Raw genomic sequence first — 68,084 nt, forward strand, 5'->3', positions numbered from 1 at the left:
ATGGAGGCATGCCTTTTGATGAGTTGGGAAGAGGACTGACATTCCTGTCCATATCACATACGGAGCGACTGCAACTCAGAGGCAGTCCCTGCACATGGGAGACTATTGTCCATTTTTCAGACGTAGACGTTGAGAGGGGGAGGAATTTGTCTCAGTACATGCAGCTAAGGCTGAATGTTGGTCTCCAGGGCACTCTCTGCTCCTGGACTGTCTGCCTTTGTAGGTGTGGCTGGGACTACTCACCGCCTGCCTTTTGCAGACAGGGAAATGGAGACTCAAAGAAGAACAATACTCATAGTGGTGAGCCCATGATAGAATCCAGGGCCCCTGGTACAAAGTCTAGATTCTCTGTGTTCCTGCTGTAGTCCCTGCCCGCCTTCCTGGCATAGCTATAGAGAGCAGATGAATGTAGCAGAATCCACAAGAGGACAATAATGGACGTGGTACCTAATCACACACTAGCACACTCGGTGCTATGGACACCCAGGGAAAGATGAGGAGGCTCAGATGTTTGTGGGGAAGTGGGTACGCCCCTGTGTGCCTCCTGCCTGGCTTGATGCCCGCAGTGGGCGAGTGTGTATGTGTGCATGTATATGTGATGGTGTGTGTGCATGCCTGTATAATTGTACATGTGAATGTGGGAGTGTGGTGCCCACAGGAACACTGTCGTTCCCCCTGGAATGCCGGGCACCAGGCGAGCTCAGGGTACCCAGCTACCTGCCTGTTCAGACCCAGTGTGCCCTCACTTCTCTGTCCACTTATCTGCAGAGACCTCTTGGCTTCTGTGCTTTATCTTTGAGCCCTGCTTAGGCTTCTTGATGAAAAAATAATTAACCATAGCCTCATTTTCCAAGGCGTCCATCCCGCTCTGCTGGCCAAGTTAAAAATACTCACAAGGATACTCACAAGGAGCAGGGCTGCTGGTGGGAGGAGCTGCCACTCTGCGTGGGAGGGCAACCAAGGCCACAAAGAGGGAAAGGACGTACTGAAAGGGAGGCCTGGTGTGTGCCTGGACTCAGGGCTTGGAGAGGAGAGAGGCCAGGGGCTGGGCTCCGGCCTATTCCCACTGTGGCTTCACTGTGTGAATTTGGGCAAGTTCCTTGCCCTCTCTGAGCTCTGCTTCCTTCTCTGTTAATTGAGGAATTTTCACTAGAATTCAGTTCTCCCAAAGCATTTCTTCTGCAGGTAAACGGGTAACACCCAAAGCAGAAACACGTGTACAACAAATCCAAACCAAAAAGAGGCTGTGGTTAATTAAGTTTGGAAAAGGACAGCAGGATATATAAAGTTAAATCTGTTTCTTTACTGCTGGGCCTTTTTCTTTCTTTCTTTCTTTTTTTGAGGGGAGTCTCACTCTGTTGCCCAGGCTGCTGGAGTACAGCCGCACGATACCACTGCAACCTCCGTGTCCTGGGTTCAAGCGATTCTTGTGCCGCAGCCTCCAGAGTAGCTGGGATTACAGACGCGCACCACTACGCCCAGCTAATTTTTGTATTTTTAGTAGAGATGGGGTTTTGCCATATTGGTCAGGCTGGTCTCGAACTCCTGACCTCAGGTGATCCACCTGCCTCAGTCTCCCAAAGTGCCGGCATTACAGGCATGGGTCACCGCCCCCCGCCTTAATTTAAGCAGGGCTTTTCAGAGCCTTTATTGATTGAAACCTTAATTCTTTGGATAAGTAATACATATGTCCACGGCATCTAATTCAGAAGTTGTGGAAGGGGTTTGGGGAGCTCACACCTCTTTCCTGTACCGGTTGTGCCTCCTCTGTTCCTCCCTGGCAGCAGGTACCTGGAAGCTTCTAATGCATAGCGAGACTGTATCGCATGCACCAGCAGATACCGTGTAGACTCAGTCACTACCATGGTAAGCGACAACGGGCCTCCCAGGCGGGAGCAGGAGTATGGATGGCTAGCCACAGCCCGCCCCCAGCATCTCTAGGACCAACATCTGGAGGAACACCCTTTGAGAATTGTGGGGTCCCTGGTCCCCAAGTGCCACGGGGGTTTGCATAGGAGGGAAGTTGGCAGCGCCGCCCTGCAGGTTCAGACCCCCCATCTTGCAAAAGGCGCCCATGACTTCTGCCCTTTGCTGCCCCCAGCTGGGCTGTCCTGCGCTCCAGGGAAGCTCCGAAGCCTGCAGTGTATGTGGGGACCCGGGAAGGGCAAGCCCAGGTTGTGTGCCCGCAGGCTGCGCCGGGAGTGAGCGGCTAGCCTCGCGCGGGCGGACGCGCTGTGGGCGTAGGGAGGCGATGCGCGTGGCCCGGGGAAGGTGTGTCGCGGCGCGCTGGGGGTGTGAGCGCGCGTGCCCGCCCCCGCCCCGCCCAGAGGCCGGGCAGGTGTGGGCGGGCGGCCAGGACCCCGCCGAGCCGGGCTGGGAGAGCCGGCGGGAAACAGGAAGCAGGGGGAGGCGCGGCCGGACGGCCGGGAGGGAGGGCGTGCGGACGGACGCGCGGGGTGACCGGGGGCCGGACGCGCGGCCCGGGGCTGGCGGCGATGTGGGGAGGCCTGGGCACCCTGGGCGGCGGCGGGGACGGGGGCGGAGCCGGGGGCACCGCGGGCACCGCCCCCCTGCGCCTGCGGAGCCGCCGCCCGAGCGCGGACCCGGGAGCCCGAGGCGGCTGTAGCGTGCGAGGTGAGTCGCGGGGAGCTCGGGGCGCGTCCCCGACGGCAGGTCCTGCGGACGACGCCCCCGGGTGGGCTCGGCCGCACACCCAGCCCCAGGGCACCCTGGTCGACCCCCGTGCGCCTCTTGCCCGCAGACCCCGAGGACACGGCCATGCCGGGCCAGGCGGAGGCGGGGGAGGCCGAGGAGGAGGCCGGGGCCGGCTCGGGGTCCGAGGCGGAGGAGGACGCGCTGTGGGAGCGGATCGAGGGCGTCCGGCACCGGCTGGCTCGCGCCCTGAACCCGGCCAAGCTCACGCCGTATCTGCGCCAGTGCCGGGTCATAGACGAGCAGGACGAGGAGGAGGTGCTGAGTACCTACCGCTTCCCGTGCCGCGTCAACCGCACCGGTGAGCCGCGAGGCCCGAGTGGGTCACTACCCGGGCCGGCCATGCCCTTGGCGCAGCGCCCAGAGCCGTGGAGCGCGAAGCTAGGGCTCTGCTGCCCTGAGGCTCGGTCTCTGCATCCGTAAAGTGGGCCGGCTGGGTATGCCCACCAGCCTGCCTCCTCCCTAACAACCACTGCGCCCTGGTGGTCCGCGTTGCACACACCGGCGTCAGAGTTTTGTCTCGGGGTTCTCTCCCACTTCCTGGGTCCACATTAGAGCAGAGGGTTGGATGTGGCTGCCAGGGCCGGCTGGGCCTGGGACCTGCCGGTCACAGCTGGCGGACTTGGCACCTTTCCTGCGCTCTTTGATGTCTGAGTTCTGTCTGTCCCCTCCTCTGTGCGCCACACACTCCTGGGGCAGTCATTTTTCAAGTGTCAAGACCCATCTCAGCTTTACGAGGGTCCGCGACCCTCTCCCACAGGGTGTGCCTTTGAACCAGAGCTCACAAAGGCATGATGGAATGGTCTTAATGGTGGAATTTCAGGCATGGCCAATGGGAGAAGTATTTTCTTTGCTTCTGGGGATAGAGGGGCTTCTCTGTGCCGCTGAAAAGGCAGGCTGTATTTGCGGGCCCGCATCTGTGTCTGTGGGGGGTGCTGGGGAGCTCTGGGAGCCCAGGAGTCATGAGGGAGTGTGCTCCCCTGGCTATGGCAGACTGGCTCTCTTCTCTTCCCTGATGTGTTGGGACAGGCCCCTGTGTGTGTCACTGGCTCAAAAATTTGGGGAACGTGGGCCTGGAGCATGGTGGGGGCAGAAGCAACCAGGCACCTGGGGAGGCCCTCCCCTGGACCCTGGGTGCATCCCCCCACTACTCTCCAGGGCGCCTGATGGACATCTTGCGCTGCCGTGGCAAGAGGGGCTATGAGGCCTTCCTGGAAGCCCTGGAGTTCTACTATCCCGAACACTTCACGCTGCTCACGGGCCAGGAACCTGCCCAGCGGTGCTCCATGATCCTCGGTGAGTGGACCTGCGGTGGATGCTGGCACCTTGGCCTCCAGTGCACAGGCTCCTTCCCCCATCCCTGTTACGGAGGCGCTCCCACAGTAAGGGAAACTGAGGCATGGAGCGGCTGAAGGGGCTTGCGCAGGGCCCCACGGTAGGCTGAGGGTGGGGCTGGATGCTAGTGCTGTTATTCCAAGTTTGGAGCCACATGCTTAAGATGGCTCTTTCTTCCTGATGCTGTTTTCAGACATATGTCTGACATACGCAGATGTACAGTTTTTTTTAATGTAAAAAATACAGAGGCTTCAGGTGACTTTGAATTTTTTTTTTTTGTGTGTGTGTGACAGAGTCTCGCTCTGTCACCAGGCTGGAGTGCAGTGGTGTGATCTCGGCTCACTGCAACCTCCGCCTCCCAGGTTCAAGCAATTCTCCTGCCTCAGCCTCCTGAGTAGCTGGGATTACAGGCATGAGCCACCATGCCCTGCTAATTTTTGTATGTTTAATAGAGATGCGGTTTCATCATGTTGGCCAGGATGGTCTTGATCTCCTGACCTTGTGATCCGGTTGCCTCAGCCTCCCAAAGTGCTGGGTTTACAGGCGTGAGCCACTGCGCCCAGCTGAATTTTTTTAATATAAAACACACACACACGCCTACATGTGTATTTTGCTTTTTTTTTTTTTTAGAACAACTGATTTTATTGATTCTTTCACGTCTGTTACATACACTTGTTTTAAGTGACTGCATACTATTCATTAGTGAAGTTAGGACATATTTCATTTAACCCATTTCCAGTTGAATGGATACCTAGGTTTCCATTTTTGTATTATTACAACGATGCTGGGAACATCTTTGTATGTGTGTCTTCGTGCAAATGCGTCTCAGGCGAAGAGGTTCTGAGAATAATTTCTCAAAGAGTCTGTGTATTTTAACTGTTAAATCAACATACCTCCTACCAGGAGTGTGTAAGTACCCATTTGAATCCTGGGGATCATGTTTAAATATTTTTGCCATTCTGATATGTAAAAAATAATGTTACTGTTTTAAGTTTATATTTCATTGAGTGATACAGTTCCCAGGTTACTATTTATTAAACCTTGGGTAAATAACTGCTCTGTGCTTCAGTTTTCCTGTTTTTGAAATGGGTACAATAATAGTACCTACCTTATAGTGTTGTCATAAAGATTAAATAAGATGTATCTAGCACAAAGAATTAAGTTAACAAATATTAGTAGCTACTGTAATTATTGTTGGTAGGTTGGTGCATATTTTCCTGTATTTATTAGCCATTTTTATTTTGGGACTTTCCTATTGATAGTTTTTGTCCATATTTTTATTTGGTTGTTGATCTTTTCTTATTGATTTGTAGGAGCTCTTTATATATTATGGCTCTGAGTTTTTGTTATATTTTCTCCCACTCTGTTGCTTATTAACTTTGTTACATCTTTCATTTTTCAGAAGTTTAAACTTTTTTTTTTTTCTGAGATGGAGTCTCGCTCTGTTGCCCAGGCTGGAGTGCAGTGGCGCGATCTTGGCTCACTGCAAGCTCCGCCGCCTCCCGGGTTCATGCCATTCTCCTGCCTCAGCCTCCCGAGAAGCTGGGACTACAGGCACCCGCCACCGCACCCAGCTAATTTTTTTGTATTTTTAGTAGAGACAGGGTTTCACCGTGTTCGCCAGGATGATATCTATCTCCTGACCTCGTGATCCGTCTGCCTCGGCCTCCCAAAGTGCTGGGATTACAGGCATGAGCCACTGCGCTCGGCCGGTGTAAACATTTTTATATGGATTTGTCCATCTTTTTTCTCTTACAACTCCTGGATTTTGTGTGTTGTTTAGGAAGACCTCCCCTGCTCCCAAATTCTACAAATATATTCTAGAATTTCCCTCTAGTGTTTTTCTGATTTGAGTTTTTTGACACAGTCTACTATCTCCTGGATTTTACTTGCCTGAGCTGCCTATTCTGTCCCCTGTTCTGTCCTGGCAGATGAGGAGGGGCCTGAGGGCCTGACCCAATTCTTGATGACAGAGGTGCGACGGCTGCGGGAAGCTCGCAAGAGCCAGCTGCAGCGGGAGCAGCAACTGCAGGCCCGGGGCCGGGTGCTTGAGGAGGAGCGGGCAGGGCTGGAGCAGCGGCTGCGGGACCAGCAGCAGGCTCAGGAGCGCTGTCAGCGGCTGCGGGAGGACTGGGAGGCGAGCAGCCTGGAGCTGCTGCGGCTCAAGGATGAGAACTACATGATCGCCATGCGCCTGGCACAGCTCAGTGAGGAGAAGAACTCGGCTGTACTTCGCAGCCGGGACCTGCAGCTGGCGGTAGGCCCTGGGGAGATGAGTCAGGGAGGCAAGGGAAGGGGCAGCTTTTGCAATATAGTAGCCAGCCAGCCTGCGTCCCAGAGCAACCATTGCTGGCTCTTTGACATGGATAAGTCCTTTTAGTGCTCGGTGTACCTACTTCATTGGGTTATGACTGTAATTCTCAATGGGGGGTGATTTTGACCCCCTAGAAACATTTGGCCATGTCTGGGAGACATTTCTGGTTGTCACAATTAGTGGGGATTTATTGGCATCTGGTGTCAGGGATGTCACCAGGCTGTCAAACGCCCTACAGGGCACAGGACAGTCCCCAACAAAGAATTACCCAGCCTAAAACGTCGGTAGGGCTGGGGCCGAGAAACGTTGGGCTATGAGGATTCAGTGAGTTTTTTTTTTTACTGAGACGGAGTCTCACCCTCGTTGCCCAGGCTGGAGTGCAGTGGTGTGATCTCGGCTCCCTGCAGCCTCTGCCTCCAGGGTTCCAGTGATTCTCCTGCCTCAGCTTCCCAGGTACCTGGGATTACAGGCATGTGCCACCACACCCAGCTAATTTTTGTATTTTTAGTAGAGATGGGGTTTCACCAAGTTGACCTGGCTGGTCTCGAACTCCTGACCTCAGGTGATCCGCCCGTCTGGGCCTCCCAAAGTGCTGGGATTATAGGCGTGGGAGACCATACCCGGCACGGTGAGTTTCCATTTAAGACACAGAGTTTCAAACATGTACAGTCCCTAGCACACTGCTCACAGCTTGTGTCAATAGTCATTGTTGATATTATCAAGAGCCACACAGGTTATAAACATCGTGTCTTCTAATCCTTCCCAAAGCACCATACGCCAAGTCCTCATTTGCAAATACAGACTCTGAGACTCAGATTAGTGAAAGGACTTGCTCAAGGTCACAGAGCCAGGAAGCTGCACAGCCTGGGTTTGAACCGGGTCAGGCTGGCTCCAGTGCCAGCCCGCTTCCCACGCTGCTGTTCCGCCTGCCCCCTGTGTGGGGAAGTCTCACCCGACTCCCTCCAGCAGCAAGTGAGGTCGTGCCTCCTGCTGCATCTCACTTTCTTGGTTTCCGACTGGGACTCAGCAGGGGGATAATACTGGTATTTGACTGCCGCAGGGCATTGTTCCAAGGATTTAATGAGCTCATCCACGTCACGGGCTTAGCAGTGCCAGCCGCATGGCACGCAGGAGGCTTTCCCCAGCCATGTTGCTCAAGGCTCCACAGTGGGTTCTGACCGTGGAGTTTGAAGCCTCCCTACCCCAGGAGCCTTGGGCTGTGGCTACAGCGTTGCAGGTGGCCATGAAGCTGTAGATGTGGGTGCAGCGGTGTGCCAGTCCTCGGTTTGTGCATGCCAGGTGGGTCGATATCCTGGAGAGGTTGAGCCCTCATGGGGGGTGTTGAGGCCACCAGTTGAAGGGTCCAGGCCGCTGGTCCTGCTTGAGGATGAAGGGGGCTGGTTTCAGGTTGTGAGATGACCTTGAGGCCATCGTTTGAGGGCCTGGTTGGTGTGTGGCATGAGATGGAGGCTTTCTGAGGAGTGGTGGGCAGGGACAGGGACACAGGTCCCAGGCCTGCTCTACTGCGAAAAATCATGTGGCATGGGAAGGCTTTCCTTTCTGTGCCTCAGTTTCCTCATCCTCATCACAGATAAAGATGATGTGACAATTATAAAACACCCTTGTGCTTTATAGGTACCATCCTAAGTGCTTGCCACGCATAGACCCCTTTAATTTTCCAGCCACCCTACGCTGGGGTGGACACCATCTTCCCCATTTCTAGAGGAGGAAACTGAGGCACAAAGAAGTTGGTTAGAGCACTTTCCCAAAGTCTCGGGATTGAAGGATTTTTTTTTTTTTTTTTGAGATGGTGTCTTGCTCTGTTACCCAGGCTTGAGTGCAGTGGCGAGATCTTTGCTCACTGCAACCTCCGCCTCCCAGGTTCAAGCAATTCTTCTGCTTTAGCCTCCTGAGTAGCTGGGATTACAGGCGTGTGCCACCATGCCTGGCTAATTTTTTTTTTTTTTTTTTTTTTTTGTATTTTTAGTAGAGATGGGGTATCACCATGTTAGCCAGGCTGGTCTCAAACTCCTGACCTCAGGTGATCTGCCCGCCTTGGCCTCCCAAAGTGCTGGGATTACAGGTGTGAGCCACCGTGTTCGGCCGGATTAAAGGATTTCTGAGTTGGCTCTCAGTGCTGCTTGAGGGGTGGTGGCTGGGAGGTGGGAGTGCTCCCCTTTCTTTACCCAGAGAGCTTCCCCTTTTTTCTGAAACAGACATGGGCTTGCTGTAAAGTTTTCTCGGAAGAAATAATCTGCTGCTCAGAGAGGACGGTGTGAGGGCTGCGGACTGGGGGCTCTGGGAGAGGCTGCAGCCCGCATGGCTTGTCCCTTCTTTGGGTTGGGTGTGATGGGATCAGGAGATGTCCTGTGTGTGTGGCCATCTGGGGGCTGCTGCGACAGGGGAGGGGGATGGAAAAGAGATGGTTGGAGGTGCCTCTGTAGTCTGCAGGTCATCTACCTCTAGGCAGAGTGACTGCTTTTTCCTATTTTAGGGGCCTAAGCAGTGAAATTGGCTGGGCGCAGTGGCTCATGCCTGTAATCCCGGCATTTTGGGAGGCTGAGGCGGGTGGATCACGAGGTCAGGAGAGCAAGACCATCCTGGCTAACATGGTGAAACCCCGTCTCCACTAAAAATGCAAAAAATTAGCCAGGCATGGGGGCACGCACCTGTAGCCTCAGGGACTCGGGAGGCTGAGGCAGGAGAATCGCTTGAACCCAGGAGGTGGAGTTTGCAGTGAGCCGAGATTGAGCCACTGCACTCCAGCTTGGGCAACAGAGCGAGACTCCATCTGAAAAAAAAAAAAAAAAAAAAAGGAAGTGAAATTAAACTTAGCTACTATAAGTTTGCCTTAATGTATAATTTATGTTTAGAGCTTTTCTGCTCCAAAATTAACAAAGGTGTTGCAGATGGATCTGAACAGAGCACCTGATCGTGCCTGACTTGGCAGCTTCTGTCGTCACCTCCCATGTACAGGTGTGTGGCGGCTGGGATTTAATACCCTGTTTTATGAGGTGCAAATTTAATGAGCAGTTATTTCTAAGCAACATAAACTGAAGGAACGAACGCTATAATTTTGTGCTCAGTGTGTTTGTGCACCGGGATTAAATGCATCTGTATTTCCTGTTGCTCGTCGGAGACTCCCAGGTGTCCTGTCCTCTGAGCTCATCAGGGAAGCCGGCCGGCCAGGGGTCAGGCAGGAGGCCCTGGTGTGTGGCTGCGGTTTGCTGAGAGGGTGTGACCACAGTTGTCCTTGTAACGAGCTGTCTTTCTCTGGCTATTCACAAAGCATGTTTTGTGAGTGGAAAGGAATGTGGGAGTCATGAATTTCTTTTTGAGTCTCTTGCGGAGGAGGAGGAGTGGACTGTTAATTTGTGGAATTGCCTGACCCAGCCTCCAGACCCGTGTGTGTGTGTGTGTGTGTGTGTGTGTGTGTGGTGGGGGTGCCATTCTAACCTCTCAAGGCTGGGGGAGTAGCAAGTCATTTTCCAAGAGAGGCCAGGGGACTCCTGGGGCACCAAATATTGCATGCCTGACTATGGCACCAGAAGTCATTGTGACCTTTTCCCAACAATGACTTCATTTTATAGCCTGCCACCTGCTGCCACTCTTGTCACTGTCTGGCCACCTCAGACCCCACATGCGTCACAGTTGGCTGAGTGCACTCATAGTCCAGCAAACTGACCATGCACGTCTGCTCCCAGCTTGGTGGTCACCCCACAGCTGCCCACTCACCACACTGGGCCAACTTCTGGCTGCACACTCCAAACTGGTGATCGATTAGGGGCATGGGATTTTATTTAACGCTGTGAAGACAGCCACGGTCACACTGTGGCAGCTCTGTAGCCTGCCTTTCACAGTTTAGAGGCCTCTGCCCACTTGCTGTCTTGTTTAATTCTTGCAACACCTTTGGAAGGCAAATGATGAGGCCAGATCGACTGGGCCCATTTTACTGATGAGGAGACTGAGGCCCAGAGGAGGTAAGTGACTTGCTCAGGATGACAGAGCCCAGAAGTAGCAAAATTGAAACTTGAACCCTGGACATGGAGCTCTTGAGGGAGCATGAACCAAAAGCCAAATCTTCTGGAGTAGAGGCTCTCTTAGGAATTCCTTTCAGGGTGGACCGGACTAAGTCTGTTCACTGAGAGTATGTTGAGGTGAGATGTTGGCTTGTAGGGGGAACGTCTGGTTCCTGGGCTGGATGAGACCCTCAACTCTTAAAACCATTGTCCTCTCCTCTCCCCTCACACCCCAGGTACAGATGAGAAGATTGAGGCACAGAGAGGGACCATGACTTGTCCAGGGTCACACTGAGCTAGAGACGGAGCTGGAGTCTGACCCTGTTTTCATTTTTTGTTTTTTTTCTCCTTCTTCTTTCTTTCTTCTTTCTTCCTTCTTCCTTCTTTCCTCCTCCTCCTCCAGCCTCTTCTCCCCTCCTTCCCCCTCCTCCTTCTCCTTCTCCTCCTTCTCCTTCTTCTACTCCTCCTTCTCCTCCTCCTCCCTCCTTCTCCTCCTCCTCCCTCCTTCCCCTCCTCCTCCCTCCTTCCCCTCCCTCTTCCTCCTCCCTTCTCCTCCTCCCTCCTTCTTTTTTTTTTTTTTGAGACAGGGTCTTGCTCTGTTGCCCAGGTTGGAGTGCAGTGGCACGATCATGGTTCACTGCAGCCTCAACCTCCCAAAGCTCAAGTGATTCTCCTGCTTCAGCCTCCAGAGTAGCTGGGATAATAGGCGCGCACCACCACACCCAACTAATGTTTTAAATTTTTTTTGTCGAGACGAGGTCTCACTGTGTTAACTAGGCTAGTGTCGATCCGCCCACCTCGGCCTCCTAAAGTATTAGGATTACAGGCGTGAGCGCTGCACCTGGCCTGGTTTCCCGTATTCTTTTTTTTTTTTTTTTTTTTTTTTGAGACCAAGTCTTGCTCTGTTGTCCAGGCTGGAGTGTAGTGGTATAATCTTGGCTCACTGCAACCTCCACCTTCTGGGTTCAAACGATTCTCGTGCCTCAGCCTCCCTAGTAGCTGGGACTACAGGCATGTGCCACCACGCCCGGCTAATTTTTGTATTTTTAGTAGAGACGGGGTTTCACCATGTTGGTCAGGCTGGTGGGATTACAGGCGTGAGCTGCTGTGCCTGGCCCCCCTTCTTCTGGATGTGGCCCTCCTCCTTTTCTGCCATGAGGATACTGGGCTAAATTGACGGGAGTCAGTGTCAGAACTGCGGGACAGACAGCATGTTGTGATGCAGCACGTCCACCCACAAGTTCTTAGAGTGGATTCCCCTGGGGGCGGTGTCCTTGGCCTTACTGCCCACTGCTTCTTCCTCAGCCCTGTTTGTTTTATATCTGCCCAGCCTCTCCTGTTTTCATAGACAAGTCTCGGGAGGACCCCTGCTTCGGCTTCTCTGGGAATCTGGAAGGCATCCAGGAGTGAGGGAGCAGGACTTCCCACCCCTGTGACCTGTGGCTCCCAATGTGTCCCCCTCTGGGCTGACCCATGTCTTGGGCTCCAGGTGGATCAGCTCAAGCTCAAGGTGAGTCGGCTGGAGGAAGAGTGTGCACTGCTGCGAAGGGCCAGAGGATCGCCTCCTGGGGCAGAAGAGAAGGAGAAGGAGAAGGAGAAGGAGCCGGACAACATGGACCTCGTCTCTGAGCTGCGTGCTGAGAACCAGCGGCTGATGGCATCGCTGCGGGAGCTGCAGGAGGGCCTGCAGCAGGTACTAGGACCAGGGGTCGTGGGCACAGGCTGGGGGGTGGTAAGGAGGGCCTGCAGCAGATACTGTGGCTTGTGGGTGCAGGCTGTGGGGTTGGGGGTTGAGAGGACCTGCAGCGGGTACCAGGGCCAGGGCTTGTGGACACAGGCTGGGTGGGGGGTGGTTGGGAGGGCCTGCAGCAGGTACCAGGGCTGGGGCCCATGGGCATGGGGGTTGGGGGGGTGGTCAGGAGGGCCTGTAGCAGGTACTACGGCCAGGGCTCGTGGGCACAGGCTGCGGGGTGGGGGGTCAGGAGGGCCTGCAGCAGGTACCAGGGCCGAGGCTTGTGGGCACAGGCTGGGGGGGCGGTCAGGAGGACCTGCAACAGCTCTCACGGCTGGGGTTCATGGACATGGAGTGGGGGTGGGGGTTAGACCCGGAAAACAGGCCCTCTTGCTGCTTGCTCATCCTCCCAAGTCCTGGAAAGCTGAGGATTTCAGAACCAGGGATCTGAGATCTGGATGGAGTCCCAGCAGCCTCTTGCCTGAAGCTCTGAGCTGAGGGCCCTTAGCACGTGGCTGTCCCTGATTGTCTGGTCTAAGGTGTGTGAGCAGCCTCCAGAAGGCCCCCGAACTCCCTAAAACTGTCCACCTGATTTTGAGTGTGAGCATTTTTCTGGGGAAAGGGCCCCGGCTTTCATTTGATTTGTAGAGAGTGTGGTCTGGTGGTCCCAGGGCTTGCTTAGTGTCCTGTGGCAGGTCAGTGGCAGGTCAGCGGCTGCATGGGCCTGCCTCCGGGCCATTGTTCCACACAGGAAGTGGGGGATGGAAACCAGTGTGTTTCATGAGGTTGGGGCACTTGGCTGGAGTGTGGGTCTGGGGGCAAGATCTTAGGCCCAGGGTCTACCTGTATGGGCCAGGCTCAGCCCCTTGAAGGCCCCTAGTCATGGGGGTGGGAATAGGCCTTGGAAATGGCCACCGTCTGCTGCTCCGGATGGTGGGTGAGGGCCAGAGCACAAGTGTGTGCCTGGTGCTTGTTTAGGAATAAGATCCTGGCTGAACTTGTCCAGTCACACCCTTATTCACTTAGCTTATTAGCCAGATGCTCCCTGGAGGGTAGCTAGGGCTGGTGGGGCCACGCCCACTTTGCCGAGGGGGAAACAGAGATCCAGAGAGGGTCCAGTCCCCAGGCCAGCATGGCAGAGCTGGTCAGGTGGGTTTGGAGGGCTGACAGCCGTGTGTCCCCTTTCCTTCCCATGCCCAGGGTGGGCCCCGAGCCAGACCCTGAGGTGGCCCTGCCCTGTGATCCCCAGGAGGCAAGCCGGCCAGGGGCCCCAGGCTCCGAGCGCATCCTGCTGGACATCCTAGAGCATGACTGGCGGGAAGCTCAGGACAGCAGGCAGGAGCTGTGCCAGAAGCTGCACGCCGTGCAGGGGGAGCTGCAGTGGGCCGAGGAGCTGCGCGACCAGGTGGGGCCCTGCCCATGCCCTGCCCCTGGTGGGAGAGGGTGTCAGCCAGGGCCAGTGTGCTCACACCTTCCCTGAGCATCCACTTGACGCAGGTGCCTTACTGAGAACTGCATTCGTTCGTTCGTTCTCAGATGTTGACAGAGGCACCCTTCTAGGCGCTTGGGATGCTGCAGTGAGCAAAACAAAGGTGCCTTTTCCTTTAGGGGGAACTCCAGCAGGGGAGACCGGCAGTATGTGAGACACACAGTCCCACGTCATATAGCCAAAGGCGATGAGCACCGTGGGAGACGCAGAGCTGGGGAAGGGGCCGGTTGCAGTTTCAGTGGGGAGGCCAAGGGTGACCAGATGGGTGAAATGATGATCATTCTTCTGGTTTTACAGATTAGGCAGTTGAGGGCCCGTGAGGTAAAGTCAGTGGCTCAGACCACTCCACTGGGCAGGAGGGGACTTGTTATCGGGTCTCAGGCTCTTGGCTCTCACTGGCCCTCCTGGGCACCTGCTGGTTAACTTTCTGGTGGTCCCCAGCCCTGTGGTCTGACCCCGCCCCCGTGCCACCCTCAGTACCTGCAGGAGATGGAAGACCTGCGGCTCAAGCACCGCACACTGCAGAAGGACTGTGACCTGTACAAGCACCGCATGGCCACTGTCCTGGCCCAGCTGGAGGAGATTGAGAAGGAGCGAGACCAGGTGAGCCCAGGCTGCTGTGTACGAGGCCCTGGGCCAGTTGCTGCTTCTCATATGGGAGGAGATGAGAAGCAATGGAGGGGACTAGAAGGGTAGATAGAGAGGTTAGCAGCTCCCTGGTGGGTTAGCACAGGGCACAAAGGCTGGGGGAACAGACAGGGGACCTGGAGCCCTTGAGATACCATCCTTACACCCTGGACCCACTGGCCTCGTCTGAGCTCCTATGGCAGTTACAGAAGCTGGTCCTGGTGTCTTCATTTCTGAATATCCGTTATTCTGTCCATCTCAAAGACAAGGCCAGTACAGAGGAGGTGCTTACAAATAGAAGCCGATGAAGAAATTCTCAAAAGTTTTGGCTCTCCGTCCCTGGGCACTATGAGCCTTGTCTCCTGCCAAGGTTGTAGGGTGGGCTGAGGACCTCTGGCCAGTGTCACCAGGTTCCATGTGCAGTGGGGGAGGGCGGGAGGTTTTTGTTCTTGACCAAGTGTGAATCCCACTAGAGGAGTTGAAGTCTACATATTGTTATTATTATTATTACTTTTTGAGACTGAGTCTAGCTCTGTTGCCCAGGCTGGAGTGCAATAGTGCGATCTCAGCTCACTGCGGTCTTCACCTCCCGGGTTCAAGTGATTCTCCTGCCTCAGCCTCCCAAGTAGCTGGTATTACAGGCATGCCACCACACCCGGCTAATTTTTGTATCTTTAGTAGAGACAGGGTCTCACCATATTCACCAGGCTGGTCTTGAACTCTTGGGCTCAATTGATCCACCCACCTCAGCCTCCCAAAGCGCTGGGATTACAGGCGTGAGCCACCGTGCCCAGCCGAAGTCTACATATTAGAAATGCCCTCAGAATCCCCTGGCAAGCTTGAAAGTGCAAAACTGGGGCTTCATTCTCCAGATGTTCTCATTCAGGTGGTCTGGGGTGGGCCCCAGGAATCTGCATTTTATGGGGCTGCCCTCAGCTCTCTCTGAGGCATGGCTGTCAAGTCTGGACCATGGGTCTAGATCTAGAGCCCCTGGTCTCCACTGTGGATGCAATGGGCTGGGTTTGACTCCCGGCTTCTCCACCAACTGGGATGCTGGGAGTGAAGCCCCTGGCACACAGCAGGTCTCGTGGAAAAGTTTTCATTTCTTGGTGAAATGGTGAGAGCCTGGATTCTGCAAATGGACTGCCCGATTTGAATCCCAGCTCTCTCTCTCTCCTGGCTTGGTTTCCCCAATCTGCAGAATGAGAATAATGATATTAATAGTATCTCACTAAGCCAGTTAGTATGAAGATATTTAAATGAGCTGATATTTAGCTCAGGGCCCGGCACACAGTGCTCAGTAAGTGATAGCTGCTGTTCTCCTTACTGTCCCCATTCTCCAAGTCATAGGCCAGGATAGCTGGGCCAGGGTGACTCCTTCAGCTGCTGCCTCCCCTCCCCCAACCCTAGGCCATCCAGAGCCGTGACCGGATCCAGTTGCAGTACTCACAGAGCCTCATCGAGAAGGACCAGTACCGCAAGCAGGTGCGGGGCCTGGAGGCAGAGCGGGATGAGCTGCTGACGACACTCACCAGCCTGGAGGGCACCAAGGCTCTGCTGGAGGTGCAGCTGCAGCGGGCCCAGGGTGGCACCTGCCTCAAGGTGAGCGGGTCAGGACTGTGGGAGTCCTGGTGGGAAGGCTGGGGTCCTGGCAGGAGCTCTTGGCCAGGGCTGGGAACGTGCCGGCCCTGGTGGGAGACCTCAGCCAGGGTAGGAAGCTTGGGGGAAGTGGTAAGAGCCCTCAGTTACAAGTGGGAACTTGAACCCAGGCTGGGCTGGGTGTGGGCTGGTGAGCAGGCAGGGGGCATGTTGGTCTCTGAGTTTCTGGGGTTGCTTCTGGGACACTAAGAATAGTTTGGAGCTGGTCTTTGCATTTAGGTGGGGAAAGCTGGCTGCCCGAAGGCCTGTGTGCTTGTTAGAATGCAAAGCCTGGGCCTCAGAGACCGGCTAGTCAGGACTAACATGAGCCTAAGCATCCCTCAGAGAACAGCTGGTCTAATCCTCTCATTGCACAGGGCCCAGAGAGGGTCAGGGGCTTGCCCAAGGCCACACAGCCAGCTGGCACTGGAGCTGGAGTCCCAGACCCATTGTAAATTGGATCGTGGTCCTCAGGCTGCTGCTGGGAGCTCTGCTTTTCCCTTTTTCTTTTTTGAGACGGAATCTTACTGTGTCACCGAGGCTGGATCCCAGGTTAAAGCTATTCTCCTCCCTCAGCCTCGTTAGTAGCTGGGATTACAGGTGCCTGCCACAACGTCCAGCTAAGTTTTTTGTATTTTCAGTAGAGATGGGGGTTTCTCCATGTTGGCCAGGCTGGTTTCAAACTCCTAACCTCAAAGGATCCTCCTACCTCAGCCTTCCAAAGTGCTGGGACCTGCTTTTTCTTTTTCTTTTTTTTCTTTTTTGAGACGGAGTCTTGCTCCGTCGCCCAGGCTGGAGTGCAGTGGTGCGATCTCAGCTCACTGTAGGCTCCTCCCCTCCCCGGGTTCATGCCATTCTTCTGCCTCAGCCTCCCAAGTAGCTGGGACTACAGGAACCCGCCACCTCGCCCGGCTAATTTTTTGTATTTTTAGTAGAGACGGGGTTTCACCGTGTTAGCCAGGATGGTCTCGATCTCCTGACCTCGTGATCCGCCTGCCTCGGCCTCCCAAAGTGCTGAGATTACAGGCATGAGCCACCGCGCCCGGCCCCAGCCTGCTTTTTCCTATTTTGAGTTGCCTGACAGTGAGCTCTGCAGGATTGGTGTTTGAAGCATTGAGGCCCGGAGGAATATATAGGAAAAGTCAGCATTAATCCATGACTTGTTTTTTTTAAACCCCCAGTGGCTTTTTTGCTGTCTGGTAAAGACAGAGTCCCTTTTCATGGCCAAGAGGCCCTGCGGATGGGATTCCTTTAGTCCTCTCGCCTGGTTCTGTAGGTTTCAGCCTTTCAACTGGAATGCATCACAGTCCTGCCTCAGGGCCTTTGCACATGCTGTTGGTCTGCCTGGACCATCCCAACTGGACCTACTTAGTGCCTGTATACCCTTGAGTTCTCAGTTCAAACCACACTTTCTTTGGAGAGTACTTGGACTCCCAGGCTGGATGGGGTGTTTGTATGTTTTCCACACCCCAGGCACCTTCCTTTTGCTGTCGTCTTAGCTTGAGGCTATTTTGTTCACATGTCTCTTGGTTTACAGTTTGTCTCCCTGTCTAGGCTGTGAGCTCCCTGAGGACAGGGATCTGTCCCTGTGCTGGCACATGGCAGGTGCTCAGTAAAGGACTGACTGTCCTGGGCCTAGCACTGCTCACCTCCTTCCTCCCCTCTCCCTCTTCCAGGCCTGTGCCTCCTCCCATTCCCTGTGCTCCAACCTCAGCAGCACTTGGAGCCTGAGCGAGTTCCCCTCCCCTCTGGGAGGCCCAGAAGCACCTGGGGAGGCCGCTGTCATGGGGGGACCTGAACCTCACAACTCGGTAAGACAACTGCCCCATCCCAAATAAGGGGGGACGCTGCTGTAGCATTATTACTAACGTAGAGAGTGCGTTCTGAAGGATCATTTCACAGGTGAGGACACTGAGGCGCAGGGAGGCCAAGTACTTTACTGAAGCTCACCCAGAACCATTTCCTTGCCAGGCCTGGGTGCCAGGAGGCCTGGGGAGCCACCCACACACTGTAATCTTGCAGACCCCATTCCTCTGTTCCGGGCCCTAGTTCTCATCTGTGGAATGGGCACAAACCAGGTGTGCTGAGGACTGGGGTGGTGCTGAGCAGTGGGGGTGACCCAGGCCCTGTCATGGCATTGCAGGAGGAAGCCACAGACAGTGAAAAGGAGATCAACCGGCTCTCCATCCTGCCTTTCCCCCCTAGTGCTGGCTCCATCCTCCGCCGGCAGCGTGAGGAGGACCCCGCACCCCCTAAGAGGTGAGATGGCTGGGGATAGCAGTAGACACCCAGGGAGGTGGGGCTGCTGTGTCCTGAACAGCCACCTCCCAGAATCTGCAATGCCAAAATCAGGTCCAGGCAGGCACTTCCCTTTATTGCCCTCAGATGGCTGGAGCTCTGGAAACCCAGGCCCTGTGAGACACAGGGGCGACCAAGGTTAGGGTTAAGACAAGGCCGATGGGCAGAGCGAACTCAGTCCTAGCCAAGCATCCTGGCAGGGGAGTCACTGGGGGTCAAGCCTCGAAGATCCAATACCCAAGGAGAAGCTTGATGGTTCAGGACTAGGGGGCGTGAAGAATGTTTCAAGGTGTCAGGGACCTCGAGCAAGAAAGCCAGGCCTCAGGTTTGGGCATCAGCAGCAAATAGGGACCAGAAAATAGGGACCAAGGCGTACCCTCTGGTAGCAAGACCAAGGGCGGGAGATAGCCTGCCTCCTGGGGCGCGATCCCTGTCACTACTTTTCCCCTGTAAGTAGCCCTTGATTTTTTCCTTTACTGGTGAGAGGCTGGGCCTGGGAGGCTGTGGTCAGTATGGCCTTGGTCTGTGTGAATCTGTCCCAAGGAGGCATCTGATGAGGAGGCCATGGTTTAGTTTAGGAGGCGTACCTGGGAGCCACAAACCACAAAGGTGGCAAGTGAGGGTGAGGTGAGGGGTGAGAGATCAGGGGTGGCTTCCAGGAGGAGGTGGCATCGAAAGAGCTGGCTTTGAAGGGCATGCCAGGGCATTGTAGGTGGAACAACACTGGACAGAGGCCAGGACATTAACTTCTTGCCCTGTGAGTTTAGGGGAGCCAGGTGGCATGGATGCCCTGTACCTGGGACCCTGCCTTGAGTCCAGCCTGCATTTGCTTGGGGGCTGTGAGACCTTTATCTGGTGTGGGGGCAGGACGAGGGAACAGGGCAGAGTGCCCACCATGCCTCACCTCCTGCCCCCTCCCTGCCCCCCCTCCCTGCCCTCTCTCTGCCCAGATCCTTCAGCAGCATGTCAGACATCACAGGTAACAGCCCTTGGGTTCCATGGGGAGGGCTCCTCTGGGGAGGGGGGAGGTGACTTTGCAGTCCACCTGAAGCCTGCCACCCGCGCTACCCTTGGCCTGCATCCCCTTCCCTGAAGCCCCACTGTGGCCCCTGCCAGGCAGGAAGGTTGTGCTTGGGAGGCCCCTGGGGGCTTTGGTTCTGGCCTTTCACCCTGAGCCCAGTCCTGGGCCTCACTCTTGTTCCTGGCTATGATGTACAAGGCTCTTCAGTTCTGGGCCACCTTTCACCCTCTTCCAGGAAACTGTGGGGTCAGCCTGGTGGGCCCTGACCTGTCTCTGAGCCCAGTGGGTCTGATGTGTTCCTGGGGCCTCCAACCTGCCAAGGCCCCTCAGGTCCTGGGCTGGAGGGGGTCAGCCCCGGTCATGGACCCCGGCCATCCCTGTTTCCCAGTCCCAGACCCCTGAACGTTGTTCTTTTTCCCCAGGGAGTGTGACACTTAAGCCTTGGTCCCCTGGCCTCTCTTCATCCTCGTCCTCCGACAGCGTGTGGCCTTTGGGAAAGCCGGAAGGCCTCCTGGCTCGGGGCTGTGGCCTGGACCTCCTCAACAGGTACTGTAGCTGTCTGTGGTGGGTGGAGCTGGGGTGATTGCTTGAGAGGGGAACAGGAGTGAGGTGGGAGGAGCAACTGCCTCACCCCTGTTTTATGCAACTGTCTGAAGATTAAGGTCTGTAGACACTGGCAGCCCTTAGATTCAAATCCTGCTGCCGCTCTTGATTGTCCCTGTAACTTGGGTGGTCCCTTCACCTCTGTGGGCCTCCATTTGCTGAGTAGCTAAAGGGAGATAATGACCCGTTTTGCATGGAGGTCTTTTGAGGGCTGTGCTCACAGAAGCAAAGCACCCAGCTCTGCCAGGCACATAGCAGGTGCTTAGTGATAGTTGTCACTACAAGCTATCCTTGTCCCAGTGTCCTGGCTGTCAGTCCCTTGGCTCTGAGTCCCTGGGACTGAGCCACCCAGCAAAGTTTCATGCTGTGGGTGGGCTTGGGTCTCCTCAGGAGCCCCTGTGACTGGGCCAGCCACAGGCCCGTAACAGGAGTCACAAAGCCCATTAGCACAGAGTGCACTGTAGGCGACATGCTGTCGGTGTGGCCGGTGCGTGGCCGCTGTTCACACTTGCCAGCGTATCTAAGGAGGGGTGAGGCACAGCGGGGGCTGCACTGCCATTGTGGTCTTGGAACTCAGCTGTGAGCAGAGGGCAGGTAGGGAGAGCATCCGGTGACTGTGGAGGAGGAGTGAGGGGGAAGGGCGAAAATCAAGGCTTCCTGAGTCAGGCCGGGAAAGTGTGGACTTTGGCTTGTACACTCTGGGAAATGTGGGAGGGTTTAGTTATTAACTGCAAGGCCAGCTGCTGGCCGTTTTACAGCATGCTGTTTGTCCTGGGAGTAGGCATAATTACGATGATCTCTGTTCCATAGAGGAGGTAACTGGGGCTCAGAGAGGTTAAGCAACTTGCCCAGGGTCCCACAGTTGGGAAGTACCAGGTCTGGGTTCGTAGTGACCTGATGAGATTTGGGTTTTGGAAAGGGCGTAGCAAACGTGAATTGTCAGCGCTGGAATGTGGGGGTGTTGGCTGCAGAGGGACGGGTCACGCAGCAGATCAGTGCAGCATTGGACCGGGGCCTCTGGCCTCTGGAGCGGCTTTGTCAGGCCAGTGTCCAGGCCCTGCCCCCACCAGGCCCCCGGCAGTGGGCCCAGCGAGACATTGTTTTTGCCTGTGCAGGACGTGCTTCTCGGGGAAGGGGTGGAGGTGCCTCCCTTCCTGCTCGCCTCGGCCCTTCCTCCCTTCCTCCAGTTTGGGCTGCAGCAGGGGTCCTGGCTGCTGTCCAGGGGGCGCCAGCATGCAGCCAGGGGGCAGGAGCCTCTGTCCCAGTCCCGCCCAGGCCCCACGGTCACATGGGGCCACTTCTGCTGCCCATGCTGTTCCTGGGGAGGAGAGAGGATTCTGGGAAAGAACACAGGCTGGGGAGGGCGCAGAGGTGGACCGAGAGAGAGAGAGAGAGCGCGAGAGAGAATGAGAGAGAGAGAGCCACCGCGCCCGGCCAAGGCTGGAATTTTAACCTGGTTACACAGATCAGGACACTGAAGTGCAGAGACAGTTAGAAATTGGTCCCAAGGGACGTGCGCGGTGGCTCACGCCTGTAATCCCAGCACTTTGGGAGGCTGAGGCAGGCGGATCACGAGGTCAGGAGATCGAGACCATCCTGGCTGACACGGTGAAACCCTGTCTCTACTAAAAACACAAAAAATTAGCCGGGCGTGGTGGTGGCCACCTGTAGTCCCAGCTCCTCGGGAGGCTGAGGCAGGAGAATGGCGCGAACCCGGGAGGCAGAGCTTGCAGTGAGCCGAGATTGTGCCACTGCACTCCAGCCTGGGCGACAAAGCGAGACTCGGTCCCAAAAAAAAAAAAAAGAAATTGGTCCCAAGTCATAGGCCCCTCGGAGCTGTTTGGGGATTCCGACATGCCTTCCCCCTGTCTCAGCTGCTGGAGATCTCACATCTGTGTTGTGTGCCCACTGTGTGCTGGGCACCATGTTAGGCATTTTCTCTCCTCTTTCCCATTTCCTGTCCATCTCTTGCCCTCAGCCTCTGCCCTGTCTTTCCCAGCTCCTGGAGCCTGAGTGCCGGGAGGGGGATGGTGGATAGTGAGGGGCTGGGGCAGGCAGGGGGATGGGCTGACAGATAGCCAGGTGGGAGACAGCAAGGGAGAGCTCATGGGGCAAGTGAGGTGCTGGGTGAGAGGGGCAGGGCATGGAGAGCACTGGAGGGTTTCGGGGTGTCGTCTCCCCAGCATAGCCCCGCCACTGCCCCAGCTCGCTCACGTGGCCCCAGGGGATCTCTGGCACTTTCTGTCTTTGTAAAGAGAAGGTTCCCATAAGTCATTGCCTGGCTCCATGGCCTACTAGCTGTGCCATTCTTGGCAAGTTAACTTTCCTGTGCCTCAGTTTCCCTTATCTCAACCATCGGGTTGTCAGGAGGATTGACTGAGGTGATCTGTGTGGCATGCTTCAGTCTAAGCATCAGGTCCCTGACCTGGTACCAAGCAGGCATGCAGACTACTCAGACATCTTCCCACGGGGCCCTGGGGGACACTCACTGAGGCCATGTGGCCCGTCACTGCTCAGAGCTGGCAGAGCTGGCAGACTTGCCCCATTCCTGTCTGCCTGTGACCTGACCTGACTCGGGGCGGGTGACCGGGAGCGGGTGGCTGGGGACACCGTGCTTCCTAGCACCCCACAGGCAGCCAGCTGGTCAGCCAGTCCCAGGAGCGGGGAGCAGGTAGCCCCTCTCCCTGCCATGTTATTTCTCTACCCCTCCTGCTTGTCTCTACCTCTCCTGCTGAGGCGGGGCGGGAGCGGGGGGCGGCTGGGAGGGACCCTATCTGGACCCTGCTCCTGGCAAGCCCCCAGGTGGGCTCTGCAGACTCCGAGGATGCTGGGAGTGGGTATTCCTGATCTGCGGAGTCTCAGAGAAGTCACTGGTCCTTTGAGGAGGTTTGCAAGGGTGTCCTGGAGGAGGGGGTGCCTGAGCTGGGTCTTCAGGGATCTGTAGGAGTTGTCAAGAAGAGCCTGAAAAACCTGTGGTCAAGGCTGGGGTCAGCCTTGATACTTGCATTGCAGAGGGGAGGGGTGTGGGGGAGGGAGCGAGTAGAGGTGGGTGGGGTGGGTGGGGTTGGCGGAAGAGCCTGGGTGCCGGCTGCTCACTGGGCTCTGGTCTGGGGAGGCCGTGATGGTCAGTTGTCTGTGGGTTTGAAACAGGTGGGGAAACTGAGGCGAGAGAGGTGATTTGTTATGAATTACATCTGGTGCCAGTCCATGTCTAGTTTTGACAGAGCACTTAGTGTCTCCTGGGCCCTATTCTGAGAGCTGCCCATGTCTAAACTCAGCGAGTAGCCAGGGAGGTAGGTGGAGCTGAGGCTCAGCGGCTGAGCGGCCTGGCCATTTGACCCCAGAGTTCCTGCTGGCGCCCTGCGTGCTGTGCTTCTCAGACCATCTGACCACAACCCACAGTGAGAGAAACCTGGTACACACGCCTGGAACAAAAAGGTCATGAGATAATAATTGGATTTTCCTGGGGTGGGGGATAGCCTTGTACTTTCTATTCCATCGCATTATCTAGCTGTGCCAGTCACAACCCAGTGAATGTCACCACCCACTAAGGGCCAGGCCTGCAGTTTGGAGGCCCCAGAGCTCTCTGGTTTCCCCTTCTCCCTGCATTATCTTTTATTCATGTGCCCCCCCACCCACACCCACAGAGGGCAGGGGGTGCCACTGTCAGCCTCGTGTTATGCATGCGGTAACTGATGCTCAGCAACCGGCTCATTTGCCCAGGCTAGGGTACAGTTTGCCCTGGGGTTTGGAGCGGACCGTGTGCTCCAGCCACACACCCAGGGCTGGCATAGCCAGGCCGGGTCTCAGGCCTGCCACCTTTCCATGCCACCTCGATGCAGCCAGGACATGAGCACTGAATGATGCCTCCCACCCCTGCATCTGCCCAGCCCCTTGGCCTGGTTCTGTGTCTTACCTGAGGGGGCAGGGCTGCTCCCCAACGGTGCTGATTGGGTGAAGGTCCTTGCAGCCTCGCCCTCCCCAGGCTGGCAGCAGGGGGCAGTGCAGCTGTGTCTGGGCTGCAGCTCCTGGGTGGATGTAGATGCTTTGCCCTGCTGCCTCTCCAGCCAGCACACCTGCTGACCTTGGTCTCCCCACCTCCTCCAGGCCAAGGTGTCTGGCAGGGGACTTTGGGTCCATTTGTCTCTGAGCCTGGCCACAAGACCTCACCTTTTCTCATCCAGGGACAGGCAGAACCCTACCATGAAGGGGATTTTGGTGATGTCTTAACTGTCAGTGGTCCCCCTGCCCATGGGAGGAAAACCAGACACCTCTGTTCCACGCCCTCCAAAGGGTGGCTCCAGCTTGCCTTTCCTGGGAGCTGCTTCCCAGGATGTAAAATGAGAATTAGGACAAGGAGCTCAGCATGGTGTCTGGTGCATGGAAAGCACCCAGGAAGTGTTCGCTGCTGTTGTTGTTATTAAATTCTTCCACACATTGTGTGTTCTGTCCTCTACACCTTTGCTTTGATATATTCCTTCAGCCTGGAACTCCGTTTCCTCCATCTGTCACCAAAGTGCGTCTATTCTTCACCAGTGTGTAGCCCAGGTACTTCTTCCGTGGGAAGCCTCTCTCTGCTTCTATGGCTGGTTGTAACCACCTTCAGATCTGTGCCACGTGCTAATGGCGACCTCCCTCCTCAGACTGTGAGCATAACAAGCGTTTTTTTTTGAGACAGAGTATCACTCTTGTTGCCCAGGCTGGACTGCAGTGGCACGGTCTCGGCTCACTGCAACCTCTGCCTCCTGGGTTCAAGCAATTCTTCTGCCTCAGCCTCCCGAGTAGCTGGAATTACAGGCACCTGCCACCACGCCTCCCTAATTTTTTTGTATTTTTAGTAGAGATGGGGTTTCACTGTGTTGGCCAGGCTGGTCTCGAACTCCTGACCTCGTGATCCACCTGCCTTGGCCTCCCAAAGTGCTGAGATTACAGGCGTAAGCCACCGTGCCCGGCTGTATAACAAGCTTTTATTAGTCATCTGCTATGTGCCAGACACTGGGTTTGGTGCCAGGGATACAGAGCGTAACAGTATAGAAGTTTGGTCCTGGAGGCATTCGTTGTGATGGAGGAAACGAAAGGGCCGTGGCAAGGCAAAGTTGGAGTGCTCCTGTGGCAGGCTCCACTGCACCGTGTGCCCAGGTTCAGGGGAGAGGCCGCTTGTGATTTGAGCTTTGAAGGATGGTCAACATTTCCCAGGTGGAGAAGGCAAGGAAGGGCATTCCAGGCAGAGGGCACAGAAGATGGAGAGGCCTGGGGGTGGCAGTCATGGCATACTTGGGAAATGGAATCACTGTGGTTTTCCAAGAATGCTGAACTGAATCCAAGTACTGACTGGACCCTAATTCTCATCTCCTTTCTCCCTTCTCAGGTCTCTGGCTATTCGGGTGTCTGGCCGGAGCCCCCCAGGGGGCCCAGAGCCGCAGGACAAGGGACCAGATGGACTGTCGTTTTATGGGGACAGATGGTCTGGGGCTGTGGTGCGCAGGGTGCTGTCTGGGCCTGGGTCCGCCAGGATGGAACCAAGAGAGGTGAGGCCCCGCCTCCTGAGCTGGGGGGCGGGGTCAGTGCTTTGGCCCGGGCTGGACACCGCCTAGTTGGTGGATCAGGATCACTGGGCGGAGCTTCTGGGGATTGGCCAAAGCAGAAGCGGGCTGTGATTAGCTGCGGTTGCCCGCTCAACCAGGGTTAATTGAAGTCTGATTGGGCGGGGACTAGGAGGTGGAGCCAACTGACAGCACGTTACATCCCTGCACTTCAAGTAGGATGAGCTGGGTGGGTTGGGGAGTCCTGTGGATGAGGGCGGGTCTGACTGGGCTGGGCATGGCAGTTTCTGAGGGGGCGCTCTCTGAGTTGTGAGGCATGATCACCCCCACATCCGGTCTTCCTCCAGTCCCTGGGCTGCTCTGCTCTCAGAGTCTCACTTCTTTCCCTCCCTGCCTGGGTTTTCTCCCAGCAAAGGGTGGAAGCTGCTGGTCTGGAGGGGGCGTGCCTGGAAGCCGAGGCCCAGCAGAGAACCTTGCTCTGGAACCAGGGATCCACCCTCCCCTTCCTGATGGACTCGAAGGGTAAGTCTGACTTGGGAGTTGGAGCTGATGGCATGGGGGCAGGGGGATCAAGGACCTGAGAAGGGACCAGCCTTGCCCCAGTTGCCCTTCTCCTGGCTTCCCCGCTGCTGACACCTCTTTTTGTCTGTCCTTGTGCCCTTTCTCTCTGTCTCCCTCTGTAAGCAGCTTACAGAAAAGGAGCACTGCATTAGGAGTCCAGAGACCTGGGTTTGAGTCCTGGCTCTTCTCCTAGAAGGCACTGGCCTTGGGCAAGTCCCTGTTCCCTCTGGACCTAAGTCTCTCATTCTAAGAAGGGGAAGGTGAAGTCCTGGGAGCTCAGGCCTCGAGAGGGCCATGACTATGGCCCCACCGAGGCCGATCCTGGACCTCACCATCCTCCTCTCGTCCTCCTTGTTGCTCCTTGCCCCATCCATGCCCAGCCTGCCAGTCCTTCCACGAGGCCCTAGAAGCCTGGGCAAAGGGGCCAAGTGCTGAGCCCTTCTACATTCGTGCCAACCTCACCCTGCCTGAGAGGGCAGATCCTCATGCCCTTTGTGTGAAAGCCCAAGAGATCCTTCGGCTTGTGGACCCGGCTTACAAGCGGAGGCAGGAATGGTTCTGCACCCGGGTTGACCCCCTCACTCTGCGGGACCTGGACCGGGGCACCGTACCCAATTATCAGAGGTGATGCAGAGCCAGGAGCTGGGGATGGGGTCCTCCTGGGAGCCAGGGCCCAGATGGGGGTGCTCTCCCTCCTCCTGCAGTCCCTCACCATCCTCTGGGACAGGGCGGGGGATTCAAGGAGAAGAGATGCGGTGCTTTCCTTCTTCCTACACACATGATGTCACTCCGTCCCACAGAGCCCAGCAGCTCCTAGAAGTTCAGGAGAAATGCCTGCCCTCCAGCCGGCACCGAGGCCCCCGCAGTAATGTGAGCACAGCTGGGCGGGAAGTGGGTGGGGGGGCCCCAAGGGTGGAGCCCAAAAGGGAGCTAGCAGGCTCTGTTCTCTGGCAACCTAGGAAGACACTCCCTCCCTCCTTCCCTGGTGATTTAATTGGTCATCTACTATGTGCCCAGCAAACAGAACAGCAGAGCTCACCATCCGGGGTAGTTTAGAGATGAAATGAGGTAAAGTGTGCCTAATACTCAGGAGTACCCCTAGCACATTTGATAGGCCAGGCGCGGTGGCTCAGGCCTATAATCCCAGCACTTTGGGAGGCTGAGGCGGGCGGATCACAAGGTCAGGAGATCGAGACCATCCTGGCTAACACGGTGAAACCCTGTCTCTACTAAAAATACAAAAACAAAATTAGCCGGACGTGGTGGTGGGCACCTGTAGTCCCAGCTACTTGGGAGGCTGAGGCGGGAGAATAGTGTGAACCTGGGAGGCGGAGCTTGCGGTGAGCTGAGATCGCGCCACTGCACTCCAGCCTGGGTGACAGGGCGAGATTTCGTCTCAGAAAAACCCAAAAAACAAAAAACAGCAGTCACATACCCTTTTCCAACGCCTGGATGGTGGCTGGGCTACATGGCCAGCCCTGCTGTGCACAAGGGCAAGTGAGGCTCAGAGCCATCAGATAAAGGAAGAGCAGGGCCCCAGCCAGGCAGCCTGCATTCGACCCCAGCTCTGCCACTATCACTTGTGTGACTGGACAATCACCTGAGCCTTCCTTGAGGCTGTTTCCCTATCTGTAAAATGCGGGGGTTGCACTGCCTCTCAGGCTGTGTGCATGGCGGGAGATGGCCTCCGTGAGTTATTGCCCCTCAAGGGCTTAGTGAGTGAGTGTCATGTCATAGGCATTGGAGACCTGTCAGATGTCGTTATTGGTTTCATTAATGTTCCTACCAAGGTCACATTGCTAATTCATTGGAAGAGACCCTAAAGTTTGCCTCGTATGTGACATTTGGTTCCTCTTGGTCTCTGGGCCTCAGTCTCCCCATCTGTAACTTAGGGGTTAGACCTAAGGCTCCTCCACCGGGCTCAGATGGGCTGGTTTCCTGGGGCCACAGGGATGGCTGCTCTCATCTGCCTGGGGGACTGCGCTGGGCCAGGGAGGGGCAGGAGAGGGCCTGGTTGAGGAGGACATCTTTGCTGACCCAGGCTCTTCCGGCAAGCCTGGACCACAGTGGCTGTGGGGTCCACTCTGCCAGGGGTCCCGTTTCCTCCTCTCTCCCTGAGCGGGCGGGGCTGAGCTCTCAGAGGCTCCTCTCTTCCTGCACCCCCCCAGCTGAAGAAGAGAGCCCTGGACCAACTGCGGTTGGTGAGGCCCAAGCCCATGGGGGCGCCCGCAGGGGACTCCCCAGAGCAGCTGCTGCTGGAGCCCTGTGCAGGTGAGTGCGCGGGGGCAAAGCTGTATCCGTGTTGCTCCTGGTGTCCAGGGATGTGTGCAGCTGGGTGTCCTTTAGCTTGGGTGGCCTCTTTGGCCTGGAAGGGCCTGTTGTGAGGGTTCCAACAGGGGTGGGGGTCATGCTGGTGACCTGAGAGACAAGACCACCCTGCTGCCATGGTGATCGCCAAGGTTGAGGGAGACCCTGCGGGGAGGTGCATGTAGGCGTGACTGCGACTGTGGGTTCAGACAAACATGGGCTTGTTCTTGTCTGGCAGAGTGTGTGTAGTGGTAGGTGCTGTGAGGACCCAGGGGGGTTCCCGGAGGCAGTAGGGTGAGGTCTCAGGCCAGACAGGGAGAAGGGGCTGTGGGAGCTCAGATGAGGGAGTGGCAAATCTGGGCAAGAGGAGCGGGTAGTCAGGGAAGACTTCCTGGAAGAGAGGGAGTTTCCGCTGGGGCCTTCAGAGATAAAGAGGAGTTCGTTCCAGGCAGAAGGCACAGAGGCATGGCTGTGTGTGGTGTGTTTGGAGGGTCTTGGGTACAGCAGGTGAGTATTGAGCACCAGCTCTGTCAGGCATTGGGGATGTGACTGTCCCTGCCCTCATGGAGCTTGCCGTCTAACTCGGGGGTAGGGGGTCAGATAATCCCACCTGTGAACACAATTAGAGAGTGTGAGGTGTACAGTGGAGGAGAACCGGGGGCCATGGGGCACATGCCAGGGGCCCTGCTGTCTGGGGACCAGGGAAGGTGTGACCTAGGCTCTGAAGGGAGGGCAAGGGTTAACTGGACTGAGTGGCGCGGGGGTGGGGCTTTGGGCAGCCTCAGGTCATGCAAAGGCCCTGTGGTTGGAGGCAGCTGAAGGGAGAGTGGAGGTGGTGGTGTGGGGTCAGTGGCTGGCAGCCTCCCCAGGCTCTCAGGCAAGACTGCGTCACCTGGGTGGGGGCTGTGGTTTTTATTCCTGAGAATCTGGGAAGTCACTGGTGTGTTGAAAGCAAGGGAGTTAACATGATCTGATTTGCTTTTTAAAGCCTCTGTGGCTGCTGGGTGGAGAATGACCTGTAGGGGGCAGGGATGAGGCAGACAATCAGGGAGGAGCCTACTGCCACCGTGGGTCCTACTAAGGGAGAGTGTATGTGTGTGTGTGTGTGTGTAGGAGGAGCAGCAGCAGGACTTAGGAAGGGATGGGTGGCGGTGTGGGTTTTGGGGTATCAAGGAGCTGGTATGCTGCCTGCCTGTGCCCTTATCTCTTCTGCGCCCCTCCCCTGCCACAGAGCCAGAGCGGAGCCTCAGACCCTACAGTTTGGTGCGGCCGCTGCTGGTGTCTGCCCTGCGGCCCGTGGTGCTGTTGCCTGAGTGCCTGGCGCCCCGGCTCATCCGCAACTTGCTAGACCTGCCCAGCTCCAGGCTGGACTTCCAAGTGTGCCCAGCGGGTGAGACCGTGTGCCGTGGAGGGGAGGGCTGGGGGGCCCTCTGGGCAGCTGGGCCCACGGACCCTTCATCTCTCCCTCTCCACTCCCTGTGCAGAGAGCCTCTCCGGGGAGGAACTGTGCCCATCCTCAGCGCCTGGAGCCCCCAAGGTTCAGCCTGCCACCCCTGGGCTGGGCAGCAGGATCCGGGCCATCCAGGAGTCTGTTGGGAAGGTGGGTGCTGAGGGCTGGTCTGGGGTGCTCAGAGAGGTGGCCCAGAGTGGGAGCTGCTGTGCTGGGCTTGAGCGCCGGCATCTGAGTGCGGGCCGTGCTCTTGCTGCTCACTGGCAGGGCGGCCCTGGGCAAGTCCTTTCCCTCCTGTGGCCCTCAGTTTCCTCACCTGTGGCCTGGGTGTGTGGGGGCAGTTGACTGCATGTGGGCCCCTCTTGAGATGTCCGGCTGACACAGCTCACCTACACGTCCTTGTCGCTGAACTTGCCACTCTCCTGGGAGCTGGCGGTTGGCTGGCGGGTGGGTTTGGGTCGGCTTCATCCTCTGGGTGGGGAGGTTGGGTCCTGAGGGGGAGGTCTGTATCTCCAGGTTGCTCCATGAGCCCAGGCTTCTTGTCTGTCCTGTTGGGCTCCTTCCTCGTTGCCAGGGTCCCTCTGGGTGGGGAGGCAGGACTTGCATCTGGGAAGGCGGTGATAGGGGACCCTTCTGGGAGCACAGCGTGGGAGGCTGATGTCTCTGGCCCGAGAGTACAGTGTAGCCTCGATCCTCCAAGCAGAAGCACTGCCTGCTGGAGCTGGGCGCTCGGGGTGTGCGGGAGCTGGTGCAGAACGAGATCTACCCCATCGTCATCCATGTGGAGGTGACTGAGAAGAATGTCCGGGAAGTCAGGTGAGGCAGGTGGGCGGGTGGGGCAGCGGGCAGGGCACTCAGACCCCAGAGCTTGTGCCTTGAGGATGTCTCTCTCCCTCCCCTCTCTCTCTCCCTCCCCCACTCTCTCCCTCCCCCACTCTCTCCCTCCCCCACTCTCTCCCTCCCCCACTCTCTCCCTCCCCCACTCTCTCCCTCCCCCACTCTCTCCCTCCCCCACTCTCTCCCTCCCTCCACCCTCCCCCTCCTTCTCCCCTACCCCTCTGTCTCCCTCCCCACCTCTCTCTCCCTCCCCACCCCTCTCTCCCTCCCCACCCTCCCTCCCCCTCCCTCTCCCCTCCCTCTTCCCTCTCTCCTTCTCCCCTACCCCTCTCTCCCTCCCCCATCTCATTCTCCCCTACCCCTCTCTCTCCCTCCTCCTCCTTCCCCCTCCCTTCCCCTCTCTCCCTCCCTCTCCCTCCCCTTTCTCTCTCCCCCATCTCTTTCCCTTCCCGGTCTTTCTTCCCTACCCCTCTCTCCCTCCCCCCTCTCTCCCCCATCTCTCTCCCTCCCCCCTTTCCCCCTCCCCGTCTCCTCCCCTACCCCTCTTTCCCTTCCCCCCTCCCCCTCGCTCCTCCCTTCCTCCCCCCCTCCTCCCCTACCCCCCTCTCACCCTTCCCCCCACCTCTCTCTCTCTATCTCCATCTGCCATTTGTCTCTCTTGAGTTGTCTGTCTTCTCTCTCTGACTCTTCCCCCTTTGTCCGTCCCTGTCTCCTTGTCTCTGTGTCCGTCTTGGTCCCCCACTTTGACCACCGCCCACTCCTCTCTCGGCAGGGGTCTGCTGGGCCGGCCAGGCTGGCGGGACTCAGAGCTGCTGAGGCAGTGCCGTGGCTCAGAGCAGGTGCTCTGGGGGCTGCCCTGCTCCTGGGTGCAGGTGCCCGCCCATGAGTGGGGCCACGCAGAGGAGCTGGCCAAGGTGGTGCGTGGCCGCATCCTGCAGGAGCAGGCCCGCCTCGTGTGGGTGGAGCGCGGCAGCAGCAGAGGCTGCCCCGGCAGCAGTGAGGCCTGAGGTTCATCTGATACCTGCAGCTTCTTCCCAAGTCAGGGGGGACCCTGGTGTCTGCGGTGCAGCTGGGCCCTCCCACCCTGAGCCTTCCTAGACCCTTGGACTCTCAGACACAGGGCCCTTGGCTCTGGCATCTCACCCCCAAGACTGTCTCTGGCCCTGCCGAGCCTGCAGGAGCCCCGGGACAGAGCGCCCATTCCCCTCTACTTGCTGCTCTGGGCCTCCCCACATGTCCTGGGGTCTCCACATTCCCACTAGTGGGTCTCACATGTGTGTCTGTGTCTTCTCCTTAAACACTCACCCTGGAGTCTGTTCTCACACCTGTGCACAGGTTTGCACACTCAAGTTCTCACGGGCAGGCTCAGGTCTGTCCCGCTGCCCTGGGCACGAGATCTCCCGAGGACCTGGGCCTGTTCTGCTCCCAGGAGCGCCGAGCCTGTTACCGCATGACTCCTGCCATCCAGCTCAGGTTCCTCATGGATTCAGCCATGCATGGACTGGGGGCTTCCCTGGCCCACGGTGCCCCTCGTGTCTCCTCACATGGGTGTCTGTGGTTCTCTCCTGTGTAAATGTCACGCCCCACCCCGTTTCATGTGGGCCCTAACACGCGTGCGTTCCTGGTGGGCACACGCAGGACCGTGCCTCACAGGGCCCACTCCCTGCCTATGCCTCCCTCTTGTGGGGCCGGGGAGGGCGGCTGCTCTGTCATGAGAATGTACGGCCCGTGGGTGATTAACGGGCCTTTTTCACTCAGAAGCTGCACATTATGGAACATTAAACACTTTTGTCATAGATGCTGGTGGCCTTCTGCTCACATGTATCCCTGGCCTGGGCCCCCGCCACTCTCCTCATTTGTCTCCCAGCTCAGGTGGATACCACCTTTCAGGTCCCCGCTTGCCCATTGGGAGGGTCAGATTTCCTGCCTGCCTCTTTCCAGGGCCGCCTGCCATCTGTGCTGGCGTCACCTTACCTGCCCCTGAATGACCAGAGTAGGGCCCCACAGATGGGCCACCCCAGTGCTCAGCCCTGCCCACAGCTGACCATCAGAGGAGTGTCCCCCGGAGTGGAGCACCAAAACTGGCAGCGTGTGGCCTCAGACTGAAGGGACCTGGCTGCTGAGCCCAGGAGCTCAAGAGCAAACCCTCGGTATGCACGCAGGTTCCTGAGACAGCTCTACTAGAGAAAGGATGGTTGCTCCCACTGGGAGCAATCCAGGCAGCCTTACTGGAGGAGGTGCCACTTGAGCTTGGGAGTTGGGATTCCTTCCTTCCAGAACCACCCATTGGACCTCTGTGTCCAAGTGCAGGTGACTGTCCTCAGCCACAGTGAGGAGCCTGGGCAGGCCCCTGGGGCTTAGGGTGTGGGTGTACTAACTACGTAGGGTAGCCTCAAGGGCAGAAGCTCAGAGGCAGCACGGGTTGGATCTGGCTACCTTAGATGGGGTCAGAAATGAGGTTGGGAAGGGTAAGTCCAGGGGTGGAGGGTTGGGAGCACAGGGGAGCTTCAGCTGTGCCCTGGAGGCTGTGGGAGCCTCTGGGGATGCGGGAGCAGGGTTGTGGGAGTTGACACAGAGAGGGCTGAGGCCGACGGGGGGCAGGGGCAGTGGAGGAGAGAGGAGCAGACAGGAAGGAGGGGCTCTGTGGCCTCCAGGGATGGGTTTGGATCTCCATGTTTGACAAGAAAAATGCTTAAGAAGGGGTCAGGGCTGGGGATTTGGGGTGGTGGGTGGAGAAGGGAATGGGGAAGCTGAGAGAGGGGATTGGGGTATGGATTGGGGGGCCACAGCTCCATCTTTAGTGGGAGGAGACAAGGAGTGGGTGTAGAGGAGAGGTGGTGAGGGTCTCAGAGACTGGACCACGCAGGATGACGGTGCCTGGGTATGGAGGCCAGGGTGGACGGTGGGCCCAGGTTGTCCCGGGAACTCAGAGAGGCTTTCCCAGGATGGAGTACAGGCTGCGCAGGGCACTGTAGTTTGGTTGAAAACCAAAGCTCTGGTCAGCCAGGTGACCCTGGCAACTCGGATGACCTCTCTGGGCCCAGGGCCCCACCCCGTGAAGTGGAGGCCAGGATGGTAGAGTGAGCGTGGAGGTATGGATTGGCCACGGCTCGGTGAGCACGTGTGGCTGGGGCTGAGCCACTGCTTGGGAAACAGCTCTTCCCACTCTCTCCACGACAGGGTGTCTTTAACAAGGTGCAGATTGGACCTTGAGGCCTGCCAGTCTGTCACTGGGGTAGGGGCTGGAGAGTTGGACCCTGAGTGGCAAAGGCAGTGCCGTGGGGGAAGGGCAGCCTCCCTGCATGGGAGTCAGTGGCAATGCCCCTTTCCACTCCAGGCCTTCCCAGGTGTTGACCCTCCCATTCCCCCAGCCTCGTCCTTTCTACCTCAGGCGGTGGCAGTGGGCTTTCAATTTACCCTTAGCTGTGCTCCTCTGCTCATCTGACACCTGCCTGGGCTGCTCTCCCTGCCTGAATCTTCCTGAACTTTGAAGCCTGGCTGAGATACTACCTCCATGAAGCCCACCACCAGGTCCTCCCAGCCCTTGGGACTTCTCCTGGGCCATGCCATGTTCTGCCTTGTGGCAGGACGAGGGCATCTGTGTGGCTGTCTCTCAACGTCTGTGGCTCCCTGGGCATGGAAACTGGGCTGTGCGCATTTGGGTACATGAACCTCCCCCTGCCCCACAGTGAGCCTGGCCCAGTGCTTGGCCTGGGGACATGCAAGGGCCCTGTGACTTGGCTGTTACCCTTTCTATGAGGTGGAGAAGCCCACTCATCCTGTAATCGTTGCCAAGTCATATTTTGGTCCCCATTTCAGAAATGATGAAGGTAACTTGCCTAGTCACACAGCCAGTGAGTGGCGCAGTTGGATTTTTTTTTTTTTTTCTTTCTGAGATGGAGTTTTACTCTTGTTGCCCAGGCTGGAGTGCAGTAGTAACATCTCGGCTCACTGCAACCTCCGCCTCCCTGGTTCAAGTGGTTCTCCTGCCTCAGCCTCCCTCCTAGCTGGGATTACAGGCGCCTGCCACAATGCCTGGCTAATTTTTGTAGTTTTGGTAGAGACGGGGTTTCACCATGTTGGCTAGGCTCATCTTAAACTCCCGACCTCAAGTGATCTGCCTGCCTCAGCCTCCCAAAGTACTGGGATTACAGGCGTGAGCCACAGCGCCCAGCCCCCAGTCAGGATTTGAACCTGGTCTGTGGAGCACAGAGCCTGGGATCATCACTAAGGCTGGCATCATCACCATTCTGAGAATATGGCCTGTGAAGGGGCCTGGCTGGGGGCTGGCCCATGAGAGGGTGATTCAAAGGGTTGGTTTTCCTTTCCTCTCCCCAAGCTGTCCTCATGCAGGGTTGAGCCCAGCAGGGCCAGTTCACTTCGCCAGCCACCTGGTACTTTGTTGTGTTGAATTAACATTGATTGAGTTATTGTCTGCCAAGCACTGTTCTAGGCACTGGGGATTAGGGACTCAGTGATCCAAAAAGAAATCCTGCCCTGATATTCTTATGGGGAGGACTGACAATAAGTAAATTAAACATACAGAATGTTGGAAGATGAAAAGCGTGATGGAGAAAACAGTGAAGAAGTGGCTTGGGAGGGACAGGCCTAGGGGGCTGGGAAGGAGGCGGCGAGGGGTTGCAGTGTTAACAACGTGGTCAGGGAAGGCCTCACAGAGATGGTGACCTTTGTGTAAAAACCAGAAGGGAGTGGGGGAGTGAGACGTGCAGGTCTCTAGGGAGGGGCCCAGGTGGGAACAGCAAGTGCCAAGGTCCTGTGGCGGCCGCATGCCTGGGCCAGCCAGGATCCCAGGGGTCTGGAGTGGAGTAGCAGGAGATGGGGTGGGAGTAACTTGGAGGCCAGCTCACACAGGGCCTTGTGGGCTGCTGTGTGCTTTTTGGCTTTTGTTCTGAAGAAAATGGGAGCCAGTGCAGGCCTTGAGTGGAGGAGGGAGGAGGTGTGAGTGAGCTTGTGCGAGACATGATGGAGGTGGTGGCTGGAGAAGGCCCTCTGTCTGTCCACTGGCTGGATGCTGGGAGAGAGGCAGCTCCAGAGACTGCGGAGTGAAGTCAGGTATGGGCTGGGGCACAGCTGGACAGGTACCCTCAGGGGACCTCCTGTGAACCCGAAGAGGACCAGACACCTGGGTTCCACCAGCTCTGTGGCTGAGTTGCTGGATTGTTTTTGTTCATTCTGTACCTTTGTGCCTTATGTCCTCAGCTATAAACTGGGAATGACAGTCCTAGTGCTGTTGTGAAGACCACAGGAACTGAGCAAACAACTGTGGGAGCCCCAAAGGTTAAGAGGTTATCACGGAGGGCTTCCTGGAGAAGGGAACCCTTAAGCTTTGAAGTCCAGATAGAATTCAGCCTAGCGGAGGGAATGTGGGTGAGACTGGTGGAAGATGGGAGAGCATCCCGGAGGAAACCGGTGAGCAAAAGCTGGGGGCTGGATGAAGCAGGACACCAAAGTAATGGGTGTTGAATGGGCCAAGCTGACAGCTCTCTGCAGGAGTGGACGGTGCTGGAGGACCCTCTCTTCCACCAGGCACGGAGGGTTTGCTGTGACTTCCTCCCACCGCAGCAGCTGGCAGAGCCGGGGCTGCCCCTTCTGCTGGTGCCTCCTTTCAGCCGCGTCTGTCTGGGGTTCCCTTCGTCTGGCCCCGCCCCTCGGGCTGAGCGGGGCGGGGCCAGGCGGTCCCGGAGGCTGCGGCAGGCCGGACAGCGGGAGCAGGTGGAGGGCTGGCGGCGGTCGAGATCGTGCTGCCATGGCTCAGCCTCTGGGTCCAGAGCCTCAGCTCCTACCTCTTCCCTCCTTGCCAGCCCCTGATGTCTGCCAGACTTTTGCCTCTGCTGGAGCCCCTGCCTGACCAGCTTCCCCTCCCTGTCTGGTTGGGATTTGGGGGCTGAGCTGTCTGGGGTCCCAGGGCCAACCAATGCAGTGCCGGCTCCCGCGGGGTCTGGCTGGAGCCCTCCTCACCCTGCTGTGCATGGGGCTCCTGTGTCTGCGGTACCGCTTGAACCTGTCCCCGCAGCGGGTGCAGGAGACCCCCGAGCTGAGCCAGCCGAGCCCGGGGCCCCCTGAGCTGCAGCTACACGATGTCTTCATCGCAGTGAAGACGACCCGGGCCTTCCACCGCTTGCGCCTGGAGCTGCTGCTTGACACGTGGGTTTCCAGGACCAGGGAACAGGTGACAAGTGGGTGACATTGGGCCCTGGGAGTGTCCCCTGGCCTAAGGGGTTCTCAGAGGCCTTTCTACTGGGCTGGGGTCCCTGACTGCCTCATGGGAGAAGCTGCCCGCTACCTGCCTAATCTGGGACCCTCTTCCCCTCTCCTTATTCCGGGCTTCAGGGGCTGCCTGTGGTCCTGCCTGTGCCCTGTACTGGTCCTGACTCCAGGTCCATCCAGGTCCCTCCACTCCACCACTTTTGGGGGCCAGGCTGGGCCCCTGCTCCAGGCTCCCGGGTCCTTCCTGGGGGTCCTTCTATTCCTAGCTGCTCCCGTGAGGGCTTCACCCCCAGCCACCCAGACCCAGCCTGGCATCGGGGGTAATGGTGGATGTTGGGCAGCTGGGGTGGAGGCTTCCAAGAGGTCCTGACCCTGACCCGTGCCCAGGCCAGGCTGTTCCACCCAGGCCTTAGGTGCTGTCCTGCCCAGGCTCTGAGGGTAGGGGACTGGGGGAGAATCTCTAGGTGGGGTCTGTTCTTGGAGGAGGCATCCCTTCAGGCTTCCCGACAGCCCCTCCTGCTGTGCCTCTGCTGCCCTGGGTGTGCCGAGGCTGCCATGTCTGGTCTCCTGCGCTGGCTTCCTGTGGGCTGCTTCCGAGGCAGGGAAGGAGAGCGCATGCCACAAGGGTGGTGCCTGAGGCAGTGGTGGGCAGTAGGTCGGGGAGGCCTTAGTGAGGCAGTAGGTGGGATTGTGTGTGTGTGTACGCGTGCTCACACGCACGGAGCTGGAGTGTGCTAGATGTGCGTGACAAGAGGCGTGTCTGTCACATGGCTGCATGGCTCCGGCAAGCCAAGTCCCTTCCAGCCTTTCCCCTCCTCGCATCCAGTATCTTCCTTAAGCAAAGTCAGTGATGTCGGGTGTTAGGGACCGTTGATGGGGGAGGTGGAAAACGGGTACACACACACACACGCACACACACACACACACACACACACATCCGTCCCCTCTTTGGCGGCTGGCTCAGTGGGAGGAAGTGACTGAGTCTTTGGAGATAGTTGAGGCCTCCTGGAAGACCAAAAGGAGGGGGAGAGGATGGCTGGCAGAGGCCAGGCCCTCCTGGGGAGGGGCACCCTGCCCTGATTTCTGCCCTTATACTCAGGACTAACTCTTCCCCAGCTGGCCCCCAGCACCCCAGCTCTTCTCTGGGCCCCACACGGCTTCTCATCTTGGGGAGATCCTGGTTCTTCCTGCGGAAGCCGCCAAGGCGGGCCCTCCCGCAGGCCTTCCTGTTTATGCGTCTGTGTACCCGGGAGCGTGGCCTCACGTGGCCCACGGCCCTTTCCTGTCTTGTCCCCATCACTGCGGTGCTGCCCTTGCCCCGGATGAGGAAACTGAGGCCAGAGAGGAGGAAGTGCTGGCTGGCGTGGTGTCACGCAGAAGGCCTGAGGGGGCAGTGCCCAGTGGGACCTAGAACCTTGCTCCTGGCTGGGTGCTTTTCTTGCCTGCTGAGACTTGGGAGCCCTGTGAGGCCTGGGTCACTGGGCTACAGGAGAGGGTCCTTGGCCTTCAGCCTGGGCAGCTGTGCCTGGCAGTACCAGGCCAGGAGAGGCAGGCAAGAACATCCCCTTCCCTGTCCCAAGCTCGATCCCACATGCGAATCAGGCGGTGGGGTGGGAGTGGGGGTGCTGGCAGCTCTGCCGCCGCTCAGGGCTGTAGATCAGGCGAGTTGCTTGTTTCACCTTCACAGTAAGCCCCAGAGATCGGCTGTGATGACCGTGATGTTCCCGCCTTACAGTGCAAACACTGAGCAGGGTTCGGCCGAGGTGGGAGATGAATCCACTCAGCTGGACCCAAGGGGCGAGGGGCAGACTCTAGAAATCTTGTCCTTGAAAGAAGGAAGCATGCTGAGATAGAGGAGGAGGTGGGAGGACAGGGAGGCCCTCACTCGCTACCCCACATCTCTCACCCTTTGGCTCACTTCTGTCTGTGACCTCGGCCAAGGCCCTCCCCTTTCAGCCCGCAGTTTCCCCGTCTGCACAGGGCAGGAGTGTCTGGACCGGGCCTGAGCTGGTTAACTGCAGCGCTGGGCGCCTGCCTGGCTGGTTAAGGGCAGTCGGGTGGCAGGTGGGTCTTGTGGCAGGGGCCGGGACTCGTGTGCTGGCCTTTGTCCTGGGCCGAGGGGTGGGCTGGGGGAAGCGGGTTTTGTGCTCAACGGGAGCCTTTCTCCTCCCTATGGTCCCCTTGTTGGGAGGAGACGTGGCAGCAGCCCCACACCTCCCCTCTGCAGCAGATGGTCCCCGGCCACCCCTCCCCTGCCCTAGCAGCCTGCGTATCCCTTTGTTTCCCGCGGCTACCTGTGAAGTTTTCCCCATTGTCAGGTCTCCTCCTTAAACAAGTCAAATACAGCCCTTGGCTCCGAGGAAACTCTGCCCATTGCTCTGTGCCAACCTTAGGATTCCCAGGGACTGAAAGCACCAGCCTCACCGCCCTCTCCCGTGCCCCTGCCCCCTCTGGACCTGGGCTCGCCTTCCCGGCTCCCTCCTTCACTCTGCTCACGGCTGCTGTGTTTTGTTTAGTTTTGGTTTGGTTTTTGTTTTTTTTGAGACAGAGTCTCACTCTGTTGCCCAGGCTGGAGTGCAGTGGCGCGATCCCGGCTCACTGCAACCTCCTTCTCCTGGTTTCAGTCGATCCTCAGCTTCCTGAATAGCTGGGACTACAAGCATGTGCACCACGCCTGGCTAATTTTTCTCTTTTTAGTAGAGATGGGGTGTTGCCATGTTGGCCAGGCCGGTCTTGAACTCCTGGCCTCAGGTGATCCGCTCGCCTTGGCCTCCCAAAGTGCCTATTCTGTTCTATTCGGGTTACTAGATCTTCACCCGGAAACGGTCCTCGGCCCATTTGGCCCATGCTCCAAGCTTGAGAGTACTTCGGTATCTGGTGGCTGTTTGGTGGCAAAAGTTTGCCGAGGGCAGGGCAGGAAAGGCCTGGCTTCTTTTATAGGATCCCTTGAGGCTGTGTTGAAAACAGTCTTGGGGTGGGAGCAGGAGGGCCTGCGGCAAAGCAGGCAGCAGGTGATGACAGTGGCCAGTGGAGGGGACCCGGGTGGCCGGGGCGGGCTGGAGGGAAGAGCAGCGTCCCAGACTATTTGGAGGCTGGTGAGCCGAATTGATGATAGGCTCAGGGGGAGGTGTGAGAGGAAGAGTGGGGGAGCAGAGAGTCTGAGGTTTTGGGTTCCAACCAGTGAGAGGGAGGAGCAGTTCTTGGGGAGCACGGGGGCTCAGTCTTGATGCGTTCAGCCCCCAGGAGACGTCGTGGTTTCAGGGGATTTGACAGTTTGGAGCTCAGGGAGAGGCTAGGGCTGGTGGTGTCCACGAGTCTCCAGCTCCCTGATGGTGTTTAAAGCTGAGAGGCTGCATGGCGTCACTGACGGAGTGGGCGTCATGGAGAAGCGGACCAGGGCCTAGGCTGGGACCACCACCATTTCCCCCTGCGGAAATCCGGAGACCTCCAGCATTTGCTAAATCTGACGGTGGGAGACAGACCCCAGGGAGAGAGGCTCAGAGGGTGGACACTGCCCAGGCCTTCCCGAGGAGAGCCTGTGCCGGAACAAGGAGACAAATTGGACCCAGCCTGTGGCCTCCAGGATGCCATTGTTTGGTGGAAGAGACGGAGAGATAAATTTCTGTAACCAGGGAGTTTTGCTAACTGCTGTTAGTGACAGGAGGAACAGAGGGCTGAGGAACACATAGCAGGGGCCCCTGAAGTAGCTGGAGGAGTGTCAGGGAAGGCTTCCTGGGGGAGGTGATGCCTGAGCTGGGAGCTAGAGGGTGGAAAGAGGGCACAGCATGTGCAGAGGATCAGAGGTGTGGGCCCGTGCGTACGTGCGTGCGTGTGTGTGAGACAGAGAGAGAGAGAGAGAGAGAGAGAGAGAGAGAGAGAGAGAGAGAGAGACAGAGAGAGAGAGAAGCCCCAAGAGTGGGCAGGAAGTAATGAGATCAGACTACATCAGGCAGGCTGGCCAGGTGGCCCCTCACTGGCCACAGGGAGGCTGGCCTTTATCCCAAGGGTGGTAGGGAGCCATGGAAGGTGTTAGTGGCTGGTGGTGGAGGTGGATGTTATCCGATTCTGGTCCTGGCAGGAAAACATATCTGAGGGATAGAGGCAGTCTTGCAATAGTCCAGTGAGAGGTGATAGTGGTTCAGAAGCAGGGCTGTGGCCATGGGCCTTGGGAGACAGCCTGGCTCCCTCCTGCCCCTTCCTGTGTCAAACCTGGCTCCTGGCCTCCTGGCCTCCTATGCCTCAGTTTCCCCTGAAATACAAGTAGGTGGCCGGGCGCGGTGGCTCAAGCCTGTAATCCCAGCACTTTGGGAGGCCGAGACGGGCGGATCACGAGGTCAGGAGATCGAGACCATCCTGGCTAACACGGTGAAACCCCGTCTCTACTAAAAAAAATACAAAAAACTAGCCGGGCGAGGTGGCGGGCGCCTGTAGTCTCAGCTACTCGGGAGGCTGAGGCAGGAGAATGGCGTGAACCCAGGAGGCGGAGCTTGCAGTGAGCTGAGATCCGGCCACTGCACTCCAGCCTGGGCGACAGAGCGAGACTCCGTCTCAAAAAAAAAAAAAAAAAACAAAAAACAAGTAGGTGAGCCTGACTTCACTGTCAACTCTTCCTTGCTCTTTTACACACAATCTTGTTTTATTCTCACAGCCACTACTCACAGCCATCTACCCCTTTTGTAGATGGGTAAACTGAGGCTCAAGGCGGGGGCTGTTCTGATCTGAAGGGCTAATTCCTGGAAAGGAGGGAGGGGATTGTGGATAAGCAGAGGGGAGCATTGCAATTGGAGGCCCTGAGCTTCGAGGGAGGAAAGGGCTAAGCCACGAGTGTGGCCCCAGTGGGGGCTGAGAGAGAGTCTGGGGGCTTTAAAGAGGTGGGGCACTTGGAAAGGGTCCAGAATTGTCCTGAGTCCTGGGCCGGGCAGTCCCAGGGCCGGGGAGGCCCTCGAAGGCCCTTGAGGTGCTCACTGGGTGAGAGGACCCACTTGGGCAGCTGAGAAGCTCTGCCCGTGTTGGGCTGGGCGTGAAATGGGAAGGACAACAGTCCCCAGCCTGGCGTGTCTTTGTCCCCAGCCTGGCTTGTCTTTGTCGCATCCATGTGCTTCCTCTACCTCTCATTCAGAGTTTGGGTTTGGATTATGTAGGGGCTGAGCAGCTTTAGCTGCCTGGGAGGCTGCGGGGAGAGGTCCGTGGGTTCGAATGTCAGCCTGGCACTTGCCAACCCTGGTCCATCGCTCAGCCTCCTTTTCGTCGTCTGGGAAGAGAACAGATGAAAACACCTGCCTTGTGAGGTTTGAGGGTCGCTGGGGGCAGGTGCATGTCCAATCTGGGAGAGCTGGACTGGGCTGTGAGGCGGCATTTCCGAGATGGCTTTCACAGGGGGTTTGTGTGGCTGTGAAGGTGTGACGTCTCCCTAGTGGCGCGGTGTCCCAGGGCCTGGGTGTGGGTCTGTTCACATACAGTTTGTGTCCTGATAATGGGTTTAAGGTTGTGTTACGTGACTGTGGAGGAGCCGAGTGCAGCTGTGTGTGTGTGTGCGTGTGCGTGCGTGCATGTGTGTGTGCGTGTGTGTGCGCGTGCATGTGTGTGTGCGTGTGTGTGCGTGTGTGCGCGTGTGTGTGCGCGTGTGTGCGCGTGCGTGTGTGTGTGCGTGTGTGTGCGTGCGTGTGTGCGTGTGTGCGTGCGTGTGTGTGTGCGTGCACGTGTGTGTGCGCGTGTGTGTGCATGCACGTGTGTGTGCACATGTGTGTGCGCGCGTGTGTGTGTGTGTGTGAGAGAGATAGAAAAGGGTGAGATGCTGCCCAGGTGTGTGGTTGTGGTTGGGTCCCTGTGGCTGCTCTGGAAAGGGGGCGAGGGTATGTGTTTAGACTGTGGGCTGCGTACACCCTGAAGTTGTGTGTCTACAAAGGCTGAGTTGTGTGTGTTATATGTTGTCCTGAAGCAGCGTGTGACCATGAGAGGGGTGTGTGTGTCACTGGAGGAGTACAGAGTCCATCTGGGGCCTGGTGTTGGTAGGCTGTGGATTGGTCTGGGGTGTCGCTTGGGCCGACGTGAGTCCTGACCCCTTCTTCTCCTTCCTAGACATTCGTCTTCACCGACAGCCCAGATAAAGGCCTCCAGGAGAGACTGGGTAACTCTGCCTTGCCTGGGTGGGGGTCTTTAGCTGTTGCCCAGGAAAGCTGGGGTGGCTGTGTCCTGGCCTGAGGGTTTCCAGGAAATGGGCTGCCCACCCTTGGCATGTGGGGATCCCCCTTTGCCCAGGAGGGAAGTGGGCCTCTTCCCTGGAAACTGGTGTGGGCGTGGGTAGGGGAGGAGCTGTGCTGGACAAGGCCCTGGACACCTGAGTGCCAGTCCAGCCTGCTGTCCACTAGCTCTGTGGTCCTGGGCAGGTCTGCCTTCCCGGGGCCTCAGTGTTACCATGTGTAAAATGGGAGTGGGTGGGCCGCTCCAGCCTCCCTGTAGTCCAGCCTTGCTCTGTATTCTGTGTTCAGGGCTGTGAAGGGGGGAGCTGGGCAGGGTCCCCTGACTCCTCACTTCTCCAGGGTCCCACCTTGTGGTCACCAACTGCTCCGCGGAACACAGCCACCCAGCTCTGTCCTGCAAGATGGCTGCTGAGTTCGACACCTTCTTGGCCAGTGGGCTTAGGCAAGTGTTCCTGGGTCTCTGGGGATAGGTGTGGTCTGGGCCCAGTGAAAATCACCCGTGGGCCTCCTGGGGTCTGACTTCAGCCCCCACTCCCCTAGCAGGCAGTGGGCAGATGAAGTCCAGCTGGGTTCCAGTCCTGCCATTCAGGATTGGATATGTGACCTTGGGAAAATGACTTTTTTTTTTTTTTTTGAGATAGTTTCACTCTTGTCGCCCAGGCTGGAGTGCAATGGTGCGGTCTCGGCTCATTGAAACCTCCGCCTCCTGGATTCAAGCGATTCTCCTGCCTCAGCCTCCCGAGTAGCTGGGATGACAGATGCCCACCATCACGCCTGGCTAACTTTTGTAATTTTAGTAGAGATGGGGGTTTCACCATGTTGGCCAGGCTGGTCTCGAACTCCCGACCTCAGGTGATTCACCCGCCTCGGCCTCCTAAAGTGCTGGGCTTACAGGCGTGAGCCACCACACCTGGCCAGGGCGAGTGTCTTAACTTCTTCGTCTTGGTCCTCAACTGTGAAGTGGGTACCCTCCTCACGAGCTTACACAATATGCAACTTGGCACAAAACAGATGCCTTAAATGTCAGCCTCCCCCACCCCTACCCCCATTCTGTCACTGTTGACCGACTGTGGGGGTGCTTGGGGACCCTGGCTTGGAACTCCCCACCCCGCAACAAGTTCACTCTCCCCATTTCATCCCTACAGGTGGTTCTGCCACGTGGACGATGACAACTATGTGAACCCAAGAGCGCTACTGCAGCTGCTCAAAGGCTTCCCGCTGGACAGCGACGTCTACGTGGGAAGGCCCAGCCTGAACCGGCCCATCCGCGCCTCAGAGCCACAGCCCCACAACCGCACGGTGGGTCCCTCTCCTCCTCCTTTGCCTCTTGGCCCATTGGTCCCAGGGCCAGGCCAGTCCCAGGGGCGGGGGTGTGCTAGAGAGGTGAGAGGGGTTCTGGGTTGTGGGTTTGGCCCCAGGTGGGTTTGGCACCTGTAGTCCCAACTTCTTGGGAGGCTGAGAGAGAGAATCGCTTGAACCCGGGAGGCAGAGGTTGCAGTGAGCTGAGATGGCGACATTGCACTCCAACCTGGGTGGCAGAGCGAGACTCCATCTCAAAAAAAAAAAAAAAAAAAAAAAAAAAATTGCTGGAATACTGTGGGGCTGGGTGATCAATTGCTGCTGCCTGAGCCCCAGAACCCTTCCCCCACTTCCCCTCCTTGGGCACCCTCTCTCTCCAGACACCTCCACTAGCCTGTGACTGAAGAGTTGACACCTGGCACAACAGGGGGCTTCATACCCACCTCAGTTCCTGACCTGGATGGATGCTGATTCGGGTTGCCAGATTCATTAAACAAATAAATGAAAAACCACTACATCCAGTTAAACTTGACTTTCAAATAAATAATGAGGAATTTTTTAGTATAAGTATGTCCCAAATATTGCATGGTTCTTTCCCTGTCCCCAGGACCCACTGGATATGAGGTGTTAGAGTGGTCCAGGACCTAGGGCTCCCTTGGCCCAAGGAAAAAGGCAGGTTGGAAGGTCCCTCTCTAGAGGCAGTGCCTGGTGCAGGAGCTGGGCACACAGCGGGGCTCAACCTCCCTTCTCAGGTCACCATCTGCTTCATTAGGAAAAAAACAAGAGCAGAAAACACAAAACCTTAATTATCAGTAGCTAATCAGCCTCTGAGCCTTAATTAAATTCTTCTGGGCCCTGGGGTTCTGTGTGTGAGTGATTCCAGGGGAGCCAGGGGGTCCCCCAGGCTCCCATACCACTTCACTACTGGCCACTCACCTCTGCCTAAGCCATTTGTCTCTGGGGTGGAGAACTGCGCGCTGGAGCCTGACTCCCTGGGTTTACATGGCAGCCCTGCCATCTCCTGGCTTTGTGACCTTGATGAAGTCACCTCACCTCTCTGTGCCTCAGTTTCCTAATCTGTGAAATGGGTAATAATGGCCCGTACTCAAAGAGTGGTTGTGAACATAGAAGAAAGAATGAAATGAGGTCATCTATCCAAGTCCTTGGAATGAGACCTGGCACAAAGTCAACACTAGAAAGTGTTAGTGATCTGAGGCCAGGCGCGGTGGCTCATGTCTGTAATCCCAGCACTTTGGGAGGCCGAGGTGGATGAATCACCTGAGGTCAGGAGTTTGAGACCAGCCTGGCCAGCCAACATATAGTGAAACCCCATCTCTACTAAAAAATACAAAAGTTAGTTGGGCGTGGTGACGCACGCCTATGGTCCCAGCTACTTGGGAAGCGGAGGCAGGAGAATTGCTTGAACCTGGGAGACGGAGGCTGCAGTGAGCCGAGATCGCAACACTGCACTTACACTTGAGCCTGGGCAACAGAGCAAGACTCTGTCTCTGAAAAAAAAAAAAAAGGAAGTGTTAGTGATCCGTATTGGACACAGCCTGACCTTCGTTTCCCAGCCACATCTTTCCTCTGCACACTCAGGCCCCGTCAACCTAGGCCCACCTCTGTGGCCCAGGAGAGCAGGTGCAGTGTTTGGCAGCCCCTCCCAAGCCACATGGAGTGAGGTAGAAACCTTTCTCAGGGGAAAGGGGCACAGTGGCCTTTTAGTAGAGACAGGGTTTCACCATGTTGGCCAGGCTGGTCTCGAACTCCTGACCTCAAGTGATTCACCCACCTCAGCCTCCCAAAGAAAGTGCTGGGATTACAGGCATGAGCCACCTAAACAGAGTCTTGCAGGATGGGCTGGAGTCAGCCAATGCTGAGGGGAGAGAGGAACAGAGTCCCAGACAAGGACTTCAACTGACCGCACACACCCCATTAATGCCGCTGCCCTGGATGCCTGGCCAAGGGGCAAGTGGGTAAACCAGTACTCGTCCCCTTTAACTGGAATCCAGCTGGACTTGAGTCTGATCAGTGACCTCATCACTCCTAATTAACTATGTGACTTCGGGCCTCTGTTTTCTTATCTATAGAATGGGCACAGTAGTGCCAGACCGTAGCAAGATTCTAGTGAGATTCAAAATAAAGAGCTTTTGAGCCATGTGGGTTGGGGGTGAAGGGTAGCCTGGCTGTCCCTTTCCCCCACAAATCCCACCAGGCTCACTCTGCCCCTTGGCCTCCTATCCCTCAGAGGCTGGTACAGTTCTGGTTCGCCACCGGGGGTGCTGGCTTCTGCATCAATCGCAAACTGGCTTTGAAGATGGCTCCGTGGGCCAGGTAAGCAGAGACCCCGAGGTGGGCAGGAAGGCGGGGGGGGGGGGGGTGGCGGCTGGGGTACAGGAGGGGCCTTGGCAGCAGGAAGGGCTTTGAGAGTGAGCTCAGGAGAAGCTGCTCCTCATTCATGTGTGTCACAGTGCGGCAGTTAGTGGCGAGCAAACCACCTGCCACCTGCCCTCGGGGCTGCGCGGCCGAGTGTATGACTTGCCACACACAGGCGAGTCAATCATCTCCAAGAGCCCCAGTGCCTCCGTCTGCCCATGGGCCTGATAATACAATGGCCAGTGGTGTGGTAAGGGTTCAATGAGAAAATGTCTGGGCTGGCCCTGGTAGGTGCTATTTGCTGCCCTTTTCTGACCGGTCAGTGCCGTAGGGGAGGCGAAGGCCGAATGTAAGGGCCTTCAGAGGAGGGAGAAGGGCCTTCTGGTTGAGGGCAGAAGGGAAGACTTCCAGGAAGAGGTGGTATTTGAGCTGGGTCAGCCCCACGTACACTACACTGGGCCATCTAAGGGAGATGATGTTACTCCTAATATCACAGTGGGTGTACACCCTGTGATATTACTCATCATACCATCGAAGGGAGATGATATCACTCCCAATATCATGAGGGGATCTCAGGGGTAGTGGAGGCCGCAGTGTGGGTGGGGGTGGGACACTGGTATTCCAGAAGTGGCAAGGCCTGGCCTCCGGAGGTCTTTCCGGGCTGTTGTTATTATTAACAGCACCATCAGCGGCCACTCTCTTGTATTGAGGCTGACTCTGAGCCAGCTCTGTGCTCCATCAACAGGATCACAATGCCTCAGGGAGAAGGTGGCCTTAGCCTTGTGTTTCTAGATCTCAGGCGACTGAGGCGCTGAGATGAAGCCAGTCTGAGGTCAGCCAGGTTCAAGGTCACTCAGCTGCTGGGTTTGGCTCCAAGGTCTGCAAGCCTTGCTACTACCCAAGCCTGCCCTGCCTTGCCTGGCTGGGAGGGGCCCCCCGGGACACGAGCGGGCTCATTGTCCTGGGGCCTGTCCACAGAGCTGTGTGTGTGCACATGACCAAGGTCATCCCTGTGCCTGGGATGCCCCCACCCAGGCTTCTGCCAACCTCTAAATTACCTTTGTGTGAATTAGAAAAAGCCCACTGCCTCCAAATCCTGCAGGTGCAGCTTGAGGGCTCGCAGGCTGGGGAGGGGAGTGCAGGCTGGGGAGGGGAGTACAGGCTGGATTTCTGCACCCATTTGCCCCTTGGCCAAGCATCCAGGGCGGCAGCATAAATGGGGTGTGTGCGGCCAGTTGAAGTCCTTGCCTGGGACTCTGTTCCTCTCTTCCCTCAGCACTGGCTGACTCCAGCCCATCCTGCAAGACTGCTTAGGTGACTCATGCCTGTAATCCCAGCACTTTGGGAGGTTGAGGTGGGTGAATCACTTGAGGTCAGGAGTTTGAGACCAGCCTGGCCAACATGGTGAAACCCCATCTCTACTAAAAATACAAAAATTAGCCGGGTGTGGCGGCGGGCTCAGGAGGCTGAGGCAGGAGAATCGCTTAAACCCGGGAGGTGGAAGTTGCAGTGAGCCGAGATTGCACCACTGCACTCCAGCTGGGCAATGAAGGCAGACTCTGTCTCAAAAACAAACAAACAAACAAACAAACACAAAAAAGCTACCACCTCCTCTGGGAAGCCTGCCTGATTCTTCCTATACCCCCAGGCAGCGTGCTTCCCTCTGACTTAGCACCATTCTTTGAAAGACCTGCTCCCTGCTCTGTCTCCCTCCAGAATAGGGACTGCTGTTGGGGGCAGGAAGCGTTTCTTTCTCATCTCTGTATCCTCAGCCCTAGTGTAGTATCTGGCATCAGCAATGAATAAATGAGTGAATGAATGAATAACAAGACAGGGAGAGAAGGAAAGGCTACATTTATAAAGGGCCTCACCTTCCCATTCCCTGTTTAATCCTCACAACAGCCCCGTGAAGACAGGGCCATTAGCATCCCCATTTCGTAGAACAGGAGACTGAAGCTGAGGCTCCCCAAGGTTCCCAACTTGCTGAAGGTCATACAGTAAGCAGGAGGCAGGTGCTCTACTCTGCCAGCTTGTCCCACGGGAGGGCCTTCATAGGGTAGCCCACGGTTTTGGGTGTGGAGGGCCTGGGCCAGTGTCTACAGTCTGGCTCTGTCCCTCAGCGGCTCCCGTTTCATGGACACATCCGCTCTCATCCGGCTGCCTGATGACTGCACCATGGGCTATATCATTGAGTGCAAGCTGGGCGGCCGCCTGCAGCCCAGCCCCCTCTTCCACTCCCACCTGGAGACCCTGCAGCTGCTGAGGACTGCGCAGCTCCCAGAACAGGTGAGCTGGCCTTGGGGCAGGTGGCAAATGGGAAGGGGGAACCAAAGGAACGTGAGGTCTCCCCAACCCTCCCTCCTGGTGTGTGAAAGAAACCTGGAACTCCAGATTATGGGGCTTGGCTGTTCCCTATTGATGGGGAAACTGAGGCCTAGGGTGGCAAAGGACCCCCTAAGGGTACACAGGGACTCAACCCCTTCACCTCTAACCCTCAAGGATTAGCATTTGTGAAGCTGAAATTCTTTGATCTGGTCCTCAAATGCCAGCCGGAAGGACCTGAACAGATGAGATGAGGCTGTCTCCAGGTTCCCAACACCCTGTTCCCCACCGCTGCCTCTACTCAGTCTTCCATCCTCCCCACATTCCTCCCGGGGAGCCCAGCTGGCCCTTTCTGATTTTCCCCGTTGGGAGCCCCCTCCTTCATCAAAACTCCCCTATCCATTGCTCAGTGCTGTTCCTGCCAACCCTGAGGTTACCGGGATGGAGTGGGTCTTCGGGGGGATGCGCAGCATTACGTTAGGCTGGGGGAGAAGGGGGACCCCATCCCACCACCTGGCAGGTAATACAGGTCCAACTGGCTCTGCCTCGGAGAGGCTGCCCTCTGACGCTGTAGATGGTCCTGGCTGGGAGTGTGCCCGGAATCTCCTGCCTAACAGTGTGACAGAAACTCAACATAGACTGGCTAACCTGAAAAGGAAATGGTTGGCTCACATAACTGAGAAGCTGAGGGCCTGGCTGGCTAGGTCCGGCGGGGTCTAGGCGTGCAGATGGCCTCCCAGACTCTCTCCACTCTAGTCCGCTCTCCCCCAAGTTGGCCCGTCCTCAAGCGGGCTCAGCCTTCATGTTGGCAAGATGGCAGCCCCAGCGTTCCCCCACCATCGGAGGAGAGCGCCTCCTTCCTTCAGATCCCAGGGCTGGCATTCATGGGTCTGACGACTTAGCTTGGGTCACGTGACCGATCTCCTACCAGCACCTGGAGTTAGTGTTGATTGGCCAGGCCTGTAACTGGGGTGTGAGGTTGGTCCTATTAAGATGGCAGGGCCTGAAGCTAGGAAAAGGAGGCAGATTTGAGGCAGCCCAATCCAGGGCACCCTAATGGTTATGGTATCCTGAGTACCCACAATGCCAGGCACCACGCTGAGGGCTTTCCCTTCTTCTTCTTCTTCTTTTTTTTTTTTTTTTTTTTTTTGAGATGGAGTCTCACTCTGTTGCCCAGGCTGGAGTGCAATGGCACGATTTTGGCTCACTGCAACTTCCACCTCCCGGGTTCAAGTGATTCTCCTGCCTCAGCCTCCTGAGTAGCTGGGACTACAGGCACCCACCACCATGCCAAGCTATTTTTTGTATTTTTAGTAGAGACAGGGTTTCACCATGTTGGCCAGGCTGGTCTCGAACTCCTGACCTCAAGTAATCCACCTGCCTCAGCCTTCCAAAGTTCTGGGATTACAGGCATGAGCCACCGAGCCCAGCCACCCTTCTTTAACTCTCTGTCTCCCCACAGTATTTACATGAGGTCAGTACTAACATTATCCCCATTCTATAGATGGGGAAAATGAGACCCAGTGAGCTGAACTGACCATGGCACACAGCTAATATGGGGCAGAGGGGCACTGGAACCCTAGCTGGGTGGTCCCTATGCCCGCAGTCTTTAACCACTGTGCTCTGCAGCCTCTGAGCTGAAATCATGATCCATGTCGTCACTGACTGGTGCAGTACAGGCTCCAGGTGAAGAGGGATGTGCCAGGGCCCTCCAGTGAGTCTCAGAAAACCTCCATTCTAGTCCAGGCATGCAGCTTACTGGAAAGGTGCCTTTTTCTGTTGAGTCTCAGTTTCCAAATCTGTAGATGGGGTATTGTTCCAGCCTCTCAGGGGAGCTCAACTCTTGAAGGAGCAAATGAGATTAAGGGCATGGCAGTGCTTTTCCAGCTGTGAAGTGCCTTGGGGCGTGGGGTGGGCTCCCACCACGAGTGGGGAATTTCAGGTTCCGGGGCAGCTTTCCCTGCAGCTTAAACGCCCTCCTCTACCAGTGCCAGGATGCTGCCCCCTTGTGGGGATCCCCAGTGCGACACCCCAACACTCACTGTTTCATCTCCTTGCCCAGGTCACCCTCAGCTACGGTGTCTTTGAGGGGAAACTCAACGTCATTAAGCTACAGGGCCCCTTCTCCGCGGAGGAGGACCCCTCCAGGTGGGTCTGAGGGCTGGAACCTTGGATGGGAGGAGTGGGGGCTGAGTCCAGGCATCCAAACATGGGGGAGCTGTGAGGGAGCGGAGTTGGACAGGTTTTGGTGGCTGACAGCGCAGAGCTAGGAGTGGACGGAGTGGATTTCAGTTTCTGACCCTGCCACTGGCTTGCTGTGTGACCTTGGGCAAGTGTCTTGCCCTCTCTGGGACTCAGTCTCCCATTAGTAACACCTGGACGCTGGCCATCGTGGATCTGAAGAGCTCTCTCAGCCCCAATCCTCTGGGTTCTTCAGGAGTCCCTGGAAGGCTGAAATGCCTTCCCTGAGCACAGGCAATGCTCTCATGGTGGAACTTCAGGTTCTAATGGGGGATTTTTATTTTATCTCTTTTGGACTTATTGTTTCTTTGATACTCTTAAATGTTTCTTTTAGGTAGGTAAAGGGTTGGAATAATGCCTTCCAGTTCTGCCCAGAACTGGCCACGGGAAGATGGGCCACTCAAATCCGCTCCTGACTGGTCTAGAGCAGTCTTGGAACATAGCCTGTGATATGCAGCTTCCTTTCCACACACCAGCACCTGCCAGCCATGGCTGGTTTTTTTTCCTTTTTCTTTCTTTTTTTTTTTTTTTGAGATGGAGTCTCACTCTGTCGCCCAGGCTGGAGTGCAGTGGCGCGATCTCAACTCACTGCAACCTCCACCTCCCGGGTTCAAGCGATTCTCCTGCCTTGGCTTCCCAAGTAGCTGGGATTACAGGCACCTACCACCATGCCTGGCTAATTTTTGTGTTTTTAGTGGAGGTGGGGTTTCACCGTGTTGGCCGGGCTGGTTTCTAACTCCTGACCTCAAGTGATCCACCTGCCTCGACCTCCCAAAGTGCTGGGATTATAGGCATGAGCCGTTGCCCCCGGCCCAGCTATGGCTTGTGATGCTGGCCAGGGGTGGTGGGATGGGGGTGGAGAGGAGTAGGGGGAGGGGACACATGGACTCTGGGCCCATCAGTCCAACCCCAGAACTGATGCTTGACCCCTCCCAGCATCTCCACCAACTGATGGGCTGGCTTCACCTTGCATGCCTTCAGCCATGGGGAGCTCCTCCCTCCTGTGGCAGTCTGTTCCATCTCTAGGCAGCTGAACTGGCCCCAGCCCTTCTATTTCCATTTCTGCTCCCTGTAGTGACATGCAGTAGGTCTAGAAACTGGGGAAGGAGGCCTGATCCTACCTTTGGGGACTGAGCAGGAACTCAGGGAGGTAATGAGTAGAGGAGGGCATGGGTGAACTCTGGGTCCACTTGAGTGACAGAGACTTATCCAGACGGATTCCTGGGGGATGGGGAGTCCAGGAGACTGTGTGTGTAGGGGATGAGGGTGAGTATGCAGGTACAGGCTGTTATGGGAGAGTAAGCCAGAGCCCTGATATTGACTGGGGAGTAGTGGCTGGCCGGGGAAGGCTTCTCTGAGGAGGTAACATGAGGGACCTGAAGGGCTAGCAGGAGTTCGCTAGGAGAAGAGCAGGTGGCAGATTGCTCCCGCAGAGGGGACAGCATATGCAAAAACCTGGTGGCAGGAGACAGGCCTTGACCTGCTCAAGGTAGGAAAGGGAGCCTGTGTGACCAGAATGTGGAGAAGAGGAAGGAATGGTGTCAGATTTAGTTGGGGACGTGGCAGGGGGCCTCTCCAAGGCCTTTGTAGGCTCTGTCTGGACGCTTGCGATGCTTGGGGGAACCAGGGCCCCTGGCCTTGACATTCTGCAGTGCTGCCTCTCCCGGGGCAGAGGGCTCCCACGATGCTGAGGGCCCTTGCGGCCAAGGCTGCATTGAACAAGTTGGGTATTACAAGGAGACAGAATTTGGCTCGATATAGGAACAAAAATTCAAAATTCCAAGATGAATGAAGCTGCCTTCTAATAGAATGAGCTCCCGTCAGCAGAAGTGTGTAAGCCATAGCTATACTGACAAGAGGTTTAAGAATTGCTGTTAAATTTCCTCAAAGCCCACAGATTTTAGAAGTCATAGATTACTGTCAAATGGGTCTGGAGCCACTTAGAGATTCAGATGCATATGGTCAGATGATTGGCCTTAGCTGAGGTCTCTTTATGGCTTCTCTGGCTTTTGAAGTTTCTCCAAACCAGCAGTTCTCAAGTGGGGGTGATTTGTCTCCTAGGGGACATGTGGCAATGTTGGAGACATTTTTGATTATTATGATTCGGGAAGATGCTACTGGAATCTTGTGGATAGAGCCCAGGAATGCTGTTAAATATCTCGCAAGGCACAGGACGGCTCCACAACAAAGAATTCTCTGGCCCTAAGTGTTAGTGGTGTTGAGTTAGAGAAACGCTGCTCCAAATCGTCTCTGTGGCATGTGTCCACCTAGGAGAGCGGGCTGAGAGCAGAAGTGGGGGTGACCATCCTGTTCCTTTTCTGGTTTCTCTGTAGGTTTCGCTCCCTCCATTGTCTCCTCTACCCAGATACACCCTGGTGTCCTCAGCTGGGTGCCCGATGAATCCTGAACTGCTGGGCAAAGGTTGGGCAGAGGCTTCTGGGTGTACTGAGGGTCCCTGGCAAGTGTCTTGTGATAGGCAGTCCCTGGCAGGGCCCTCGGGTGGTTGGCAAGCCCAGGATCTGGGTGACAATTGGCACTGAAGGCACCCCAGGCCCCTGGGAGGTGAGTTAGACAGCCCAGGGGACCAGGTGGACCAGGTGATGGCCAGAGAAGCTCCAGGGGCCAGACTCCCTCAGGAGGCTGAACTGAAAAAGGGCAGGGGGCACTTAGCTGGCCTGGGGCTCAGGGGTCCTAACCCTTTAGGCAGTGACATGGCCTCTGGGTGGGGTCTGGCCCTTGGCCCTGGCTCATGTCTCTCAGTCATTCCCCTGGGGCTCAAGCACTGGGCCGCCCACTCCTGCCTCCCTCGCCTGGGTCCTGGGTTCCTGAAGGGATATGGAAATGATGGCGGAATCCAGGCTCTGAAGCACCTGCTGTTGTTGCCAACCAGTCTCCCAAAGCTCCTTGCTCCCCACCCCTTGCTAACAGGACCAGATTTGGTTTGGATCCTCAGCATGCTAGGACCCAGATGATGGAGCATAATGGGTCCCAGCCAATCGTGATGATCCTTTTTGCTCATTTCCCAGCCTCCCTTGCTGTTAGGGGTTACCATGGGACCAGCTCTGGCCAGAGGGAACTAAGCAAATCCAGTAGAGACATTTCTGGGGAAGGTTTTGCAGCCCACTCCCCATCTTCCTGCTGTGAATGTGGGTGTGATGGCTGGATCTGGGGCAGCCACCTTGCTACCATGAAGGAAAGGCCAAGACAATCATCCCAGCTATTCCCTCCAGCATCTGGTTCTGTACGAAAATTAAATGCTTATTTGTTTAAGTCTCTCTTGGTCCGGTTTTCTGTTACATGCAGCCAAAATGTTCCTGACGAGGGTAGGGTCTTTATCTGTCTATCACAGTGGAGATGGCAGTCACTTTTGGTGGTGTGATATGATGCATGCAAAGACCATGTTACAGAGCCTGGCACAGAGAAAGGAAGGGCACAGTGGATGGTGACTGTTACTAGTGTGTTTGTGAGTCATAGTGTGTGAGGCAGTGCACAGGTGTGTGTGTGTGTGTGTGTGTGTGTGGCATGTACCTTCTACATGTGTCTGTGCATAAAGATGTACATGTTTTTTTTTTTTTTTTTTTTGACAGAGTCTCACTCTGTTACCAGGCTGGAGTGCAGTGGCACAATCTTGGCTCACTGCAACCTCCACCTCCCAGGTTCAAGCAATTCTCCCAATTCTCCTGCCTCAGCCTCCTGAGTAGCTGGGATTACAGGCACGTGCCACCATGCCCAGCTAATTTCTGTATTTTTAGTAGAGACAGGGTTTCACCATGTTGGCCAGGATGGTCTCAATCTCCTGACCTTGAGATCCGCCCACCTCGGCCTCCCAAAGTGCTGGGATTACAGGCGTGAGCCACCGCGCCCAGCCTGTGGTGTGTGTTTTTGTGGCTGTGTTGCACATGTGTACATGATGTGTACATGTAAGCGTGTGTGCTGTGAGGTGTGGAGTGGTTCCTCCTTTTCTCTGCCCCTGGGTTGGGGGAGGTCAGAGAATCAGGGAAGGCGGAATGGAGACTCCGGGCTGAGGGACTTAGCCTCAGGTATCAGCCAAAGGGCGATTTGACAGCAAAGGGCAGGAACTGAATAAACACAAGTGCCCTTGGAATGTCAGATCCCAAGGAGGTGGATGGATGAGTGAAAGTGATCATGGTGAAATTTCAGGTATGGCGGCATGTAGGCAGGGAAGGGTTAGAGAGGACAGGTCTGTATCATGCCCAGTGATGCTAGGAGTTGGAGTCACAGTGGGCCTCTCAGATGGGGAAGGAAGAGGAGGGATCCTGAGGGCCAGAGGGGCCCTGACACAGGGACCTAGGGCCAGGGGCTCCACCCCTGAAGAATCAGGAACTGTCTTCTGGCTACATCTGTGTTGGGGACATCTGGAACCACTGAGCACCTGAAGCTGGCCCCTTGTTTTCCAGGGAGGAGAGGTCCGGAGAGGGACTGCCACGTGCTGTGGTCACACAGTGAGTTGGGTGCAGCCGGCCTCTTGTGCTTCTCCAAAGCCCCGTTTCTTTCTGGGCTGGCCCAGGGCTGGGTTTATGGAATGCCAGTCAAGTGAGGGCAGCCTCTGGCCCTGCAGCCCGGTAGGGCTGGAATGGTGCCATCCATAGCCGCCGTCCTCCCCACCCCACCCAGGGAAGGCTGCTCGTCGGCCCACATTTAGACGCAGCAGCAGATTTTCGGGTTGCTCCCAGATCCTGAGGGTCGGGTGGAGGGAACGGGACTTGGGCCATCTGCTGCCTCCATTGTCCCAGAATAGCTGGGGGTAGGGAGGGGGAGCAGAGTCAGCAAGGATCAGAATTGGGATGGAGGAAGGAGGGAGTCTGAGTTTAACCCTTTGCGTGTCTGCCTGGGAAGTTAGGAAGCTCCCTGTGCCCTGTGCCGAAGTGACCCATCTGGGGCCCAGAGGGAGGGGCTGAGTGTGGGGTGGGGTAGCAAGGTTAGGCCACCTAGTCTTGGCCTTGCCATGCCCCTTGGGCACATAGCTGCTGCTCAGCGTCCTCGCGTTTAGCCTGAGCCCTGCCTGCCCATTTTAGGGTGCATGTGGATGGGATACTTTGAGGACCATGGGTGGTCACTGATCCTTTGGCTGGTTGGCTGAGGGTAGGCCCCCATGATAACAGGGACAGAGAGTGACGCCAGAACAGGAGCCCTGGCCTGGGGCAGACATTAGAAGGAGCCTGGAGATCTTCTCCAGGGGTCTATGGCTTCCTCATCCAGCCCCTATCCCCAGCAAGGAGTGTGCAGGGGGCCCAAGGTAAACCTCCTCACCTCCCAGCAATTTTTTTTTTTTTTTTGAGACAGAGTCTCACTCTGTCACCGAGGCTGGAGTGCAGTGGTGTGATCTTGGCTCACTGCAACCTCCACCTCCCGGGTTCAAGCGATTCTCGTGCTTCAGCCTCCTGAGTAGCTGGGATTATAGGCATGTGCCACTACGCCTGACTAATTTTTGTATTTTTAGTAGAGATGGGGTTTTGCCAAGTTGGCCAGGCTGGTCTTGAACTCCTGACCTCAAGTGATCTGCCCACCTTGGCCTCCCAAAGTGCTGGGATTATAGATGTGGGCCACCGCGCCTGGCCCTGGCAACCTCTTAATTGATGCACCTGCACCTGCTGTGAGTGAGGTGGACTCCACCCCGGGAGGCTGGTGAACTAGCATCTCAGCTTTGCCCTTCTGTAAGTATTGATGCCAACAGAACTGTAAATGTAAATAGCTACCATCAAGGGCATGCTGGTGGTCAGGCACTGTTCTAAGTGCTTGACATAAATTAATTCATTTCATTCCCACCTATTTGAAGTAGGTGCAATCATTATTCCTGTTTTACAGATTGGGAAACTGAGGCACAGAAGGGGAGAAGGTCCTTGGGCCAGGTCACAGGTCTCCTCGGTGCCAGAGCCAAGGTTGGAGGCAGCCTGACTCTGCAGTGGTCATCTCGCTGTGGGACGACTTTGAAGAGTTGGAGAACCTCCTCAGGCCTGGGCTCCACCCTGCTGCCCACCTGTGGCTCTAGGCCCTTAGGCAGGTGGCTTCACTCTTCACTGGCTTCATCTGTAAAATGGGCACAGTGACTCCTATGCAGCAGGATGTGAGGCTTTGAGATGCTGCCTAGAAAGCTCCTGATGCGGGGTAGTTGCTCAGTAAGTAGCACCTCTCTGTCCTTGCTGAGCTCACGTTCTCAGCAGTAAGAGGTAGGGGTACTGGGCTGGCCATCACCTCCACTCCCTGCCCGGGCTGTCATCACAGCAGCCTCCTCACTGCTCCCGTAGTCTTCTCTCCACTGCTCACTGGCTCCAGGCACAAGGGCCTCCTTGCTTGCTGTGGCAGGTGCCACGTTCTCTGCCAGCACCAGTTCTTGCCTCTCCTTGTATTGCACCCCCCATTCCTGCACAGCTGGCTTGTTCTTGTCAAGCTCCCATGTTCCATCTCTTAGGGAGGCTCCCCACTCCCATTACACAGCAGCCACTCGTGGTCATCAATCACCTCCTGTTACAGTCACTCATAACCCGTCACCCTTGCAGACCTGCCTTCCAGGTATTTGTTTGTTGTCTACTCCCACCCAGCTGTGAGCTCCATGATCAGGGATCCCCTTGCTTCTGTTCCCTGCAGCTCGTGACCTGGCATAGTAGATGCTTAACAAATATTTGAGGAACAAATAGAAACGTAAGTGAATGGACTTCTCAGATCTCTTCCATCTCTGTCCGTATTTTAAGATTCTGTGAAAGGTACTGAAATAACTGAGGCAATGCAATGGGGGCTTCTTAATGGAGGGATCAGACTGGCAATAGCAGAATGCACCAAACCTTCTTCTTCTTCTTTTTTTTTTTTTTTGAGACGGAGTCTCGCTCTGTCGCCCAGGTTGGACTGCAGTGGCGCGATCTCGGCTCACTGCAAGCTCCGCCTCCCAGGTTCATGCCATTCTCCTGCCTCAGCCTCCCGAGTAGCTGGGACTACTGGCGCCCACCACCACGCCTGGCTAATTTTTTGTATTTTTAGTAGAGACAGGGCTTCACCGTGTTAGCCAGGATGGTCTTGATCTCCTGACCTTGTGATCCACCCGTCTTGGCCTCCCAAAGTGCTGGGATTACAGGTGTGAGCCACTGCACCCGGCTGATCCTATGATTTCATGTGCTGGCCGTGGCCGGCGTCTTGAGCCCCTTTGCCTTCATTCTTCTCTAAGGGTGAGCAGTGCACCAGCGCCCCACACCTTCTTAGTATCGCCCAGAAAGCATTCTTAGTATGCTTCAGATGTGATCCCATAGGAAGGATGCAACACTTCCCAGGAAGTCTGCTAGCTAGAATAATTGACACTACATCACATCCACCCTCTGGACCTAAACGCCAGTCCACAGGAAGCAGGAGGACAGTGTAACATGTTAAATGACACCATGAGGGTTCGGTCCGCCACATCAACAATGAGGACAGTCTCACATGATGAAGGGCCTGGTTTCCTCAACAAGTAAAAGGGCATAAAAAGGAAGAGAGAAAGGACTGTTAGAGAGGAAAAGAGATTTAAGAAATAAAGCACCAAAATACAATGTATGGGCCAGGCACTGTAGCTCATGCCTGTAATCCCAACACTGGGAGGCCAAGGTGGGCAGATCACCTGAGGTCAGGAGTTTGAGACCAGCCTGGCCAACATGGAGAAACCCCATCTCCACTAAAAATACAGAAATTAGCCAGACGTGGTGGCAGGTGCCTGTAATCCCAGCTTCTCGGGAGGCTGAGGCAGGAGAATCGCTTGAATCTGGGAGGCGAAGGTTGCAGTGAGCCAAGATCACACCGCTACACTCCAGCCTGGCCAACAAGACCTTGTTTAGATCTTTATTCAAACAGACAAACCCTAAAATGGCATTTTTCAGGACAATGAGAAAATTTGAAGATGGACTGCATATTAGAGGATCTTAAGGAATGGTTCATTTTATTAGGTGTGGTGATGATGTTGGACTTATTTTTAGAAATGTGCTAATGTGTGAGAGATACATTCTGAAATATTAATGGGTGAAATGATCTGATGTCTGACATTTTTGTTAAAAAGGGGCTTGAGGGAGGAATGGAATGAGAATGGCAAAGTGGAGATGGCGGTTAGAGCTGGGTGAGGGGTGCGTGGGAGTGCCTCATATCAGTCCCTCTACTTCTGTAGGGGTTTGAGATTTTCCACAATAAAAGTAAAATGGAATAAATAAAAGTGGGTCTGTACATACTTCATTTCTCTGGCTGTGGCCGTCCCCTTCCAGTTCTCCCCTCCTCCATGCCCCACATTCAGGCCCAGAGAACATCTGTTTTCACCAGGCACAGCTGTCCTGGCCCCACTTCCCGTTAGCCCCAAACACCCGGAGAAAGGAAAGCCAGGCCTTGACTCAATGCTGGCCTCTGCCTGATTTGCATTTGGCCTGTTGCCTGGTTTCCCAGAGGCCCACCCTGATTTCTTTGGGTTCTGAGCACTTGTCTCAGCTGCTCTGTAACCCACGAGCACTGCCCATGGGCACATTCCTCTCCCCACTCATCCTCCAATAATTGCTTACCTTCTCTGGCAGGGGTCAGGGTGGCAGAAGTGGGGATGGGATGGGTCCCTGTGTCAGATGCTACACGGGACAATCAGGTGCAAGCCCTGCTCTCAATAGGGAGTCCCAGTCCCAGCTGGGACATGATTGAAAACATAGCAGCCACGCGGTGGCTCACACCTGTAATCTCAGCACTTTGGGAGGCTGAGGCGGGTGGATCATGAGGTCAGGAGTTCAAGACCAGCCTGGCCAATATGGTGACACCCCATCTCTACCAAAAATACAAAAATTAGCTAGGCATGGTGGCATATGCCTATAATCCCAGCTACTCAGGAGGCTGAGGCAGAAGAATCGCTTGAACCCGGGAGGCAGAGGTTGCAGTGAGTCGAGATTATGCCACTGCACTCCAGCCCGGGCAACAGAGCGAGACTCCATCTCAAAACAAACAAACAAACAAACAAACAAACAAACAAATAAATAGCACATCATGTAAACAATGATAATCAGCAACCGTGGGGTGCAGGGAGGGTGGACTACATTCTGGGGGGTTCAGGGTGGTAGGAATCAGGCACATTGTTGTGTGAAGTGGCATTGTGTCTGGGTCCTAGGCCACGAGGAGATCTGAAGGAGCAGACTGTGTCATACTCCGTCTTGCAGATAGGGCCATGGAGACTCCAAGGAAAGATACAGATGCTGGTTATGGTTATAATAACTACTGTTTTCATGTGCCTTTGTATCTCATCTCGAAGGATAAAGACCAGGTATGTGCCTGGTGCTGTGTCTACACAAAACAGAAGGGGCTCCCTCTGTCCCTCCCTCCCCACGTCTACCCTGCCTGATGCAGCTCTGTGCCTCACAGTATCTGGCACAGTGCTGGGTACATAGCAGGCAATCCATGAAGACCAACTGATTATTGAGGTCAGTGTTCAAACTCAGGCCAGTACCAAAATGGCTGGATAGAATCACAGGCAGTTAGGATAGTTGGTTAAAACAGATCCCAGGGCTCCATATTAGACCCTCAGAGCCCAAGTCTTTAAAGAAAGGGCCAGGGAGGCTAACACGGTGAAACCCCGTCTCTACTAAGAAATACAAAAAATAGCCGGGCGAGGTGGCAGCGCCTGTAGTCCCAGCTACTCGGGAGGCTGAGGCCGGAGAATGGCGTGAACCCGGGAGGCGGAGCTTGCAGTGAGCTGAGATCCGGCCACTGCACTCCAGCCTGGGCTACAGAGCGAGACTCCGTCTCAAAAAAAAAAAAAAAAAAAAAAAAGAAAGGGCCAGGGAATCTGTATTTTTACCTGCCCCCCCCACCCCCCACCCAGGAGGTCGTAAGTTGCTGCTGGGTTAGAGAAGGAGGTGAGGGAATTAGAATAGAGTTCAGCACCGTGGACAGAGCCACACTGCCGCCTCCATCGACTCTCCTGGGACTGACTAGTTGGGGGCAAGGAAGGTCAGTCTCTGTATGTGGCAGGGATCCACAGTCTAATCCTGATGGGGGCCAGGTGACACCTGTGGTCTTGACCCCCGCATGACACAGCCTCGGTCCCTGCTTCGGGAGCAAATTTCAGGAAGGACAACAGTCTCACTGCAGAGACAGCTTCGACTCTGCGCAGGGAGGAGCCGTATAATAAATATCCCCTCGATTTCCTTTGTAAGTTGTAAGCGACCCCCATACTGTGCAAGCAGCAAAGCATGAAGCCTGAGCCTGTGTGAACAAATTAATCCCCCAAACATGGTTTGAGCACCTACTGTGTTCAAGGGCTGTGCTGGTAGCCATAGGGCATGTAGCGATGAGAGAGAGATACAGCCGCCGCCTCAAGCCACCTGCAGCTTGTCAAACATGGTTCACTGGTTGTTAGAAAGGAGAGCAGCCTTGAAGATAAGCAGACCCTGAGTCCGGTCAGTGTACGTGTTAGAGAGGCAGCCAGGGGAGTGGAGAGAACAGACATTTGGTGGCAGAGGCTTCCCGCATTTGAGAACTGGCACTGACAAGCTGTGTGACCTTGTGCATGTGTCTTTGCTCTCAGAGCCTCAGTTTCCTGATCTGAGAACTGGGAGTGACTGCATCCTTCCTTCTATCCCTGCCCCACCCCCCAGCATGTACTAGGAAAGTGCCCACCTGGCCTGGTTCCCAGGACCCAACCTCAGCACCATTCATTTATTCATAGACTCCACATTTGCTGAAGATCCATTATACGCCAGGTACAGTGCCAGACACGGACAATAAGGCGGATGAGAACTGGCACCCAGGGATCTGATACTGGGAGAGTAGGCAGACATGGCTCCTTCTCTTTTGCTCCTGTACCCCCCCAGCTGGGCGACGTTTCCAGCTTCCCTTGCAGTGAGGGTGGCCATGTGACTGAGTTCCGCCTGATGGATGTGCCCCACTTGCAGGGCTGGCCCATAAAACCCTCCCCCATGAGATGATCTCTTTTCGTCTTCATCCCTGGCTGGTGAGAGAAGACTTCGGGTGCAAAAAGGGCAGAGCCTGAAGACAGGAGGGGCCCAGAACCAGAAATAGCAGGAGGAAGTCTGTTCACCAAATAGTGGCACTGAACTGTTGCGAGCAGCAGAAACATACTAGTGTTGAGTTGAGGCCCTAAATTTTGGGGTGTTTGTTGCAGCACTTAGCCTGTCCTGACAAATACAGAGAGACAGACATCAAGCAGGTGCAAACAAGCAGGAGTTTCAGAGATGATGGGGTGATGGAGGAAATACACAGGAAGGGGACAGTGGAGAATCCTTGGGGAGGATATATTATGGATTTCCTTTGTTTTCTTTTTTTTGAGACGGAGTCTCACTCTGTCACCCAGGCTGGAATGCAGTGGCACGATCTCGGCTCACTGCAAGCAATTCTCCTGCCTCAGCCTCCTGAGTAGCTGGGGTTACAGGCGCCTGCCACCATGCCCAGCTAATTTTTGTATTTTTAGTAGAGATGGGGTTTCACCATATTGGTCAGGCTGGTCTCGAACCCCTGACCTCAGGTGATCCACCTGCCTTGGCCTCCCAAAGTGCTGGGATTACAGGTGGGAGTCACCCGCGCCCAGCTGGATTTCTTTTAAATTCTTCTAAGCTTAACGAATAAACCTTTAACTCCTCAGGGGTCCTGGTTTTAGGCCATATAACTTCCTTCCCTTCTCAAGCCTCCTGAAACCCCATCTCAGGTGATGTGTCAATCACTCACTTAACTTCTCCACATTCTGGGTTTTATTCCAAGCACCTGCTGACTAGGTTTGTCTTTCGTTTTCTGGGTTGGAAATCTGCCCCTTCATGGTACGTAACCCCAGCCACCTTTCCCCTTCCCGCCCTTGCCTTCTGGGTAGAGAGCCCTCTGAACTATATTCCCCCTAACTCCACCTCACTGACGACGCCCCCCAACTGCAAGCTTTGTTCAGTAATCAGGTGAAAACATTTTTGTACCTTTAATAGCTTTATAGAGGCAAGATGCAAACCATGAGAATGAAAACCATCCAATTTACCAATTGGTTTGCAAGAGACATTTATGTAGTTTAAATCCACTTTCTTTAAATCTGATGCTTTTTAAATTAAATTGAAACAAATTCAAATACATAAGTAATATGTTCACTGTTCCATTTATCTACCGCTGCATTACAAACCACCCCAAAACCTCATGGCATAAAACAGCACCAGCGCTCATTTTGCTTATGAACCCGCAATTTGGCAGGCTCCGTGGGAAAGCTCGTCTCTGCTCCATCCACCTCTGCACCGTGTTGACTGAGGTGGCCCCAAGTGGGGTGGGACAATCAGGAGGCTTTCTCACCTGTCTGAGGCCCAGGTGGGGCAGACCCTGATAGCTGGGGCTGGAACAGCTGGTCCTATCGGGCCAGCACTGGGCAGGCATCATTTCCTATGACTATGAGTGCTCTCCAGTATCTTGGTGCAGGGTAGCTGGACTGCTACATGTTGGCTCAGGGCTCCCAGCTAAGAGAGCTCGGTGGAAGCCAAAGGGCCTCTTATGACTTGGTCTAGGAAGATAGGCAGCATCATACCATTAGAATCCAGTAACCAAGGTCAGCCCATATTCGAAGGGAAGGGATTTAGACTCCCACTTTATTTATTTATTTATTTATTTATTTATTTATTTATTTTTGAGATGGAGTCTTGCTCTATCGCCCAGGCTGGAGTGCGGGGGCGCCATCTCGGCTCACTGCAATCTCCACCTCCCAGGTTCAAGCGATTCTCATGCCTCAGCCTCCCAAGTAGCTGGGATTACAGGCACACGCCACCATGCCCGGCTAAGTTTTGTATTTTTAGTAGAGAAGGGGTTTCACCATCTTGGCGAGGCTGGTCTTGAACTCCTGACCTCAAGTGATCCACCCGCCTTGGCCTCCTAAAGTACTGGGATTACAGGAGTGAGCCACTGTGCTCAGCCCTAGACTTCCACACTTTTAAAAATGACATGATTAATTTTTTAAAATTGCTTTAAAATATATATAACAAAATTTGCCATTTTAGCCATTTTTTTTTAGATGAGTCTCGCTCTGTTGTCCAGGCTGGAGGGCAGTGGAATGATCTCCACTCACTGCAAGCTCCACCTCCCGGGTTCATGCCATACTCCTGCCTCAGCCTCCCAAGTAGCTGGGACTATAGGCGCCCGCTACCACGCCCGGCTAATTTTTTGTATTTTGTTTAGTAGAGACGGGGTTTCACCATGTTAGCCAGGATGGTCTTGATCTCCTGACCTCGTGATCTGCCCACCTCGGCCTCCCAAAGTGCTGGGATTACAGGCGTGAGCCACCACGCCGGCCCATTTTTTTTTTTAAAGAGACAAGGTCTCACTCTGTTGCCCAGGCTGGAGTGCAGTGGTATAATCATAGCTCACTGCCACCTTGAATTCCTGGGTTCAAGTCATCCTCCCACCTCAGCCTCCTGAGTAGCTGGGACTATAGGGGCATGCCACCACAGTCTGGCTAATTTAAATCTTCTTCTTCTTCTTCTTCTTTTTTTTTTTTTTTTTGTAGAGACAGGGTCTCACCATTTTGCTTGAACTCTGGGTTCAAGTGATCCTCCTGCCAAAGCAATCCTCCTGTGCTTGACTTTTAACCACTTTTAAGTGTACAATTCAGTGGCATTGATTTTATTCACAATGTTGTGTGACCATCACCACAACTTTTTTTGTAATGTTTAAGCATAATGTTTTCTAGGGTCATCCATGCTGTAGCATACATCAGCACCCCATTCCTTTTTATGTCAGCATACTATTCCATTGAATGGATATGTCTCAGTTTGCTCATCCATTCGTATCAATGGACATTTGGCTTGCTTCCATCTTTTGGCTATTGCGAATAATGCTGGCATGAACATGGGTATGCAGATACCTGTCTAAGTCCCGACTTTCAAGTTTTTCAGGGCATATATCCAGAATTGCTAGATCATATGGGAATTCTATGTTTAATTTTTTTTGAGGAACTGCTATACTGTTTTCCATAGCAGAGCATCATTTTATATTCTTACCAGCCATGCCCAAGGGTTCTAATTTCTCCACATCATGGCCAACACTTATTTTCTGTGTTTTTTTTTTTTTTTTTTTGAGACGGAGTCTCACTCTGTCACCCAGGCTAGAGTGCAGTGTCATGATCTCAGATCACTGCAACCTCCACCTCCTGTGTTCAAGTGATTCTCCTGCCTCAGCCTCCCAAGTAGCTGGGACTACAGGTGCGTGCCATGGCACCTGGCTAATTTTTGCATTTTTAGTAGAGACAGGGTCTCACTGTGTTGGCCAGGCTGGTCTCGAACTCCTGGCCTCAGGTGATCCGCCTGCCTCAGCCTTCCAAAGTGCTGGAATTACAGGCGTGAGTCATCACACTTGCCTGTTTTTCTTTTTTAAAATAGCCATTGTCCTGAGTATGAAACGGCACCTCATTGTGGTTTTGATTGGCATTCCCCTAATGATTAGGGATGCTGAGCATCTTTGCAGGTGTTACTGGCCACCCATTGTATAATTTCTTTGGAGAAATGTCTATTTAACTCTTTGGCCCAGTTTTTATTCAGGTGGTTTTGTTGTTGTTGTTGTTGTTGAGTCCTCATTCTTTTTTTGACAGCCACATGGCATTCCATATAATAGATGATGTACAGTTTTCTATTGACCAGTCCTCTACGGATGGGCATTTGGATGGTTTTTCCCATCATGTGCTGTTCCAACAATGCTGCAGTGAATTTTCTCATACATGTGTTATTAAGTGCAGGTGTGAGTACCATTGGAGGACTGGTGGATTAAAAAGAAGGTGCATCTATGGCCAGGTGCGGAGGCTCACGCCTGTAATCCCAGCACTTTGGGAAGCAGAGGCGGGTGGATCACGAGGTCAGGAGTTCGAGACCAGCCTGACCAACATGGTGAAACCCTGTCCCTATTAAAAATACACACACACACACAAATTGGCCAACCGTGGTGGTGTGCATCTGTAATCCCAGCTATTCAGGAGACTGAGGTAGGAGAATCACTTGAACCTGGGAGGCAGAGGTTGCAGTGAGCCAAGATCGCACCATTGCACTAACTCCAGCCTAGGTGACAGAGTGAGACTCCGTCTAAAAAAAAAAAAAAAGAGAGAGAGAGAGACAGAGAGAAGAGGTGTATTTATCATTTAGGTAGACGCTGTCCAATTGTCCTTGAGAGTGAATATGTCCACTTTTATTCCCACCAGCCATGTAAGAGAGCAAGGCACAGCTACAAAACAAACACGTATGTTTTCGGGATCGTGCCAAAGATTTTGTCTTCCTTGGGGAGGCTAATCTGACATTTCCTCATACTGATGAAAACATTGGCCTAACATTGCACTCTGTCAAGGGATTTGCAACTTAATTGCATTTGTTCATAAAACAGAATTAATATTGCATAACTTGCCATCGACAGAACTAATTTTGACCCTGCAGTGTGACAAATCTATTTATGCTTTATGTTTTAAAAATCCGCTCAAAGCTAAAAAAAAGCTACTATTTAAATACCATTAAGCTGATATCAAAACTCAGACTCAATTGCAACGTGTCTCCCAATATTTCCAAATAGCACAACATTTATTTTTCTCAATTCCTTCCCAGAGGTATAGCCATGAAAATTCATGAGTGGGAATTCTTTTATCAGGAGTATCTAGCAAGATAAGGGAATAACTCACGTATCAAATATTAACTCAACCTGCACGTAGTATGCTATATGTGGATTTAGAGAAGTAGACAGCAGCTCTTTACCAAGCCCACACCAAACCACATGCTCCTCCGACTGTAATCAAGAAAGTAACTGAAATTGTTATGGGCAAATCAGGGCCTAATTAAAAGAGATAAACAGATAATAACCACATTAACTCCATTATATGAATATATGTTTATAATGAACCAGTCACAGTTTTCAAGAAGAAGGTGGATGTTCTCAAGGGGTAAAAAGTATCATAAGCGAGATACTAACTTGTAAATAAACTCAGGACAGCAAATTCTATATGCTCTGTAAGCAACTAATGTAATATTTATATTAACTATAATAAAGACATACGCCAAGTAAAACATGATGTGCAGGTGAATAAATGAGACATTCTTAATTGGTATAGATTAAAGCCATAGTAAATACACATTAGCTTTATACTTAGTGTCAATCTAGAAGCTGGTTTACATAAATATGAGCTCATTTCTCTTTCCTTGCATGAAACCTTCAAGTTCACTTAGTTCAACCTCTCTCCCAGCAGAGTTTGCCTTTCTCCAATGACGGCAGTTTCACTCTTTCTTTCCTTCTTTCCTTCCTTCCTTCCTTCCTTCCTTCCTTCCTTCCTTCCTTCCTTCCTTCCTTCCTTCCTTCCTTCCTTCCTTCCTTCCTTCTTTCTTTCTTCTTTCTTTCTTTCTTTCTTTCTTTTCTGAGATGGAATCTCGCTCTGTCGCCCAGGCTGGAGTGCAGTGGCGCGATATCGGCTCACTGCAAGCTCCGCCTCCCGGGTTCACGCCATTCTCCTGCCTCAGCCTCCCGAGTAGCTGGGACCACAGGCGCCTGCCACCACTCCTGGCTAATTTTTTGTATTTTTAGTAGAGAGGGGGTTTCACCGTGTTAGCCAATATGGTCTCGATCTCCTGACCTCGTGATCTACCCGCCTCGGCCTCCCAAAGTGCTGGGATTACAGGCGTGAGCCACCACGCCCGGCCTCACTATTTCAAAAGGCAGTTAATCCATGCTGCTTCTGATTCGCTGCCCAAATTGGGTGCCTGTGATTTTCTCCTCCTCTGAGGGTTGTCCAGGGTACACCATCTTCCTCCCCCGCCCCCTGAGATTCAGAGACAGAGTCGCCCATAGATAATTTTTAAAACTCCCCAGGTGATATCAAGGTACAGCTAAGTGTGGGACCGACTGCCCTGTAATGATCATCCATGATCTGCCTTGTCAGCTGTACATGCATTTGTTTCTTCTTTGTTCATTCATTACTAGCATTTATTGAATACC

The 68,084-nt window shown here is 55.3% G+C and overlaps 2 protein-coding genes across 10 annotated transcripts; both read left to right on the forward strand.

Moving 5' to 3' along the window:
• The first annotated feature begins 2,441 nt into the window (after window positions 1-2,441).
• Window positions 2,442-32,282, forward strand: CARD10 (caspase recruitment domain family member 10). Of its 7 annotated transcripts, none has more exons than XR_012418761.1 (21): window positions 2,442-2,634; window positions 2,762-3,013; window positions 3,871-4,008; window positions 5,979-6,304; window positions 11,870-12,073; window positions 13,362-13,517; window positions 14,043-14,204; window positions 15,639-15,830; window positions 17,543-17,677; window positions 18,010-18,125; window positions 19,115-19,143; window positions 19,608-19,731; window positions 25,157-25,316; window positions 25,742-25,853; window positions 26,019-26,516; window positions 26,693-26,762; window positions 28,061-28,163; window positions 29,431-29,589; window positions 29,684-29,799; window positions 30,353-30,465; window positions 31,259-32,282. XR_012418761.1 is itself a non-coding variant. In XM_065522164.2 (21 exons), exons 1-21 carry the CDS (start codon window positions 2,496-2,498, stop codon window positions 31,491-31,493), a joined length of 3,285 nt encoding a protein of 1,094 aa, XP_065378236.1. In that variant the 5' UTR covers window positions 2,442-2,495; the 3' UTR covers window positions 31,494-32,282. The 7 variants fall into 7 exon arrangements, 3 of the variants coding, with proteins under 3 accessions (XP_065378236.1, XP_045219621.2, XP_045219622.2); XR_012418762.1 differs by having other exon boundaries at window positions 14,079-14,204; XM_065522164.2 differs by having other exon boundaries at window positions 26,273-26,516.
• Window positions 32,283-36,211: 3,929 nt separating this feature from the next.
• MFNG (MFNG O-fucosylpeptide 3-beta-N-acetylglucosaminyltransferase) lies at window positions 36,212-54,425 on the forward strand. Of its 3 annotated transcripts, none has more exons than XR_012418765.1 (8): window positions 36,212-36,676; window positions 42,793-42,841; window positions 43,254-43,356; window positions 44,060-44,213; window positions 44,594-46,547; window positions 48,710-48,875; window positions 50,974-51,059; window positions 53,486-54,425. XR_012418765.1 is itself a non-coding variant. In XM_005567361.5 (8 exons), exons 1-8 carry the CDS (start codon window positions 36,422-36,424, stop codon window positions 53,550-53,552), a joined length of 966 nt encoding a protein of 321 aa, XP_005567418.2. In that variant the 5' UTR covers window positions 36,212-36,421; the 3' UTR covers window positions 53,553-54,425. The 3 variants fall into 3 exon arrangements, 2 of the variants coding, with proteins under 2 accessions (XP_005567418.2, XP_073859928.1); XM_005567361.5 differs by having other exon boundaries at window positions 46,462-46,547; XM_074003827.1 differs by having other exon boundaries at window positions 36,212-36,651; window positions 46,462-46,547.
• Window positions 54,426-68,084: the final 13,659 nt, after the last annotated feature.

Source organism: Macaca fascicularis, chromosome 10 (genome assembly GCF_037993035.2).
Source record: "Macaca fascicularis isolate 582-1 chromosome 10, T2T-MFA8v1.1".
Taxonomy (NCBI): Eukaryota; Metazoa; Chordata; class Mammalia; order Primates; family Cercopithecidae; genus Macaca; species Macaca fascicularis.

Excerpts from the sequence above, each read along its gene's own strand:
- CARD10 (XM_065522164.2), top strand. The coding sequence starts at position 2,496 with ATGTGGGGAGGCCTGGGCACCCTGGGCGGCGGCGGGGACGGGGGCGGA. Across the intron at positions 29,590-29,683 it reads CTTCCAAGTGTGCCCAGCGG|AGAGCCTCTCCGGGGAGGAA; the intron begins GTGAGACCGTGT and ends CTCCCTGTGCAG. Across the intron at positions 30,466-31,258 it reads AAGAATGTCCGGGAAGTCAG|GGGTCTGCTGGGCCGGCCAG; the intron begins GTGAGGCAGGTG and ends CTCTCTCGGCAG.
- MFNG (XM_005567361.5), top strand. The coding sequence starts at position 36,422 with ATGCAGTGCCGGCTCCCGCGGGGTCTGGCTGGAGCCCTCCTCACCCTG. Across the intron at positions 43,357-44,059 it reads TTCTTGGCCAGTGGGCTTAG|GTGGTTCTGCCACGTGGACG; the intron begins GCAAGTGTTCCT and ends TCATCCCTACAG. Across the intron at positions 44,214-46,461 it reads CACAGCCCCACAACCGCACG|AGGCTGGTACAGTTCTGGTT; the intron begins GTGGGTCCCTCT and ends CCTATCCCTCAG.